We start from the raw sequence: 72,089 nt of genomic DNA, 5'->3' as shown, positions 1-72,089 counted from the left end.
GTCACAATACTGAAAACTATTTCAAGCTCAAAGATGTGATTCAAGACATTATTGAGGAAGGAAAAGTTGTCATAGATGGTCTTGCCAAGAATGTTGATCACAAAGATTTTAAGCAACCCTTACTAGAATATGAGAAGGGTGAAACTTCTAAAGCTACTAAAAAGAATCATGATGCTAAGATCAGTTATGCTTATGCTGACACAAATAATGCCATAGGTATGCTTGAGCCTATTGAGTATATATGCATGGAAAATTCTAATGATGACAATCAATATGTAGAAGACTGACCTAGAGTTGTCTTAAGAATGCGTGATGTTCCTCAAAACTATAATGACCCTCGATCTAAGGTGGTGCTCTGGGTGACCGATTCTTTTTCATCACAAAGTGAACCACTTAATGCTATCACTAGGGGGAAATCTAAGGTTGTCCTAAAAGTTGCCCAAGAGTCCAAGAATGCCTCATTTTCTAAGTAACCAACTACTTCCAAGATCTCAAACTATGACCTTGTTAATTAGTTATAGTGTACTTAGGCTCAAATTTCTATTTTTAAGTTGTTAGAGTTATCCACTTTGCATAAGGATATTCTTAAAAAAGCTTTACGGTCTACCAATGTTCCCATAGATATCGATGTGGAACGATTCCAAGCTATGGTGAGACATATCTCTTCATCTTACCACCTTACCTTTTCTAAAGAAAATGACCGAGATTCTAGTCATCCCCACAACCTTGCTCTCCATAGCGGAGTCCAAATCTTTCGTACTCATGTTCACTGAGTCTTCATAAAAAATGGTGTAGGGTTAGACATTATCTCCTTTAATGACATTCAACAGTTGGGCATGTCATAATTTTCTATTGATCCTAGGTGCAAGATCACCATAAAAGCCTACAACGAAGTTGAAAGACCTTCCAAGGGTCTAATTGTGCTACTAATTCAAGTTGGTCTAGTGGAAAGGGATGTTGTCTTTCAAGTTCTAGATATACCACTTGCATATAATTTGCTATTGGGATGACCATGGATTCATGATATGCAAGTAGTGCCTTCCACCTATCATCAGTACATCAAGTTTCCTTTTAATGGCACTAAAGTAGTTGTCTCTAATGATAACTCAATGTCCATCAACACATTATCTACTGTTGAATCACTAGTTCCCAATAATCACTCTTCTCATGAGCCAACACCATGTCTTGTAGAATGTGAATAGAAAATGAAAATGATGAGTCTTGGTATGGGAAAATAGAGTCTAGACTCTATTGTTGTTTTATCGCTTTCCCCTCAGTCTTATGGTAAACTATCCACCAAAAAGAAACCTTCTACATTTGCCATGACACTTTTTGGCACCTTTGTCTAGTCCTTAGTTCCTTTGGAAGTGGAAAAAAAAGAACAAGCTATTAAAGACTATATAGAGGAGAGGACAATGAAGAGGATGTCACAGTTACTACTCCCATTTCCCCCAAACGATATGGAAAAGGGTATAAAATGCTTGTGAATATGGGATATCAGGGTCATGGGTCTTTAACTGGTAACAAAAATGCTCTAGCTGAACCTTTAAGTCATACCTAAGGTCGTGATGCTCAAGACATTGCTAGCTTAGGATTTGGGCTAGAGGATGATATGCCAATTTCTACTCAAAACATGCCCATATCTAGTGATTCAGAAGACAATGATCCTCCCCTTATTGCTATTGCTTTGCAAGATGAAGACTTTGTGCCTACAACTTCTCTTCTTTGGGGGGAGGATACTCCAAATACCATTGATGATGTAGAAGCTTCCACCTCTCAACAACTAGAACAAGATGAATCCGATCATGAGGACATGAATAGAGGCTAGATTTGGCAAAATATTGCTCATTTAATTGCTAGGGATCAAAGTACAAAATCTCAAGAATATGAATGGGAAAGTTTATCGGATGCTTCTTGTGAACTAGGAGTAGATTTTATTCATGTCTCTGTGACTCAACCAAATGTAGTCGATGAGTCTAGTGTAGGGTTAGGCGAGTTTGGCCCACAATCTACTTTAGTGGATCATGCTAGTCCCTCTAGGACTATTCCTAATTTGGATACCTTTGCAACATAAAATATAGGCTCACCTTCACATGTCACTAGAGATGACTCTTTTTACATCAATCACCTTGAAGCTTCTCCCTCACTTTCATTAATCCATCCTGATCTCATAGATTGGTCCAGTCAATACCAAGCACCAAAAATACTGTCTTTCTGCAATGACTATGAGATTACTTGCTACCTAAACACCATTGAACCTGTCACTTCTTCCACCAGTGAACCCGCGATTCACATGATAGAATCAAATATCAAGTACCTTAGACATAAAATTAAAAGAAAAAATAAATGGTCAGATGGCGAAAACCAAGTTGTGGCGGTGTCTAAACCTAAAAAAAAGTAAAAATAAAGACGTATCTAATAGTGAAAACCTCTTTGAGGCACCCGTAGATGAAGTACTTGGTAGTCTACCAAGCTATTTTAAAGACAAATCATTAGTTCTTATTGAGCCTACACAACCAATTAACTTGGGCATAGAGGAATCTCTTAAAATTATTCATGTAGCTCAATCATTGTCAACTAAAGAAAAGGAGCAGTTTACCCAATTTTTTGAGGATAAAAAGATCAATTTTGCATGGACATACTTAGACATGCCTAGGCTTGGCATAGATCTCATCATGCATCATTTATCTATTTCTCCTCATATCAAACCCGTTAAAAAAAAATTGAGGAAAATGCATCCCCATGTAGCTTTGTTGGTAAAAGCAAAGTTGGAGAAACTTTTGAGTGCAAAATTTATTAGAGCAATTGACTATACAGAATGGATTTCCAACATTGTACCTATATCCAAGCATGACAAAACCATTTGAGTTTGTACCGACTTTAGGGATCTTAACAAGGCATGCCCTAAAGATGACTTCCCGCTACCAAATATTGATATGATTGTAGACATGACTATGGGATATGAAATGTACTCCCTTCTGGATGGGTTTTTTGGGTATAACCAAATTAAGATAGCTCCAGTTGATCAAGAGAAAACAACCTTCGCATGTGCATGGGGTACTTTTTGTTGGAATGTTATGCATTTTGGGCTTAAGAATGTTGGTGCTACCTATCAAAGAGCAATGACCACCATCTTCCATGACATGATGCATAAAAATATGGAAGACTATGTTGATGACACATTGGAAAAATATAGAACAAGAGATATGCACCTTCAAGATCTTAGTTTGATATTGGACCGTATGGAACAATTTCAACTTAGGCTAAATCCAAAAAAGTGTGCCTTTGGTGTCACTTTAGGAAAGTTGCTAGGTTACATTATCTCAGCAAAAGGCATTGAGGTTGATCCTTAAAAAGTCCAATCTATCATGGATATGCCTCCTCCAAAGAATATCAGTCAACTTAGAAGTCTACAAGGACGTCTATAATCCATAAGAAGGTTCATTTCTCAATTGGCTGATAAAGCCCAACCTTTCAACAAAAATTTGTGCAAAGGTTCTACTCAAATCTAGAATGATGAATGTCAACAAAGTCTAGATCAAATCAAAGGGTAATTGGAAAAACCTCCCATCTTGATGCCACCTATTACAAGCAAACCTCTCATCTTGTACATCTCAGCTATAACTTCTTTTTTAGGAGCGCTATTAGCCCAAAGTGATGAGACTTGTAAAGAATGTGCCATATATTATATTAGTCAAACTTTGGTTTCCTATGAGATGAATTATACCAACATTGAGAAAGCTTTTCTTGTGGTGGTCTTTGCCTCTCAAAAGCTTTGACATTACATGTTGGTGCATACAGTTCACCTAGTTGCTAAAATTGATCCTTTGAAATATTTGTTGAGCAAAGCTACACTTACTAGTCATCTAGCTAAATGGATGATGATTCTTTTAGAATTTGACATTCAGTATGTCAAATGTAATGCTATAAAAGGACAAGCTATAGTTGATCAACTAGCTAATTTTCCTTTAGAGGACACAACACCCATACAAGTTGAATTTCTAGATGCCCCAATAATGTACATTATTGAAAGAGCTTGGAAAATGTTTTTCGATGGTTCTCACACACAAAATGGAGCTAGAGCTGGTATATTGTTTGTTTCTTGTCATGGGTATATGATTCCAACATCTTATAAACTCTTGTTCCCTTGTACAAAAAACATTACTAAATATGAGGCTTTAACAAATGGGATCAAGATGGCTCTTAAATGGAGACTAATTGAACTGCATATGTACGGGGATTCTCAACTTGTTATTAATCAAGTAAATAATTACTATCAAACAAAGGATGACAAGTTGATACCTTATAAAAGGTTGATAGATGCTCTAAGGAACTACTTCACTTTTGTGACATTTCAGCAAATTCCTAGGGTAGAAAACAAAGCTGCAGATGCTATGGCTACTCTAGCCTCTATTCTCCAACTATAAGAATATGAATCTCGATTTGAGTTCCTGGTGGAAGAACCACATCATCTTACCTATGATTCCCTCAATAACCAAGTGATCTACACTATTGTAGGTCATGATTCTTCTCACTATGCTGACATCTTTTTCTACCTGCATGATCAAATCATTCCTGAGAACCTCACACACAACCAAAAATGCCAATTCCTTTGTAGTACCTCACATTACATTTTGGTCTCTGGTGACTTCTATACAAGGGGTCTAGATGGTACCTTGCTTAGGGGTTTAGAACTAGAAAAGTCTGAAAAGGTGCTTACTAAAGTCCATGACGACATTTGTGGTGCACATTCTAATGGCCTTACACTTTCTTGGAAGCTTCTTAGAGTAGGTTATTATTGGCCAACCATGTAAGCTGATGTTGTCTGTTATGCCAAGTCTTGTCAAAAATGTCAACTCCATGGTAACTTAATTCATGCTCCTAGATGTGAGTTTATCCCTTCTATGACATATTGGCCATTTCAACAATGGGCCTTTGACTTGGTGGGTAAAATTCACCCAAGTTCCTCTAGTGGCCACAAATTTTTTATTACTGCAATTGAATATTTCAAGAAATGGGTTGAAGTTGTGCCATTATCTACTGCTACAAGAAAACATGTTGCCTTGTTCATACTAAATCACATCATTTATTGATATGGTATTCCTTCTTCTATTGTCACTGATAATGGAGGGTAGTTTAAAAATGAGGACCTAAGACAACTATGTAAGAAGTTTAGGATCAAACAACACTATTACTCTATTTATTACCCTCAAGAAAATGGTCAAGTAGAGGCTTCCAATAAAACATTGCTGAAAATCCTACATTGCACAGTTCATAAGTTTGGGAGAGATTGGAACCTACATATAAATCTAGCACTTTGGGCCTACAAAACTACTATTCATACTCCTACAAGGGCCACCCCTTTTTCTTTAGTCTATGGTTTTGAGGTTGTCCTCCCATTAGAAGTAGAGATCCCTTCCTTATGAGTCTATTTGCATGGGTTGATAACTGATGAATATCATAGAGCTATGTGAATACAAGAATTAGAGACCCTTGATGAGTGTCGTAAAGTAGCTTTTGATCACATGAGAGCTTATCAAAAATGCATGTCTACTCAGTATAACAAAAAGGTTCATCCATGTGAATTTCAAGTTGGTGACCTCGTGCTTAGAGAAAATCCAAAGAATCAACAACATAGAGAGTAGAAGGGAGAATTTGAACCTAATTGGTTAGGCCCATACATTATCACAACAACATTTGGGTTTGGTGCTTATTAGTTTTCTACTCCTGAAGGGGAAGAGCTTGTAGAGCCTATCAACATCCTACACTTAAAGAAGTTCTATACTTAAAAGGCTTACTACTTCACTATCTTGTACATATTTATGATCCTAAAAAAAATCCTAAAAATTAGAAAATGTCCTGAAAAAATGATCATCTTAGTGAAAACCTAGCAATAGGAACTTTGATGCATCACCGAAAAATAAAAATAAAAAATTTGCCAAGTGGTGAAAACCTAGAAATAGGAACTACTTGAGATCCTTGCACCTATTTGTATCAGTCTCATTCACTTTGCTTACCTAGTTCCTAGCTTGGAGTGGTTTCTTGTCCTCGTCTTGGGGACACAACTGCTTAGCCTATTTGAGGTCTCCTTATGCACTAGGGTTTCTTTGGCAAGTTAAAAAAAATTGTGTTTCTCAACACTACCCCCCAACTGAACATCAAGTGTTTCTTAACACTTTTTAGATAGTTTACCTATAGTCTCTGATGTTGCGATATTTCTCACTACCAGGATCAAGCTTTGAAGAAATGGCCAAGTGACTTACACACACACACACACACACACACACACTTAAACACTTAGATGATTGAGCAATGTTGATCTTTATTTACTTTGTGTGCTTTTAATGACAATTTTTTTACTATGTGTTTCCTCCCTAATAGTCTCTCGAGGATGTAATTGACTAGAAAACTAGGGGCATGGGGCATGTTTTCTTGATTTCTGCTTGTGGGTATACTTTATTTGTCTAGAGTTTTTTCAAGTGTTTTATGCTGATCTTATTTGACACTTGGACTTATAAAAGTATCATCCTTGACTATTTTTCACAAGATTGCACTCGGGGGTTATCTTGGCATTTATGCCTTGATATAGGTGTAATCTTGCTATATCAAACTTAGGGAATTTGATCATGTAGTTATCTTGACTTCTATGTCTTTGATGCTTAGATTAGATTCTCACATACCTATCTGATATTGATCATATTCATATCCTTATAGTTATACTAGTGATGGATATATGATCTCATGATGTCTCTACTAAATGCTCAATGATGAAATAAGAGTCTAAATGTTATGTGTCCCTTGTCGGTAAACCACTTTGCATATTAGCTTGCATTTTAGGTTCATTTTTCTAGTTCAGTCTTGCATTTCTACATATGGGGAGAATTCTCTCTTCATCCTATTTGTGCGGACCTGTCAGCTAACTACTTTTGCAATCTTCTTTGCTTTCTTTATCATGTCTTTCACCTTCTTGATCTTTCATTTCATATCTATCTTGTTATCCTATCATAAAAAGGGGTTAATCTAAACATTACATTCAGCCTATCCAAGTGTCACATGTTTTTAGAGACATAAAATCTATATCATACACATGAGAACTAACATCATACGTAAGAGAGACACATGAGCATAAATATCCAACCAGATGTATACATGAGTGAGAAATATAAACATCTCATGGAAACTAAAATGCTAAAACATCCATTTGAGACAAGTACATAAGATTTCCAATTGAATCCAGTATCTCATCTATATATATATCTCAATATGTCATAGTACATATACAACAAAATGAGATCCAAAATTTGGACATCTATCTCAAAAAAATACATGATGTACAATAAAAAATGTCCAAGCTATCAACCTATGATTTACTCCCACCCTCTATAGTAGGTGGAGGTGGTGGCCTTGGTGGTGGAGCCTATCTCCTGTCTGGTGGTTGTACTACACCCTCTAATCTTCCTGCCTACTCTGAGTAATTAGGTAACTCCTACCCTAGTGGTACCACCCCTCTATAAGCTCCATAGTGGTATGCAGCCCAAGCACCATGATGAGCCTCCTCATGCCATGCAACATCCCTCTCCCTATGAAGCTCATCTCCTCACACTCACTCATCCATGAGCTACTGATCATGCACTGCAATAGTAACCCATGTTGCCTATAACTCTACCTCCAATGCGTGGATCCTAGCATCCCACTCGTCATCTCCCCCCTCACTAGCTTCTCTGGCTCTTTCTCTGCCTTTGCTCTCCTAGCCCATCGCCGCCTCAGTGGCACCTCCTCCTCCTCCTCCTCCTCCATCTCCCTTGCCACTTGTGCTTACATCCTCCTCCTCCCTAATTGGGATCCCTCTCAAAACCTCCATCTATCTCACACCCCTGCCTCTGCCTCTGCCTCCGTCTCCACTGCCTTCATGTCCCCCTCCTATAGGTAGCACATTAGGTTTAGTAAACTAAGGGAACGATTGTCTCTGCATCTCATATAAATATCTAGGATCTACCCTTGCATTTGCCATATCTGGGCAGTAATCCTATGTAGTCGCTACTAGAGCCACTGTATCCCATACTACCATCTAATACTCTAGTATTGGCAACCATCCTAGTGCCTTGTCTAAATGCATCCGAGCATAGGTGGTAGTCTCCACCAATATCTCCTATCACTTAGAAAACTACTGCCATACTTGGTTGATCATGAACCACTTTACTATATATGTGTTGCGACCCACCAGTGGCCTGTTATATCTCATATAATAATAACTACAATAAATTAGACCATCTATGGCACTCTCAATATGGCTGCCATGTGAATGTTGTCAGCTCATCAAAAACATGCCAATAGTAGGTCACATCCCCACTATGTCTCTGTGGGATAAAACCTCTATACTAAAAATGTAGGGCTGGCTCTGCTCTCATGGATGCACCTGTGGTCAGATCACAACAATGTGCTCCCAAGCCTAGATCTGCGCCAGCATTGTGCCAGATGTCCATGAGCCACCTCCATGATATAGTATCTCATGGAGCTTGTGATACATCTCTACTAGTATAGTTGGCCCCCATGCCATCTTGCATAGCCATGACACCAAATCAAACACCAAGCGACCCCATCCTAGTGGGAAGCCCTTCTGGGGTCGATTTGTCACTAGGGCCTAGGCTATCAACAAACATAACAATCTCAAAAAAGGGAAATCATCTTTGTACTCAACAATTAATCTCTCCTAGCCCAACTGACGATCTAGGATGGTCACATCATGAAACAACTACTACATTCACTCTCACCTCTCTATCGGGGTCTGATCATAATACACCTGTGACATCACCAAAGCTTGACATTAGTGTACCTAACATAAGAACATCAAAATTGCTAACACACAACCAAGAACTATTAAACAAAAAACTTACTGAATTGCCATGGCATGGCACTTTAAGAATGCGATACACATCCTCTAAGGTAATTGAGGCCTCTCTAGTCGGTAAATGAAAATTATTATGCTCATTGTGCCACTGCTTAGCTAGTGTAGTCAACAATCCATGGTTTGACCATATATGGGGCATCTGTATGACCCATCAAAAACCCATAGCAGATATGGCAGCCTGCTCATCATCACTCAAAATACCTACAACACATAGCCCCACCACTTCGGGGCCTTTGATATGTAAAGCTGAAAATACCTCCTATCAACACAAAATGCACAAACATCAGTAACATCTCAAAAACATGATCATAATGTAAATATGCCAAAAGAAAGTTGTGCGATATTTTTTTTTAACTACAGGAAATATAATTTGCTAGAAGTTTATCATGCGACACTTTTCTAAGGGCATGCGATACAATTTTGTCATGCGACATTTTGCACTAGCCCAAGTGACATATGGGTATCTCCCAAACGATAGTTTATATAACATGAGTGCGATACTATTTCAAAAAAATTATGTCACACAAAATTTCCCAAAGTATCCATGCAATATTTTTTATGTATCACACAATATTTTGTGGAAAAACCTTCATACATGAGAAAAAGTACATAAAAAGCTTGAAAACATGACAAAAAGAGGTTACTTACCAGTGCCTTGTATTGCTCTGGCTAGTTGTGCAACCGGCTATGCTTGAAATGATGTTGGTGAAGAGGAATGTTTACCAATGCCATGATTCTCTCTGGACCACTCAAAAGTTCTCAAGAAATCACAAAAAAAAAAAAAAATTGAAAATGACACTTGGGCCCCTTTTATAGCTTTCGACCCTATTTTGACCTAATTTTTAAACCTCTCAAAATTGTATGAAAACTACACCCCTAGCTAATTTTGACATCCTAGATCCATTTTTAGGATTGAAATTAAAATCCAAGTTCATCTTGATGGTCAAAATCACATTTTAAAATTCTACCTTCTTTTGAGCAGTTAGCTGACCTTTTGAGACCTAATCTCTGAATCATTGCTGGGGCATCTTCATTTCTTCATGTCTTCACCATTTCTATGCTTCATATCTCCTTCTGTTCACCTTTTCATATCTAAAATCACTTTTCTACTTGATTTGACCTATTTTTTATGCTTTATCTTTTACAGCGAACTCTGGTCAAACTGGGGCATTCTCTCACTTCTTAATAGTCACTCTTTGGGTCTAATCATTCATCTGTCATCTTGGACATTTTTATATCTTGATTTATTCATATTTAGCTCATTTCTATGTTCCCCTTACCTCATTTTGATTTTGATCCCAAGGGGGTAGAAATACTCTATCATCGCTTGCTACAGTTGTTTATTTCTTAGGAGCATGTGATTGATCTTTTCACTTGCTTCTGATCTATCTACTTTGCTAGGTGTTAGTATTCTTCTTGGATCCTAACATCATCTTTTCCTAGTGTTCAGTACTATCGCTATCAGGCTATACATTCAGGATTCACTATCTCTTTCGGCATTTTGTTCTTTGAAATTAGATATCTATATCTATTGCTACCATCTTGGCTTCTTCATTCTTTGACGTAATGTGTTCCCAGACCAATAACACATTAGTCAAAGAGATGCAAATGTAATCACCATAAAATGGTCATCTAGACTATTAGCCCCCTTCTCAGCATTTTGACTAATTTAATTAGTTATTTACCTAGACTAAATTTCTAATAATCAATTGATTTGATTATAACCTATAGTTTGACTATACTATCCTAAGTTCATTATTTGATTAAAAGAACATGTCCCCTTTTACTTAAATAAAAAACCTCATTCTGTTAACCCACTTAAAGTGCACACATAAAGTCCTTTTCTATTTTTTGAAATTAAAAGAAAAGCTTATGAGACTTTTGTCTTATATGACAAGTCAACTCATTTTCTATTGGCTGACTTGTGTGTGCACATGGATCCCTCCCATTTTCAAACTCAATTGTTGATCATCCACTCTTTCAATCTTGATCTCTACCATCTGTATGGCTTTAAAAGTAAGAGATCTTCTCCCCTCAAAGGATCCACACTCTTGAGTATTGTTATGCTATAGGATTTCTATTGGAGTGCTTGAGAGCTTCTTGTGGAGAGCATCATCTTCTTGTTTCCATCATTGGCATTCATGGTACTTTGTTGCATTGCATCTTAGCTTAGCTTGCACATAGTGTATTTCCTTTTTTTCAAGTGGCTTAGAACACATAGTTTAACTAGGATGGCTGTAATACTTTCATGTGTGTAGCTTAGTTGCATTGTGCATTCCATTTTAGCATAGTTGCATTTTGCATTGCATGCATCAAAGGTTCTTTGACATTTTCATTCTTTCTCTTACTTAAAGAGTCTCCCTTTTCATGGTTTACTAGCAAGGGCTACATCTCTAAGGCTCAACTAAGACCCATTTTGTGTTCATTGTATGCTTTTGCACTCCATGATTAGGGAGCTCTAAGACGACATTCAAGCTTTCCAACCCATGGAAAACCTTGGATGGAAGGTTTTAGAGAAGTGCACTCTTTTTGGTGTACACCATGCATCCTAGTGGGCCACTTCATTTCTTATGGCTGATGGTTATGTCAAAGCAAGATGATAGCTATCCAAGTTTTATTTGTGCCATACAAAAGTGGGTTAGCTCCTTAAGGTGTCTTTGTCCACCATTGATCTTAAAGAAAATATATGTCTATTATTTTTTTGCTATAGAAAGATGCAAGTTTTTTTTATCATAGTGACATAATGATAGCTCACCACATGGAGGTGGTGGGACCAGCCTATGCAGGGAGTTGCCAAAGGTTTTCTACCATAAATGAAGCTCCAATTGTCAGGTTCCTATTCACTATAGATATAAATATAGAGAGAAGGGTATTTTGTGTTGGTTGTCTGGTCTTCCAAGATCAATGATTGTTGCTTTGTTGCTATGGAAAGTTGTACGATAAAAATACATAGTGAGGTAGTGATGATGCATAATGTGTCCCAATGGGCCCATCATAGTTCATAAGGTGTTGTAATTCTTCCATCATTAGATTGAAAATAGGTCTAGAGACATCGCTATGTCACTATGAAAAAATATACAATCAAAATTCAAAGCAACATAACAAAAGGTTAACATGTGTCCTCACAGGCCCAAGTGGTAAAGGTAGAATAGAGGAAAGAAAATCAAATGTCATCATGTAGCATGCTCTAGGAAGGTTGAAAAATCAGCAAGAAATGGTAGTGAACTCAAAGAAAAAAGGTGGCAAAGTCATGTCAGTAGGCAATCAACGGTCAACATAAAGTTAGAAGGTTAAACAAGGTAGCAAAATGTTTTGTTATCATTGGCCCACGTGGTAAAGGCATGGGTGCAAGTTGTTTTACTTGCTAATATATCTGATTTGGCACATCAAAAACATATAGAAATGCAACTCTTTAATGGTGAATCGACCTTTTGATCATCTGCAACCACTTTCATTATCCTTCATGCCTATTTAACATAGAGAACATCTAATTGTTGCTCTATGGTTATCCATTTATCTGGTCATGCATTAATGGCTACCATTTCTACCTTCTCAAGGCTCCATTTGATGAATGATATGATTTTCTTGCACCGAGATGTGTACCAAGATTAAATTTCCCCTCATATTTGCAATGATTGTCCTTTGTAACCTTAAATACAGTTGTTGTGCTTTGCCTTAGGGGAGAAGCTATCTGAGTTATGCTTGAACTATAAAAGCAAGTTTTGTGACTCTTCCCAAGGTTAGCCTTTTCTTTTTGATTCATTCATGTTGCATTTTATGCTCTACTATGATAATCATCCTTTTGCCTATACATGAATGTATTTTTTCTTACCTCATTCTCCAATTAATATAAGTATAGAACTTCCTTGATTTTGTTGATGTTTTGTCTTTAATCATTCAATTTTCATAATAGTATCTATTTTTCCTTGGATTTTATAGAGTGAAGTTCCTTCCTTATAGCATTTCATTTGGTTTTTGATCTATTTGTGGCCATTGGATTGAAACAAAGGTTGAATTAGTGTATCTTGGGAATATGTTGATGAATAGTGCATTGTTAGGTAGAAATAAGGTTGAACATACTATTTTGGTGTATCACCCTCTTTAGACTAGATTAGGTAGTTTTCTTTCATGCATTCCTCTTCCCTTTCCCTCTCAAAGAGTAATAAGGTACAACCTGATAGTAAGGAAGTCAGCCTTCTCTAGAGACTCAATCTCATAGTTCAAATCCCAGAGCTTGAAGATTCTTTTCATGCTTTACAAGGTTTCTTTTAGGTAAAACTTTAGGTAAGGGTGCAAGATTTTGTGACAACATTTTTTGGCATGGCCAGTGGGACATTCATATTGAAGAATTCTAAGTTCACTGGTGTCAAGAAAAGAATTTCAAATACATGCTAAGAAGATAGTGTTGCTCTCGATATTTTTAGGCCTTCAAGAGGCTCATTTTCAAGTACTTGGTGACTCCAACTCCACATTCTAATTTCTAGACCAAAGTTGTTGTTAATCATGCCCAAAGCTCATACAAGAGCATCTTCTAGAGGTAATTTTCAATACATTGAGCACTCATTTTCAAACCCTAAAAGAAAGAGAAATAGATTTTCTCTATCACCAGGTAGGAGTGCAACAATAAAAAATACACCTTCAAGATCCCTTTCCACTCCTCCCATTGATAGATCATAGCCTAGGTTCCCATCTTTTCATTTAAATAGGTCATTATTCCATATGGTACATCCCAAAGCACATGTGTTTTCCATGTTTAATGGTGGTTGTCCTCTCCTTCTAGCTCAAAGACATGATATCCCAGTATTAGCTCTCAAAAGTATAGCCGATTTTCCTGGTGAAGCTTCCATCTCCCCTATAAAACATATTCAAGAGATTTAAAATTTTTCTAATATACATGGTATTATGGAGGATGATGTTGCTATTAGGATTCTAGCTTTATCCTTAAAGGGAAAAGTATTACAATGGTATAGAGCTTTACCACACAACTCTATTATTGATTGGGATGGGTTAGGAGTAGGGCTTTGTAAGAATTTTGAGGACAAAAGTGATCAACTATCACTTTTAGAGAAGCTAACAAATATCAAGAGAGAACCCCATGAATATATGATAGGTTTCAATTACAGATTTTAGAAGACATGGGATGGAATACCCACTGTAGTAAAGCCTTCCCCTAGTAATGCTTTCTTGTATTACCTTATAATCCATGGGAAGAGAAACCTTACTAGATGCTTATGATATTTCCATAAAGGAAGAAAATATCTTGATACAAGGAAGGAAGCTAGCTCCAAGGCCTCCAATGCCTTTCTTTCTTGACATGCCTAATCATCAATCTACTATAGCCCCTATCCCTGCTACATTCACAAATAAGCCCCTTGCTATTGTCCCTTTAGCCTCCACATCTTCAAATGGAATAGATGAAATTAAAGATATGATACAATCTATGATGGAAAATATAGACAAGAAGTTACAAGGTCAGGAGTAGAAGTTAGAGGATAGCTTCTTAGTAATATAGAAGATGATTAACAAGGTGGTGACCTTAGAAAGGCAACAAGATCAAAAAAATAAGCCTCCCCCACTTCAATATCAAGGTCCCATACATAATAGGCTTCCAAATCAAAATTAGGGTCATGTTCTACTAAATTCGAATAAACCTATTGGCAATATCCCTACTGCAAATACAAACCTAAATAGGACTTTAGCCCCTCAAAATAATCTTTCTCAAGATCAAGATTTATGCCCTTCTTATAACTATTCCTATGGATATTGTATGTATCAGAAGACAGAATCATTCCTAATACTAGCTACACAAGAGCAAGTAATAAGGCAACAATATAATGTCAGTCAACCTTCTAATGCTTCTCATCTACAATAGTAGGGTGATTGTTTTTTCATGAACCATCATCTAGAGGAGCCTTGTCATGCTAATCATGATGCCATAGCTCACAATAATAGAAGTAAGAGAAGATTTTTTGAGGATGCCATCCCCCTACCAATTCAAGCTTCAACTCTAGATGTTGCTCCTCATGTGCCAATGATGAATGCACAATCCAATGTTGCTCCTCAATGGAGGAAAGATATGAGCATCAAGAAGTCTACTAAACCTTAGACTTCTCAATTTCAGCCACCTATCAATGTAGCTCCCAAGGTTTTATTCAAAGAGGTAGGTGCCCCTCCTAACATTATGGATTAGATGAAGAGGACCAATGTCAGTGTCCCTATGTGGGATGTTGTTATTTCTATGTCATCACAAAGGGTATTACTGCAACAAGAGCTAGAGAGCATAGAAGTAAAAGATCAACTACCTAGATAATGCTAACAACCTAATGCAACCAATAAAAGGGGGAAAAACAAGTAATAAAATTAGGCCTCCTCCCTTTTATATTTCCTTGATCTTAGGAGATAAAATAGTCCATAATTATATGATAGATTCGGGGGCTAGTAGTTTAGTAATGCCTAAATGTACAGATAACCTTCTTGGTATTAAGTATGAACCAATGGTGAGGGATATCCTTTAGTTAGATGGTAGCTCCATCAAGACTATAAGGATCCTTAAAAATGTCAAAATGGAATTGCATGCTTGCCCTAATTGTACTATAACCCAAGACATATCAGTAGCTGAGGTTGAACTTTATTTTTCTATTTTCCTTTCTAGAGACTTCACACAAATAAGAGGTCACATTGCAGTAGATTAGTCCTATATATTCTTTAGGACAAGATATGGGGTAACAGATTCCTTAAGAGTAGAGCCTCTATCCCTTAATCACATAGAGACTTATACTCCAAGCCATATTAAAATGAATTGTACAACTAGGGAGGAGGATAAAGGATATACGTCTCATAAAGCTACCACTTCTTTGGCAAAGGTGTTTGACTATATTTTGGATGAGTGGGCCACTACCTATCAATTTAATCCAAAACATGAGACTTTAGAGATAGGCCTTGGCAAATATTGTATATTGGAAAAGGTAACCCCTATTTGTAGTCTCATGAAGACACAAGAGGAGATTGATGGATTATAGAGTATGTTCTTTGATGGCTCAAGAAATGAGAATGGTCTAGGGCCTAGTGTCATGCTCATCTCTCTTGAATTGGGGTAGTATTATTTTTTCTTATAGGATTCAATTGAGCTACACCAATAATGTAGCAGAGTATGAAGCTCTGATCCAAGGTCTCCAAATTGCACAAAAGAGAGGAATCAAGGCTCTAATGGTATATGGGGATAGTGAGTTGGTTGATAATCAAGTAAGAAGCTAGAATATTTCCAAGAACAACCTCTTCAAATCATTCAAGCACAAAGTGTGGGATCTACTTAAAGGTTTTCAAGCATTCAACATCTAGAGTGTTCCTAGGAGAGAAAATAAACATGCTTACAGACTTACAACCATTGGTTCTCATCATAATGTATTAGAGCATGTTGAGGATGACAAAGAGAAATAGATCAGAATGGTTGTAAGGCTCATTGTCCCTAATAACTGCACAATTTGGAAAGTCTTTGATTACAATGTACAAATTGTTAATTTTATGCAAAGTGGAGTAGAATTCTCTAAGAAGAACCAATCTAGGCTACAAGGCCAGTATGGTGATCAAATTATGAATATTAGTTCAAACAAGTTACCTAAAGGCCTAATCAGTTTGGAGAGTATCTTCAATCCTAATGATCAAGCAAGGAGTAGAGGATCAAACTTGGCTGCAAATAAAGATGATCACATACAAGTTGTTGTTGCTAATGGGAGAACACTCAATGTGGGAAAGGTATGTTTTGAAATTGAACAAGAAAATTTTGTTCATCTATCTCAAGAGTTTAATGATATATATACTTGGGAATATGATTATTTAAAGGGTTTTGACCCAAGTTTGTTTAAGAATACCATAGATTTGAGTGATAATTCCAAACCTATTAGACAAAAGAAAAGACCAGTCAACCCTAAGATTGAGCCTACGATGAGAAAGGAGTTATCCAAGCTTATAGAAGCCAACATAATTTCTCCTATTAAGCATTCCTCTTGGGTAGCTAACCTTATTACTATTACAAGGAAGAGTGGGGAGATTAGTCTATGTGTAGATTTTAGAGATCTAAATAGGGCCTCTCTTAAAGATCACCACCCTCTCCCTTCCATGGAGTAGATATTTTCCAAAGTCAGTGGTTGAAAAATATTTTCTTTCTTAGATGGGTTTTTAGGGTATAACCAAGTGTTGGTCCAAGAATATGATAGATAAAAGACAACATTCACTACTACTTGGGGCACCTATACTTATTGTAAGATGCCATTTGGACTAACCAATATAGGTACCACATTTCAAAAGGAAATGGAGATGGATTTTAAGAGTATGACTAAGAAGTTTGTTCTAGTTTACCTTGATGACATAATAGTTTACTCCAAGAATGAAGAAAATCACTTTGGTTAGCTGAGGTAAGTGTTCATCAAATGTCGGCAATGTGGTGTGTGACTAAATCCAAGTAAGTGTATGTTTGCCACCAACGAAGGGAAATTTCTTGGACATCTTATGTCTAAAGAGGGTTTGACTATTGATCTAGAGAGAACAAAGTCAATTCTTTCTCTCCCACTTCTTACTTATAAGAAAGGGTTGCAAAGTTTCCTTGGTAGAATCAACTTTGTAAGGAGATTTATTCCTAATCTTTCTACCATGGTCAAGCCTCTTATAGCCATACTAAAGAAGAATATGATCTTCACTTGGACTAAATAAAGGATGGCTAGTTTTGAAGAGATCAAGAAATCAATAGCATTAATCCCCACTCTTATCAATCCTAATTTTGATAAGGATTTCATTCTATATACCCTTGGAGGTGAGTCAAGTATATCAGCTATCTTGACACGACTAAATGATGTTAATGAAGAACAAACTATATCCTTTTTTAGTTAGAAGAAAAGAGACAACAAGCTATGTAGGCACTTGAGGCACATCAATAGGAGGTCAAAATAAGTTTTGAAAAAAGGGCCATAGCTAGGTTTTTCAAGGAGGGAGACCTTGTTCTCAAATGGGATGCAGAAAAAGCTATACCTGATAGACACTCCAAATTTGATACTATCTAGAGTGGACCTTATATTATCACTAGTTGTAAGTAGGCCAATGCTTTCTATCTATATAAGACCAATGGTGATTTCCTACCAATTCTAGTCAATAGAATTTACCTCAAACCCTTCTTCTTGAGAGGGTTAGGGTTCTTTATATATATTAGGATAGTCTCTTATTTTCTAATAAGTGCACGACCACATGATGTTTCTTCTGGAGATAGCAAGTTTTGAGCTTGCAGTCGTAGAGGAGAAAAAGTTATGGTTTTACAATGTATAGCTTTCATTTTTTTTATAACTCCATAACCCAATGGATGCTTAAGGTCACTGGTCATGTACTTAGTAGGCAAGCATCCCATCTGAGTCAGGAAAATTGTTATGCATTTTTGTCCCTCTCACCAAAATCCAAAATTATGGGTGCTAGTCATGTCCAATAGTCAAATATTTAAAATTTCAAAATTATGGATGCGTGAAAAAGATATATTTAAACTTTGTTCATGTGCATTATATCATGTCTTCAAGTTGTTTCACATTACAAACACCTCAATGGGCCCACATCTTCTCAGCCATCCGATTTAAAGAAATCAATGAGCGTCACTTTGTCACTATGAAAAAATGTACGATCAACATTTGTAGTGACATAACAACAATTTGACATGCGTTCAAGTGGGGCCTCTTGCTTCGAGTCATGCATAGTAGTCAGTGAAAAATTAGGAACCATAGATTGAAAATATATCTATGGCTATCATTTTGTCACTATAGAAAAATGTATGATCAATATTCATAGTTACATAATGAGAGTGTATTATGCATCCTAGTGGACCACTTTATTTTTTGCGACTGATGGTTATGTCAGATCGAGATGATAGTTTTCTAAGTTTTATTTGTGCTTTACAAAAGTGGGTTAGTTCCTTAATGTGCCTTTATCCACCATTGATCTCAAAGAAAATCTACAACTATCATTTTTTCTCTATAGAAAGATGCAAGTTTTTTTGTCATAGTGACATAACAATAACTTGCCACATGGAGGTTGTGGGACTAGCCCATGTAGGGAGTTACCAAAGGTTTTCTAACATAAATGAAGCTCCATTTGTTAGGTTTCTATTTGCTGCAGATATAAACACAAAGAGAAGGGTATTTTGTAATGGTTAATCTGATCTTCAAAAATCAACAATTGTTGTTTTGTTGCTATGGAAATTTGTACTACAAAAATACATAGTGAGATACCAACGATGCAACACATGTCCCAGTGGGCCCATCATAGTTCATAAGGTGTCGTATTTCCTCTACCATCAGATTGAAAACATATCAAGAGATGTCATTGTGTTGCTATGAAAAAATGTATGATCAAAATTCATATTGACATAATGATAGGTTGACATGTGTCCTCACAGGCCTGTATGGTAAAGCTAGAACAAAGGAAAGAAAATTAAATGTCACCACATGGAATGCTCAAGGAAGGTTGAAAGTCAATAGGAAATGGTAAGTGAACTTGAAGAAAAAATGTGGTGAAGTTGTGCCAGTAGGCAGTTAGTAGTCAACATAAAGTTAGAAGGTTAAACAAGATGGCAAAATGCTTTGTTATCATTGGGCCACGTGGTAAAGGCAAGGGTGAAATTTGTTTGATTTAATGATATATCTAACTTGGCATGTCAAAAACATAGAGAAAAATGTCTCTTTAATGGTGAATCAACCTTTTGATCATTTGCAACCACTTTCATCATTCTCCATGCCTATTTAACATAAAGGACATTCAATCATTGCTATTTGGTTATCTATTTATCTAGTCATGCATTAATGGTCATCATTTCTATCTTCTCAAGGCTTTGTTTGATGAATGATATGATTTTCCTTCATCTAGATATGTACCAAGATTAATTTTTTTCTCAGATTTGTAGTGATTGTCCTCTACAACCTTAAATATAGTTGTTGTGCTTTTCCTTAGAGGAAAAGCTATCTGAGTTATGCTTGAACTATAAAAGCAAGTTTTGTGACTCTTCCAAGGGTTAGCCTTTTTTTTGTAATTCATTAGTATTAAATTTTATGCTCTATTACTATAATTCTCCTTTTTTCTATGCATGAATGTATTCTCTATCTTACCTTGTTCTAAGTGCAAAACTTCCTTGCCTTTGTTGATGTTTTGTCTTCTATCCTTCAATTTGCATAACAATATCTATTTTGCCTTGGATGTTATAGAGTGAAGTTCCTTCCTTGTAGCATTTCATTTGGTTTCTGATCTGTTTGTGGCTATTGGATTGAAAGAAAGGTCGAATTAGTGTATCTTGGGAATATGTTGATGAATAGTGCATTGTTAGTTAGAAATAAGGTTGAACAGACTAATTTGGTGTATCGCCCCCTTAAGACTAAATTAGATAGTTTTCTTTCATGCATTCCTCCTCCCTTTTCCTCTCAAAGATTAATTAGGTGCACGCTAATAGTAAGGATGGCAGCCTTCTCTAGAGACTCAATCTCACAGTTCAAGTCCCAAAGCTTGGAGATTGTTTCCATGTTTCACAAGCTTGCCTTTAGGTAATAACTTTAGGAAAGGGTGCAAAATTTTGAGACAATAGTAATTAACTAAAGATTGAGGACGAAGAGAGTAAATTTTGGACCTTAGAGAGAAATTAGGATGGCATGTTTTCATTTTTACAAGATAGGATACATTACAAGGTTATATAAGTCAAGGAACAATCAAGTGAGCCAACTAGTTAAAAAGCTAAATGATAAAAATGGCAAGAATATTCCAACTATTAAAGAGAGTAGAAATCAAATGAGACAATTTTGGGTTAAGAAGGATAAGAAAAAATCATTATGAGGGTTTGCATCTCCACCAGTTGCAAATAATTAATCAACTAACTAAGCCTGCATTGGCTTAGGCAGAGAAATTAGTGTCAAAGAAATTTTGGGATTCCTTAGAAGGGTGTGTGATTAGATATATGTGCATATTAAGATGCATTTATATTGATGTATTTTGTGAATATTGGTTGGAATACATTAAGTTTTACTTTACTAGAAGTAAGATCTTGGGTCTTAAGAGGTGCATGGTTTTACTCAATCGGTGATGTATTGTATGCTAGTTTGTGAAAGTAGATAAAAGATGTTTTGAGACTCATTTTTTATTCCCACATTCAAACATCAATCCAAAAGTGACAAAAATGATCATTTGAGTGATTTATAGTTATCTAAGTGATTGAAAGAAGTATTTGTGTTGATTCAGTGAAGAATAGAAAGAAGTGTTCAAGATTACTCAATGGGAACCCTAGCTTCCTATTTTTAAAGGTATTCATCTATTCTTGAGGCTTATATATATTATTTTAGGTATGAATATACTTTTTATTGTTGATGTGACTCTGAGACCTTGACCAGAGTTTAAGAAATGCTCAGATATGTTGACTAAGGGTTGATCTGGTGGGTGCCCTATATCTTATGCCTTACAAAGTGATGCATGTTGAGGAGTAAGATCCTAAATCCATTTCAAACTAGATAATTTGGAGCCACAATGATATTTTTATTAATATAAGGATTTATGTGATAAAAGTTTGGTTCTAAAGGATGAACATAAGGTTATTGCACATAAGGGTTTGTGAACACACCGTATTTTCCAAAAGATTTTGAGGATGAGAAAGTTTGATATGTTTTGAGTTGGGTACATGATTTTTTATGTCGTTTCATTGATCCTACAAGATCACTAAGGAGGCTATACATGTAGTAACTAGATTTTGTGGTATCGATGAGTTACCAACACTTAGAACTAGACATATGAGTTCATCTGGTTAACCAAAGATGGGATAGAAGGAAAATGATAGTAAATGATATTGCTGATCATGTAGTAAACTTTTCTTAAATGATAATCATTTATAAGATATATCGTTCAAGTAGGATGAACAACACTTTGACCATAGAAAGTCTCACTACTTAGCAAATGAGAAAAGAAAGTATTGTATGTGATCTTTGTGAAGTTATGCATGAATAATTTTGTCTCAATATGGAGAAGATCAAGAAGTATGACATATAACGCTTCAATTTTAGTCAGGTACTCATGAGCATGTTCTTTTATTTTTAAAATTTATTTTCCAATATTGATAATATTGCATGGTTAATGGATACATTGATAATTGTGAAAATGATCTAAATTGAATAATTATTCATGGAAAAAAGTTTAATAGTGAAGTGTGGAGCTATTTTAAGGATTCAAAACAAAATTCATATGAGCAAGACAATTCCTCTTATAATTGTTGAAAAATTCTAGGATGCAATATATTTTATGGATGACGTAGAAATATGTTTGATAGAAGAGGTAGAACCAAGAACTTCATGGTTTAGGCTTATGGTCTATGAGGTAGAGGTTGTTTTATTGACAACCTACATGGAAGACTTATTATCTAAACCAAGAGAAGTGTTCCTAGATTTGGGATATTTTATGAGAAGTGTTCTACAATAATGCAATCTAAGGGGAAACTTGTAGATGATAAAGTCACAGAAGAGGATTCTTATATCATCTAATTAGCTATGGATTTATATCATATTTAATGAAAGAGGTTTATTTTGATACATGTGAAACACTTATTACACAATTAGACAATTGGGTGACTGTAGATAGTGAGAAAATGCAAATTTTGGAAGAAGCAAAAATGTATAAAGTCCATTGCATTAGATAGAGTTGCTTTGACAATAAGTATAAATGAAGTTAAGGGGGGACTATAGGAAGGTGGTAAATTACTTTCCATTGTATGTGAATTTTCTAATTTTGTTCAAGATCTTCAGAAAAAGAGAGAGGAGACACAAGAAGAATTGAAGAAGTTGCTAGCCAATTTTGACCTAATAAGCCTTAGCTACAAATTATGGAATGTTAGTAGGAATTATTAATCATCAGATGAAGACATATAATAGTGAGAAAGAAAAAAGGATTGCAAGATTAATGGAACTAAAGAGAAACCTAACCACTAAGATGGATTTATTATAAAAAGGTATAAAGGAAGAAGAGATAGTAGTCTCTTAACTAGACATTTATTGAGTTGATGCATTAAAAGAGCTAGAATATTTGCTAAGAGGTCAGGCAATTATAATGAGAAACCTATTGAAGAACTAGGAGAATGATCTATAGGTATTTTAAAGATTTTTTCATGAGGATATAAGTATATACTTGTAATCAATTTTGGCTTTTTGTTTTCTTGTTTCAAACCTCTATAACTGTTGTCAAAGGGGGAACACTAAGAAATGAAAAATTGTAAGAAGGATTAGTAGTGAGAAGTGATTTTTTTAATGAGTAGCTCATGGTTATATTATTGGATTCATGCTTAGCATTTTTGCATCAATTTAGGGGGGGTCGCCTTTGGTTAGTGCTCAGTGATTCATTTTTACCAATGTAGACACTTGGTCAAATTTTTCATTAAGTATTTCCATCACTATTAAAGTAGGATATTTTTGGCATAATAGTGATTTTTGGGAATTTTTAAACATTAGATAGCATACAAAACCATTTTAGTGTTGTTATTTTCAGCAACAATGTATTATGAAGTTGATGGATCATCCATACAAAAAGAAGAATGGATCAAATAGTTAAAATTATGAAGTGCTCAATGTATTGGTGATTGGATCTATCTAGATACACTATTTTCAAGTGTGATGAAGAGTTTGTTGTTTTAGAGTGTGAGGTTGATATGTAAAATTTATCAAAGTCATATTAGTCTATGTTTTAAATTGTATAATCTAAAGTGAAGTAAAGACATATATTTGATGTGTTGAATTAGTGACAACAATTAGCATACAAAAAATATTAGAGTATTAATATTGCCTTAGTTTGTTAATTCAGTAAAATAAAATTCAAAAGGTGAATCATTTGATTAATTAATTATTTTTGGCTAACATCATTGTACAAAATTTGATGCATTGGAATTCACTCATAAAATTTGAATTTGTTGTGAAGTCAACACATGATAATATATGTTAGGGTTTTCCACCACCTTAAAATGAGTATAAAAAGAGATGTAAGATCAAATTATAATAACTCTTTTTGTATTGTGGTGAACTTTTGTGTTAGAGAAGAGGTTTAGTAGTGGGTTTGAAGGAATTCATAGCATAGATACGTTGTATATGTCATGTAGTGAGTGCAAATATCATATTACTTTCTCTTGTTAATTATAACATATTGTCAAGGTAAATCCCTTAACTGGGTCACTCCTAATAGGGTGAGTGGGATCGTAACAAATCTAAAGAACAAATCCTTTAACAAGGTTACTCTTAGAAGGAGTTTGAAACCCTTTAACTAGGTAGATATTAACAAGTCTTTGTAATAGCTCTTAACTAGGATAAGATACTTTTATCTGAGTATGCCCTTAACTATGTGGTTATAATTTCTCCTAATAGGGAAAACTTGTTTCTATAGTAGTTGTTGGAAGTCTGTTTGGAAAGTAATATACTAAGAGGGGGGTTGAATCAAGATCTATAAAACTTTTTTCATTAGAAATAAATACCAAACTATTCACCATTAACCCTTAACTCAACAATATGACAAATCACTTAAACAAGTACTGCAATGATTTGTCTGATCTAAACTACTAATCACAATGATAAGTTTGAAAGTAAATGAAAAATATATAACACAAAATATTTGGTTACCAAGAAACTCTCCAAGGTGAAGGTAAAATTGGGGTGGGGATGACACCCATAAATCTTCTCTATTGTAGCAATAAAGTGTGCATGTTAAGGCTACAACGTTTGATCATTTCTAGAGAGCTAACCTGTGAGAGGTTTTTGCTTCTGAGAGCTTACAAAACTTATTCAGTCTACCTTGATGAAAGGATTTAAAACTTACAAAAAATTAAGCATGAGCGATTAAGATATTTACATAGGCCTGTTAAGACCACTTTTTTAAGAGTACATGATCCTTTGGTTATCACTCTAATGTTAGACTATAGATCTCCTCTTTTAAATTCTTTATACTCTCTCTAATCTGGTAAACTCTATTTTGCACTTCACTACTTGGTTGTGTTGCTTGGTTCTTGATTTTAATATCCAAACATAGCCTCTTTTATATACACACTTTTCTCCTTCACTCACTTGCTGATTTAGGGTTTGGATCCTCCTTAAATAAGTAATTGGTGAAGCTTCTAGATCAAGATCAATGATCTGTATTCAACACTTTTGTCATTTATGCATTCCTTTTTTTTGATTGGTTGCATGTCTTGCATAGGGATCAATGATCAAAACAAGACATTAGTACTCTCCTTGAATTACTCCTTGATAGTTAAAACATTCATAGAAGTCAGCAAAAATGGTTTACATAAGTTTTTGTGCCATTTCAAACACATATACTAAAATTGGCTTACTCAACATAAACATTCCTAGTGCTTGGCCATAACTATTATCCATATGTTCTCACTTGGAATTCACACTACTCTATATAAATTATCACTTGGTATACTTACTGTGTTGCATAAAAATGTAACTAAGGAAATAACACTAAGCAACTAATGCACATTCCTACATTATTATGCAAACCTCAAAATATGAAAGATAAACATGTAAAAAGCATAACATGAACATCAAAGTAGCACTATGAAAACCTCATGAAGTCATCAAGTGTAGATGATTTCATTGCTCATGGGATGTGGTTGCTCACAAATCCAGCAACATAAAAATGAGGTAGAAGGTCCTTGTGAAAATGAGGAGAGGGCTCTCGTTTTATAGGAAAATGGATGCAATGGATGGCTAAGATTGAATGCAAGATGGATGGCTAGGATCTCTCAGGATCAATGAGGTGTCCATGAGGTGGAGGCCAAGTAGACTCCATGTGGATTAGGGTTTAGACCATGCAAAGGGGGCAAGATGCTCACACATGTGTGAGCAACCTTTGATGTGACATGTCAATGATAGGTGTAAGAGGTGTGTAAGATCATGTTTCCTCACACATGTGTGAGACACCTTTGAAAGTGATGGGTCAATGACATGTGTAAGAGGGTTGGAGGCTCAAGGTTTCTCACACATGTGTGAGACACCTTGGTTCACATGTGAAGGGGGACAAGGTTGTAAGAGATGTAAAAGTCACATGTCACATGTGACTAGGGTTTGCTAATCCTTTGATTAGGATTGTGTAAATGATTAATGATGTGATTAGATGAGGAACTAGGATTTAATTAGTGAAAAAGTGGATTGACCTAGGTTAGAAGGATGGGTTAGGTTAGGGAAGTGAGGTTAGGTGAGGGTTAAAGGTAGGATCCATGTGCTTAAATAGGATTAAATTTAATATTTAATTCCAAGAGGGATTAGGCAAGGATTAATTAAGTAAACAAAGTACTTAATTAAAGGGGATGGGTTAGGATTTAAATAAACCTTAGTTTATTTAAATCAAGAAAATGTGAACATAATTAAATAAATGTAAAATTTATTTAATTAAAGGTAAGGGAATTAAATAAATAATAAATATTTATTTAATTGGTCAAGATACGTGATTTGGACAATTTTAGGTGTCTACACTTACTTAGATCAATACATACTCGAGTACTCGACAACCAATGATTTTCTTAACAGTAACTACTGCTTAGTCCATATATGATATTTATACAAATAAAATATATTACTTGGCCATAGTAGAAATGCTTGATCACAGTAATGATTGACCAACTCTACCTCAAAAATAATTCAAGTGTTTAACAGTAATTAGCAACATGACTTGGAGAGAAACAATCTCCCCCTTTAACATTAGTGGCAAAATCACCTTGTTATAATTTATAATTACATCCAAAATTACAAAATAGTACTCCCCTTTAGACTATGACTTAATCTACATAAATAATTCACAATAGATATCATATATACATTCAATATTGGTCAAACATTGTGGCATATCTTCCTAGTTATTTTCATCTTGTGACTCTTATTCCCCCTTATGAAAGTCATCTATTCCCCCTTATTTTTGTCACTCGTGGCTACTAGGATGTTGGGGTCAATTTTTATTTGTCCAAAAATGATTTGTGAATCTATAAAATCATGGATAATGCACTATTCCAACTAGATTTGATAGATTCCAAAAATTGAATTTTGATTTCTAACTAAGCAACTAGATCAACCAAATTGGATGCAATAGAGAGATGAGGATCTCTGTGTACTAAATCCTTCATAGTTGTCAATTCCATTTACATGACCTCCAAATGAGATATTAACATTGTCTGGATGGAGATCAATTTATCCCTTACATTACCATCTGTATCCATCAATTCGACTAATCTCCCTTAAGCAAAAGTCAACCTATTAAAGTTAATGGAGCTTGAACTTGCATCCATGCTCAAACAATATCCTATTAACTTTAAATCTGACGGAAGCTTCTCAATAGGTTACTAGTTGTCCCTAGTAAAGAATTATACATCACAATTCATTTTATAAAAAGAATGGACATTTTGCATAACTCCTAAATTATTTGCAAGAATAGAAAGTTCAACCTATTTTATTGCAATCTCTATTGAAACTTTTTCCAACACTTTGGTCTCAAACTTCTTTTCAGACTACCACATTAGTTTCTCATTAGCCTCAATATCATCATTGTTGACCTTTTCAACAATGTGAGCTAACTAGTCTATTAGAGGTGTTTTCTTAGTAATACCTTGAATATCAACTGCATGAACAAAATATATTTGATTTTGTGTAATACTTGTCTCTATTAATGTTCTCTCTTCATTTCTTCTCATTCGGTCTTCCTTGCTAACACATCTTGGAAAATCTACATCTGATCAAGTGTCGTATTGTCAGGATCAAAGTTTGGAATCACTATGACCTGTCAAGTTTCATTAACTTTCCAAGTGACTTGTAAGAATTTTCCTTAGGGAAAAATTCACCCAAGACTAAGGAACTCAAGCACAAGCACAACAGTAAACCAAAAAAGAGTATGATTAGAATGACAATATATTGATTCAATATTGGATGTGAAAGTACACTAGGAGTGCCTATATATAAAAGGCCTCTAGAATGTTTGTAGAATGCCTAGGAATTAGAAACATGATAAGTCATACAACTAGGCACATGTCCACCAGATATGGGTTATCCTCCATTAAGCATAGGAGTAAGTGCGATGATGAGAGGATAAGCCTACAAAGGTGTAGCACACAAAATAATGTTGTAGACACCATGTGCTGAATTAGAGTAAAGTGTAAATAGTAAATACTTATTTACACCAACACCCCATCCCCTTAAGTGCAACTTAGGGGAATACACTTAATCTTACAAAAGGTAGGATGAAATGCAATATGGGTCTCGGCTACTAGGCCATGTTAGGTACCCATGTACATAATGAAATGCAATCTCTCATAAAGAGGAGAAAGAGGAAAACCTCATAGGAAAAACCCTCCCCCAAAAAGAGAGATGAAAAAACTAGATGGATGGATGGATGGAGTAATCAATTCTCCCCCATTATGACATACATCAAGTAAATACAATAGAGAAATGTGAGAACACTATTCCAAAAGAGGAAAGGGTCCCCCCACAAGAGAGAAGAAGAAGAGAGACAAGGTGATAGCTACTCTAATGTAGAAGCCGATCCAAGACTATAGAATAGTGTTCCTCCCCTTTGGAAGAAAAAATACCATAGGTACAAATAAGATGCTTCTGTTGTGTGTGGAAAGAATCTTGATAATTGATGATGTCCCTGAAACCTACTCAATTGTCCCTGTGAAGGATGAATGTAGAACTTGTCTCAAAGAATGTACTATCTCCTCAAATGATAAAGAGACCTCCTGCAACTGTTGTACATAAGTATCCACAATCACATCAACCTATGAAGATCGATCATGTGGAGAATGGACATGAGGGTTAGAGTGAGCCCTCACAACAACTAAAAAAGGATCTTCTCCATCAAAGAGAAGATGCATATCATCAATGATGTCCCCTAAATCTACTATGTATGATTCCACAAACAAACCTAAAATATCTACTATGTAGTCATCCTCTTTTGCTAGAGCTAGAAGACAAGGTGTACCCTACTATGTTGGACCTATCATTGTGGCAATATATGCATGTGGACTATACCGATGCCGTGACCTCTTGCTACAATTGTCAATAGAACCCCACATATCTAAATTTGTTGAAGCACTATTTCTGGTGTCACAATTAGTTTCCACAATGCATGAAGTAGTCTCCTCAATAAAGAGAAGATGAATGTGATCAATGATGTCTCCCACATCTTTGATGTGAGACTCCATGAACAGACTTGCAATATCTAGAAGGAAGTCATCCCATGAAGTTGAAGTAGGAAGACATGGTGTTTCCTGCTACACTGAATTGGGAGCATCTACAACTGTAATTGGATCAATAGTATCAACAGGAGCATCAGGAGGTGTAATCTCATCTGGAGGTGAAGGAACCATTAATGAAGTAACAAAAGATAGAATGTCATTTGGAAAAGGAGGAATTGTGTGATCTCCATATTTTTTTCAAAGAGCCATCCATATATCATACGAGCAAATGAGCTTATTAATGACATGCTTAGTATTAGAACTCACATTCAATATAATAATATCCTAGAGTTTATGAATAGGTGGATGTTCTTTAGTGTCAGAGATCAATTCGTTGGAATATAAATAAGGAAATACTTCCTTATGCTCACTTCTTAGATGATCAATGACTAAAGCACTCCATTTTTTATAGTTCCTTTTTATCAATGGTGGTCTAATTCCAAATCAACATGTGAAAAAAAAATCCTACATGAGATCAATAAATGTACCCTCCAAAATAATTAATCAACCCCCCCAATGTATGATTTGGACACCCTATAGCCACTTGCCAATTTAGGACCTATTTCTGAAAGTAGTATTTTTGTCCATAGAACCTATAATTTGATTACAAATCTGGAAAGTAGACAAAATAATATGCACTTTCAAAAAAAATGAAACCTAATTATGTGTCCAAGTGAGCCCGTACTAAGCATTTGAAGTGGCAAAAATTAGGATTTGTGAGTTTCAAAAAAATTTAGGAACAAAGATCTCAAACCAGTACACCAATGTGTGGATCACAAAATTCTACCCCAAAAAATTGCTCGCAAAAAAGGAGTCTTTATGAGGGAGATATCACTATTTGAAAATCATTGTTGTAATTATTTTTCTTGAATCGCCGCTGTCACGCCTTCAAAAAACAAATGTCTCTAGATTTTGCCTCAAATGTCCAATTTGGATGAAACAAAATCCGATCTAGGGGTTTTTTGACCTTCTCAATATGATACCAACATCTAATTAGCACCTAAAAGCTCTAATAATTGCCTACTATAAATCTCTCCTATTGGCCCAATGGCCAAAAAATTTCTTGGAAAATAATGCAAATCTGAAAAAATGTAGACATGTAGATGAAAAAAATGTAGGTCTAAAAATTAAATGTATAGATCTATAATGATCATACCTATTTCAAAAATTGGGCCTTCAGGTGCTGGTTTACAAAAAAAATTTCCACAAATTTGACTATGGCCCAATATAGGAAAATTTATAGCCAATTTTCACCAAATCGACGCACCAGACGCAGTGGTGAGGTCTACTTTCGCTCTAGACCCTCCCAATTTCTACAATTCTCCAGATCTTTGGATCAAAGGTGTCCTCCAAGAGGTGAAACAAGATTGGTCTTGAATGTCTATGTGAAGAGAATCTCCCTCAGCTCTAATACCATGTAAGAATTTTTCTTAGGGAAAAATTCACCCAAGACCAAGGAACTCAAGCACAAGCACAACAATAGACCAAAAAAGAGTATGATCAGAATGACAATATATTCATTCAATATTGGATGTGAAAATACACTAGGAGTGCCTATATATAAAGGCCTTTGGAATTCTTCTAGAGTGCCAAGGAATCAGTAACACGATAAGTCATACAACTAAGCACATGTCCACCAGATATGGATTATCCTTCATTAAGCATAGGAGTAAGTGTGATGATGAGAGGATAAGCCTACAAAGGTGTAGCATGTAAAATAATGTTTTAGACACCATGTATTAAATTAGGAGTGTGAATAACTCTGTTGTCTACATGAAAACTTATTTAATGATGCAAACTCCAATGTTGTAGACACCATGTGTTGAATTAGAGTTGCTTACTCTAGTGTTGTCAACATGGCAACTCATAAGAGTGCACAAATTCCTAAGTGTCTCACCTAAATAAATAATAAAATAATGTAGAATAATAAAATAATGCATTAACCTAAGAAAAATTAAGTAAAATGTAAATAGTAAATACTTATTTACACCAACATGATTTGTTCTTCTTCACCTTTTTCACCTTAGGTGTGCTAATACTCGAAAAAGTTATTTATAATGATGGTACTTCAACACTCAACTTTGGCATCTCTTGACCTTTGGTGTCAATACTAACTATAATTGTCTCTTTCTAAGTAGATGCCACCTATTGATCAGATGTAGTAGTTGTTTTTATTTCATTTAGTGTAGAGGTTTCTACACTTGACATCTAAACTAATTATTAAACAACCTCTTTTTCTTTTTGCTCTTATGTTTGGTCAAGCTTTAGTGGTACAACATCCTTTGTCTCCTTAACATGAGGTCCTAAGGCATCATTTTAAAATTGATCTACTTGAGCTTGGATGCTCTCATCTCCTTTTCCTTTGTCAATCACAATATTGGCCTTAGGAGGTGGATGCAATGTTGGAATTACAATAGAAAAGGTAAACTTCTAGGGGTGGGGGTGAATCAGTGCTTCAAAATTTCACCCATAAAATATACATCACACATCCATCTCACATAAACAGAAATACCATGTAAAGCATATATATCTAAAGCATTTAAACAAGTAAGCATGCACACATATGACACAAGATATGATTACCTAGAAACCCTCCAATGAGAAGGTAAAACTGGGGTGGGGATGACACCTATAAATCTTGACTACTGGAGTAATAAAGTGTATTCAATGAAGGTTACAATGTTTGATGATGAACCATGATCTACCCTATAAAAGGTCTACCTTGTTAAAGGCTTACAAAGACTATTAGGTCTTACCCTGTTAAAGGTTTTCAACACCCTATTAAAAGTGTGCCTTGTTAAAGGACTTCAACTCACAATTAAGTAAGGACCTTGTTAGAGGATTTCAATATAGCCTGTTAAGACTACTGTATTAAGAAATTTAACAAATTCACTTGTTAGAATGTCTCAACATTGATCCTATGATTAGCACTCTTATGCTTGATGATAGATCACCTCTATCTTGTTGTGTACTTGATCCTTCTTGATCAGATGTCTATGTGTTGTTCACTGTTTTCTTCCTTTGTTCTCCTTTAATTGATTTACAATACAATTCATATCATAATACATTGGTCACCATGAATGTCCTAGTTTGCACATGCAAAACTCTCCTTGATCATTCACTCATACCCTTTCATGCTCATAGTAAGTTTAGGGTTTGTCTTTCTTAAAAAGACCTAGGTGACTTAGGGTTAGGTATGAATCAACAGCTATGATTCATCCATATTGCCACTTAAACCTTCCCTTTACCTGATTGGGTGCATGTAATGCATAGGGATTCCAATTTAAGATTCGTCCTTATCACCAAAATATCATAATTCAATCTTTAAGTCAGCTCAAAAATGGTTTACATAGTATTTTGTGCCAACACAAATAACTATGAAAAAACTATGTTACTCGACAACTGATGTCCCTAATGCTCAGCACATACTGACTTCAATACTATCACTTAATGAATGAGTTAGCATGCATTGCTTGGTCAGCTTCTGAATCACTCAACATATACTGTCTACTCAATATTTGAGTGACTGAGCACATGAGTGACTTGAAACTCAAAGTTTAATCAACATGCTCTAACTTATACATGTTGTACTCAACATATGTTACTTCATCAACATGAACTAAGTAAATGACTTAAGTGTATAGACACTCACTTGTCAAAAGCAATCTGATATCAACATGCAAAAGTATGATTAACATATTTCCCTATCTGTCAACATTGTCACCTTGTATACTTTTCTCTTCAACTATAATTGTAGTTATTGGTAAACTCTCAGGTACAGAATCAGCATTTGACATGCTCCCTATCCTTGGATAATCATGAACTTGGATCAAAACTAGATTTATGCATTGTAGAGGTGTGTCTAAGGTTTCCTTTGTGATTGCCTCACTTTTAACTCTTCATCAGTCAAGGAATTGACATTCAATTGTGTATCCTTAGATTCATCCTCAATAGTAACATCATACTGATGCTCACTACCCTCTACCTCTTACTTTTTTTCTCTTCCAAGTTATCAAGCTCATTAGGATATTCTTTATTATCAAGTTAAACCTAACCTAATGTCCCTTCATACTTTTTCTCCTTACCAGGGATCATGCTGAAAATCATTTTCTAAATAAATTTGCTTATTTGAACTACATCTTCAATTTTATTCTTTAATATAAAAAAATTCTTTTTATTTGGCAACAAATTTGTTCCTAAATTTATCCATGGACTTGGAAATTTGTTTCTTACTCAAATTGGGAATTATTTTGTGTCAATGTAGCCTCTCTGATTTGCTTCTTGGTTGATATGAAAAATTACCATCTCTCATCAATTTTATGATACAATTCTTCAAGTATGAGATTTATAATCTCTAGTGGTTGTTATTCGATGGTGATTGATTAGGGAAGTACTATATAGTTCATAATTCTTTGGGGGTTAAGATTTTGGGCCCTATTTTATTAGGATTTTGAGACAATATCTAATTATTAATTATAACCCTGAAGAGGTAAAAATACTTGTATAAAGGGCTTAGGGTTAGGGGTTTTTCATAGGGTATGATGCAAAAATGGCTTCTTATAGTGGTATTGAGTTGTAAGGGATTACAGATTGTAATAAGGTTGTAATCATTCAATTGTAATAATATTGGACTTTCTATTTGGTGTACGTGGCCCAAGGTTTGGATGAACCACATTAAATCTTGGTGTCTTTTTTCTCTTTTGTGTGATCTATTATTTTTTGATATTGTTTATATTTCCATGTGATTTTTATTATGTCCATGGTTTAAAATCCTAATAAGTGGTATCAAAGTGAGATTATTTTTTAGTTATCCTCTGTAGGAAAGTATCATGCTTGAGTGGGAGTCTCATGGTTGAGTGAGAGTGATGGCAGATGAGGGTAAGTTGAGGGTTGACAAGTTTAATGGGCAAAAATTTCAATTATGGAAGATGCAAATGGAAGACTATCCTTATCAAAATGATTTATGGAAGCCATTGGAAGGAAAAATCAAGAATTAGGGATCTATGACAAATGATGACTGGGATCTTTTAGATAGAAAGGCACTTGAAAATATTTGATTATGCCTGACACCATTAGTGGCATTTAATATTATAAAAGTGAAGGTGATAGAAGAGTTGATGGAAACCCTAGCGAAATTGTATGAAAAGCCCTCCGCTTCAAACAAAGTATTTCTCATGTTACATTTATTGATGATGTAACTAAAAAAGTATGGGTTTATTTCTTCAGACAGAAATCTAATGTATTTCAAACTTTTAAGAAATGGAAATGCTTGGTTGAAAATGAGACTGGTAAGAAATTAAAATGTCTCAGATCTAATAATGGTGGTAAGCATTATAGTCATGAATTTGAATATTATTTCTCCACTAATGGTATTCATAGTTAGAAAACTATTCCAAGGAATCCATAGGAAAATGGAGTGGTTAAACACATGACTAGGACTATAATGGAATGTGCAAGGAGCATGAGGTTGCATGTTGGGTTGCCCTTAAACATGTGGGTAGAGGCTATTAATACTATTTTATATTTGATTAATAGAGGTCCCTTTACTCCTTTGGGTTGTGGTATTCTAGAGGAAGCATGGACTGGTAAGAAGGTGAGTTATTCTTTTCTCAAAACTTTCAATTGTGAAGCATTTGCTCATATAGATTCTGAAAATAGAACCAAGTTGGAAGCTAAGTAAAAGATATGTGTATTTTTTGGATATGGCATTGATGAATTTGGTTATAGGCTTTGGGATTTTGAAAATCATAAAATTGTAAGAAGCAAGGATGTCATATTCAATGAGAAAGTGTTGTACAAAGATCTGTTGCAACAACATGAGAAGAAAGAAGATGATTATGTAGTGTTGGATGATACTCAAAAAGATGATGTTCGAAAAATTCCTCATGTTGTGCAACAACTATAAGAACAAATAACACACACACTAGTGAAGGTTAGATAGGCAACAAGGCTAAATAGACCTCCAAAAAGATTGCCTCCCTCTTTGTATTCTATTTTACTAATCAATGCTAGTGAACAAGAATGTCATGATGAAGCTGTCCAAGTGGATACTAGGATTCAGTGGAAGTCTACAATGAAAGACAAAATGGACTCTTTGCTGAAAAATGAGACATGGGATTTATGCAAGTTGCTGTAGGTAAAAGGACTTTACAAAATAAGTGGGTTTACAGGTTGAAAGAAGATGATAGAGGTAAGAAAAGATTTAAAGCTCGATTAGTGGTAAAAGGATTTGCACATAAAAAAGGAATTGATTTTGATGAGATATTCTCTCCTATTGTTAAAATGACTTCTATCCACACTATTCTAAATATTGTGGCTATTGAAGATTTACATTTGGAGCAGCTTCATGTTAAAATAGCATTTCTTCATGGTGATTTGGATGAAGAGATATATATGGCTCAGTTGTAGGGATTTGAGGTCAATGGTAAGGAGAACCTAGAGTGTGGATTGAAGAAAATTTTATATAACTTGAACTAAGCACCTCAGAAATTGTATCTAAAATTTGACAGTTTTATGCATGAGCATAGATATAGTAGGTGTCATTCATATCATTGTGTTTACTTTAAGAGGTTGGATGATGATAGCTACATTATTTTATGTTTATATATTAGTGATATGCTTGTAGTTGGGTCTAACACAAATCACATTAAGGGGCTTAAATGTTAGTTAGCACATGCATTTGCTATGAAGAATTTTAGGGTACAAAAAAAAATCCTTGGTATGAAGATTTGCAGAGATAGGAAGAACAAGAAATTGACATGATCTCAAGTTGATTATATTGTGAAGGTGTTGTAACATTTCTCTATGGAGAATGTTAAAGCTATTAGAACACCTTTACTTGATTATTTGAAGTTGACTAAGGAGATGTGCCCCAAGACACAATAAGAGGAGGAAAAGATGTCCAAGGTACCCTATTCTTTAGCTATAGGAAGCTTGATGTATACTATTGTATGTACAAGGCTAGATATTGCACATGCAATGGGAGTCACTAGTAGGTATACAAGTAATCTAGGAATTGAGCATTGGAATGCAATCAAATAGATTCTCAAAAATTTGAGAGGAAAATCCAATAAATTTTTACACTTTTGGGGCTCTACTACTAACTTATAGGGATAGCTTGACTCAGATTTAGCAAGGGATATTGTTACTAGGTAGGGTACTATAGGTTATGCATTTACTATTGGTGGGGTAGAAGTGAGTTGGGTTTCTAGGTTAGAAAAGGTTAATGCTTTATCCACTATAGAGGAGGACTATGTTGCTACTATAGAGGCAACCAAGGAGATGATATGGCTTTAGTTCTTCTTGGAAGAATTGAGACACCCTCAACGGGATAATTATTTGTTTACAAATAGTTAGAGTGTCATTCATCTTGCAAAGAATTCAGCTCTACATTGAAAGACAAAACACATATAGTTGTGGTACTATTTCATTTTGTCAATTTTGGATGATGGACAGTTAAAGCTACACAAGATACATACAAATGACAATCTAGCAGATATGTTTAGAAAGGTAGTGACAAGGGAGAAACTAAATTCCTCTTCAGCTTTAGTTGGTCTTCTAGAATGAACAAGAATAAAAGAACAATAGATTCTAAGATGGTTTGATCTAGTGGGAGCGCCATGTGGTAGCGGTATTGCTATAGGATCAATCTCTAAGTGTAATATTGTTGTCTAGTGTGGAGTCTAATCAATCCCCAAGTTAGAGATTGTTAGTTTTTGGTGAATAATTAGGGAAGTACTATACATACTTCATAATTATTTAGGATTTTGCGCTGACATGTAATTATTAATTATAACCCTAAAGTGGTAAAAATACTTGTATAAAAGGGCTTAGGATTAGGGGTTTTTCATAGGGTGTGATGTAAAAATTGATTCTTGTGGTGCTATTGAGCTATAAAGGATTACAAATTTTAATTAGGTTGTAATCACTAGATCATAATAATATTGGACTTGATGTTTGGTGGATGTAGCTCAGGGTTTGGGTGAACCACATTAAAGCTTGATGTCTTGTATTCTCTTTTGTGCGATCTATTATTTTTTGATATTGTTTATATTTGCATGTATTTTTTATTTTGGTCCATGGTCTTATCCTAATAGTGGTGTCATCTTAAAAGTTCCCATCATCTCTGTTATGGTGTTCTCTATCTTTGCCTTATTATTTTTACTTAATTTTTCAAATTTAATGAACTTAAATCTTGAAAAACCTATGGTACTTTTGATGTTTTGGTATATTTCATCTATATTGGTTGGATTCTTATGTAAAACTACCTTGAAATGGTTGACATCATATAATTCAATCTTCTCTTCATCTTGTAAATCTTCTTTCTACAAAACTACTCTCCTCCTCAACTTCTTGCTTGCATGGCCTAGTTCTGTCTTGGCTAGCATTTTTTTCTCTTACCAGAGCTCACCCCTTTTCCTTGTTCAAATTCCTTCTCCATGGCCTTATTTTGTGACCTATTCAATGATGTTTTGGTAGTGGCCCTTTCTCTTTGTCTATTTGTGCTAGGAGGTGTAGGCTTCTTCAAACTCTTCTTCACAAAGGGATTGGAAATGATGACTTGCTTTCCTTTCCTGTCCTTTTTCTTTACTACTACTAACTCTTTACCTTTCTTTTTTGCATCCTCTTATTCCTCTTTTTTTCCTTCCTCATCACTAGATAAATCCTCCTCTTGACCTTCTATGATTTGTAGTGGTGCATTTTACTCTCCAACTTGGTCCAATGTCTTCTCAAAAAATTTCATCATTTTATTTTTCTTTCATTCCAAGGTTGTAATTTTCAAGCCAATTTTTATCATTGTTTTGGCTTCCTCATACTTCCCAAATATTTCTGCATTATTGTCAACCTTCTCTACCAATAGTGTAGTTATAGGAATAGATGTTTCATCAATATTAACCTCATAGGGAAATAGACACTGTGGTTTTTTGAAACATCAAGGTATCAAATTACCCTAATGAGAACAAAATACATCTAGGGGTAGCTACATCCCATCCTCAATATATCATTTTAGACACTGAGCCAACTATAAGTCTAGACCCTTCTTCTACTTTAGGCTCTACAAAACCTAGGCGAGTAGATCTCAAATTCACTTATATGGTACCAATGCTAAAACATACACTTGAATCTAACAAAGTAGATAAAATCCTTAAATCTTCTAACACTTATGCAAACATCCTAGACATGAAATAGCTAATAACATGGCCTAACAAATTGATAAGCTAAGTGAGGGCATCCTTTCAGCTCTTAAATAGAAAGGGAAATGGATGATTATAATTTTGAGTTTAGCAAATCCCCAAAATATGCAGCAGTAAGAACAAGTTGATCCTATAGCTGATTAATGCCTTATCTATTGGGAAATTCCATGAATAACACACATGCATCTATGATATCACTGACATATTCCTATTAGAAATGATTGAATTGATAATAAGAGTCGTTGGAATGATAAAGAATGTTCTCAATCATTGTTTTGTCATTGATGTCAAACTTGCTACTTGCAGGAATGACAATTGCTTTAGTGATCCAAATACTATCAATTAGTTGGTTGACAAGGTGGTGGCAATCAATAAGATGTAACTAGAACACCTAGAGAAAGGTTGAAGTTATGATGTTGTAATGAAGTACTAGGATCAGCTAAGCCATTGATGAAAAAGTGTATTTGATATCATACTATAAGATACAGAAAAAAGGGCACACTGAAACATATTAAAGAGCTTAGGTGTTAGCTAAGTCTTTTATAAAGCTCAACTAAGAGAAGGTACCGAGTATATCATATAAGCTGAGTGATCTTCAGGTGCCGAGTATATCATATAAGCCGAGTGATCTTTAGGTGCTGAGTAAAGAGTAGGTGCCGAGTAACACAGTTTTTTGTAGGTGTCGAGTAACACAGTTTTCTGTAGGTGCCGAGTAACACAGTTTTTTGTAAGTGCTGAGTAACATAGTTTTGTGTAGATGCCGAGTAACACTGAGATGCCGAGCATTAGTAAAATAAATAATCTGAGTTTTTGCATTATTTTGAAGATCGAAGATTCGCCAGAACTAAGCCGACAAGGTTATTACTTAGAAGTTTGTAAATTAAATAGAAGATAAGAATGATGAGCTGGTGGCACAAAACACCATGTAAAACATTTTTGAGGATACAGCTGGCGAAGTTTCTAGAAGAGAACAAGATATGGGGTAGATACATTGTATTTTACCTAATCCATATTGAAACCCTAAAAGTGAAGAGGGAGAATTGAGCGGCAAAGGCATATCAGATCTCTATATAAGGAGTCATTAGTTAATGAAAAAAATGAGAGAGGGGTGGTCAAGCATGAAAGTGTAAAGTGCTGAAGAAGGTGGAAAAGAGGAAAGAGAGCATAGTTACTCTGTTTCAGTAAGAAGACCCTTGATATGGATGCATTAGTACAGTGAGTTAGAAGACTCAAGGAGACGAAGCTTGAATAGATGACAAGCAGTCAGAGCTGAAGAGATAAAAGCCAAGCATAAGGACTAAACTGAAAGTGTGATATGAAATCTGCAAAGTATGTTGTAAGTTATATCAGATCAAAAGTTCATTGTTGTTACTTTCTAGCAATTGTAACAATTAGTTTAAATCCTATGGACTTAGGTTGGTTTGATAGCCATGAGATAAATCCTTTAACAGGGTGACATTCCCAGTGAATTTTCTAAAGTCCTTTAACCAGGCCCATTCCTAACAGTTTGGTGAAACCCTCTAACAAGGTCACATTTAACAGTGTGTTGTCAGCCTTTAACAGGGCATCACTTCAGAAGAGTGAGAATCAAGTAGCATGTTACTGGTGGGTTTTCCCAAATTGAGTTTCCACGTAAATCATTGTGTCATGTGTTGATCTTGCATGTTTTACCTTTGCATGTTGATTTACTGTAACTTGCTAATATGATTGATTTAAGCTTGGATGGTTAAAAGGTTTATGAGTTCACTACATTTGGTGAAAAAAAAAAAAAAAGTTTTATTAGGGCATTTGGGACCTTGAATAACTGATTCACCCCCCCTCTCAGTTATTCTAAAAGATTCTAACAATTGGTATCAGAGCAGACTGCTGATCCAGTTTAAAAGGACTAGAAGCAGAAAATATCAAAATGCCTAAGAGAGAAGTTCCCAAGCTCAACAAAGAAAACTTTGTTGCATGGCAAAGTTTGATGAAACTACATCTTTGATCCATAGGAGATTATGCTCAAAAATCAATTATTATTGAACATGTCGATCCAACAAGTGCTCCTACTGCAGAAGATATGAAAAACAAGCAAGAACATAACCAGACAATGCTGGAGATTGCCTCTGCACTTAGATATGCTGAATTTGATGATATCAAAGGATGTGACACCGTATTCAAAATGTGGAAAGCCCTATCAGACATCTATGGAGGAGAACATAATGTACAAAGAGCAAAAAGAGAAAGTCTCAGAGGAAAATTTGATGATATGAGAATGGAAGAAAATGAGAATGTTGTTCAGTACTGTGCAAGAATAAAAGAAGTGGTAAGTGCGATAAGATGTTTGGGTGGTCAATTGGATGAAGATACTGTTAATAGTAAGTATTTGAGAACCTTGCTCCCTATCTATGCTATTAGAGTATCAGCAATATAGGAACTAAGATATGTGCCAGGAAACAATCTAAGTTTTGAAGGTATCATAGGAAGACTCACTGCATTTGAGTTATCTAACTTTGACAACTACAGACCTAATAATGTTGAATCTGCTTTCAAGGCCAAGTTATCACTGAAAGATGCTGAACAGGTGAAATCTAAGAAGGGAAGAAAGATGAAATATCTATCCAATGACAGCAGCACAGATGAGGAAGATGTAGATCAATTAGAAGCTTTCCTAGCTAGAAGATTTCACAAAGGTAAAGGAAAATTCAAAGGTAAGATGCCTATCATTTGTTTCAATTGCAATGAAGTAGGTCATATTGTTGCAAGATGTCCACAGAAAAAGGATTACAAGGAAAGCAACAAATACAAGAATAGAAGAGATGATGACAAGAAAGATTACAAAGAAAAAGGTAAGAAGTGTTATATTGTTGAAGAAAATTCTGATGACAATGATGATGAAGTTGTTTATGTAGCCATGAAAGACCAATCCGATGAAGAAGAAGCCACAACACTGATGACTTGTATAAAAAAAAATGACAGATGGATCATAGATAGTGGATGCTCACATCACATGACAGGAGACAAAAGTAAGTTTGTTAACTTTACTCAGTATGATGGAAATAGTGTTAGATTTGGTAATGATGCCCCTTGTCAAATCAAAGGAAAAGGTTCCATCAAGCTCATAGAACAAATCTCATGTGACAATGCATACTATGTTGAAGGATTAAACTACAATTTACTGAGTGTCTCACAGTTAGGCAATATAGGATGCAAAGTGGAATTTGGAAACAAAACTGCAAAAATCTATGATACTGATGGTAAACTAATAGGAAAAGGAGATCAAACGAAGAGTAATCTGTTTTACCTTGATATGGATGATGTTTCTTGTTTTATTGCAAAATTTGATGATGAATGGTTATGGCATAGAAGATTATGTCATGTCAATTTTGATAATCTGGTCAACATTAGTAAAATGAAGAAAGTCAGAGGTTACCAAAATTGAAGAAGCCTGATAATATTATGTGCAAACAATGTCAACTAGGAAAGATGACAAAGTCAAGTTTCAAAAGCAAAAACTATACATCTAAGGAGATACTTGAGTTAATTCACACTGACTTATGTGGTCCAATGGAAGTACAAAGCTATAGAGGAGATAAATACATCATGTTATTTGTTAATGATTATTCCAAGATGATGACAGTCATGTTCTTAAAACAAAAATCTGATGCTTTCCAAATGTTTAAATGGTATGTGGCTAGAGTTGAAAAGGAAATAGGAAAAAGCTTGAAATGTCTAAGATCAGATAGAGGTGGTGAATTCACATCAAATGAATTCGAGATATTCTGTAATGACAAAGGAATCAAAAGACAAACGTCAGCTCCTAGAACTCCCCCACAGAATGGAATTGCTGAAAGAAGAAATAGATCTGTAATTGATTGTGCCAGAACATTAATGATGGAAAAGACTATTGCTCTAAATACTGGAGAGAAGCTGTAAGTGTAGCTGTTCATACACTAAACCGAGTACAAATCAAGAAAGGTACAAATGCAACACCTTTTGAATTATGGTATGGTCACTCACCCAATGTAAAACATTTCAAAGTGTTTGGTTGTAAATGTTTTATTCTTAAAGATGTTAGAAATGGAAAATTTGATGCAAAAAGTGATGAAAGTATATTTCTTGGTTACTCCACAAGAAGTAAGGCATATAAGTGTTTGAATGTTAACACTAACAAAATTGTGGAAAGTACAAATGTAAATTTTGATGAGCACACAGAAGTTCAAGCTGAAGAACCAAAGAAAATGGAAGAATACAGAACCTTTGTGTACTCTTATGAAGGAATGACTGCTGAGGAGGATGATGTCAATCCAATTGAAACTCAACAACAAGTATCAGTCTCAGCCAAGTCTCAACCAGTGAATGCCGAGCTGCATTCAAAAGCCGAGTTGCAGAATGAAGGAAATGAACAATCTGATTCTGAAGACAGAATACATGATGAAGAAAAACCAGACAACGAAGTGCAAAGTGATCCAAAATCTGAAAGATCAAACATGGAAAAAAGGACAGAGCCAAGATTATCCAAATATGTAAAAAGACATCACCCTGCTGAACAAATAATTGGTGACAAAGATGCAAGACCAATGACAAGGAACAGACTAAGACATGAATCATGTCTAATCAGCACATCTAAACCCAAGACAGTGTATAGTGCATTACAAGATGATGACTGGTATAAAGCTATGGAAGAAGAAATTGATCAAATAAAGAAAAACAAAACCTGGAGTTTGGTTCCCAGACCAACTGACAAAAATGTGATTGGCACCAAGTGGGTATTCAGGAACAAGCTAGATGAGAATGGTGAGATTACCAGAAACAAAGCTAGATTAGTATGCAAGGGTTATGCTCAAGAAGAAGGAATAGACTATGGAGAAACATTTGCTCCTATTGCTAGGATGGAAGGAGTAAGAACCTTGCTTGCATATGCTACCTACAAAAATTTTAAAGTCTATCAGATGGATGCAAAATCTGCTTTCTTGAGTGGTATACTAGAAGAAGAAGTCTACATTGAACAACCAGAAGGATTTGTTGATAAAAACAACAGGGATATGGTGTGTAAACTACACAAAGCACTTTATGGTTTGAAACAAGCACCAAGAGCATGGTATGAGAGACTTCACAAGTATCTAGTGCAAATTGGATTTGAAAGAACTGATGATAATATCAACATGTACATCAAAGCAGAAGAAGGTAAAGACATTATTGTATCTGAAATTTTTGTGGATGACATAGTATTTGGTGGAAAGGAAGTACTTTGCAAAGGCTTTGCTGACAAAATGAGACATGAATTTGAGATGTCTATGTTTGGAGAAATCAAATTTTTTGTCGGCTTACAAGTACATCAACTCAAAAATGGAATATTTATTACACAATCAAAGTACATCAAAGAGATTCTTAAAATGTTTGGACTGGAGACATCCAAACCAGTCAGCACACCAATGGCGACAAGAAATAAGCTATCCAAAAATGATGAGTCAGCTGAAGTCAATCAAACAATGTACAGATCCATGATTGGAAAATTATAGTATGTAGTACACAGCAGACCAGATATAGCATTAGCAGTTGGAATAGTGGCTAGGTTCTCTGCTAATCCTAAAGAAAACCATCTTATAGCAGTAAAAAGAATAATGAGATATCTCAAAGGAACTGATAACTTTGGTCTATACTACAAAAAGAGTGAGAAATTTGAACTCAATACATACACTGATGCAGATTGGGGAGGAAACATTGATGACAGAAAAAACACAAGTGGAGGTGCATTATTTTTAGGCAAAAGGCTAGTTACCTAGACTAGTAAGAAACAAACATGCACATCCCAGTCCACTACAGAGTCAGAATATGTGGCAGCTGCAGTCAATTGCACAAACATTGTATGGCTCACACATCTATTGAATGGAATGAAAGAAGAGGTAACCAAACTTGTGATATTGTATTGTGACAATACAATTGCTATAAACATATCCAAAAATCCAGTAATGCATGCAAAAACCAAGCACATTGCAATCAAGTATCATTATGTCAGAGAATTGGTAGAAGACAAACAAGTGAAGCTGGAGTACATTCACACAAAGGAACAAATTGCAGATATTTTCACCAAACCATTGCCCAAGGATGCTTATGAATATTTTAGAGGCAAGTTGGGGGTAATACCCCTAACTCAATCAGTTTAAGGCAACAAGGAAGCTGCCTTGCATCAATAGAAATCAAACATTGGAACAGTAACAGGTTGATGCAAAGGATGACAATAGGAATAGAAACTCCAAATCAGTCACAAGCATGGTGACAGAGGGAGAAAGACAAAGAAAAAGCCAAAGCTTATATTTTGCATGATAAAGATGCTTCATCTTTGGCATTTATGTCAAAGAGGGAGAAATATGATGAAACTGATCTATGCAAAGAAAGAGGGAGATATATGCGATCAGTAGTAAAGATGCAGCAGCACAAAAAAGAAGCAGATAATATATACAATCAGTTTTTGTGGTAACTAAGTTGATCCATTGATCAGTTTGGTTTGCCATCAATGCCAAAGAGGGAGATTGTTAGAAATGATTGAATTGATAATAAGAGTTGTTGGAATGATAAAGAATGTTCTCAATCAATTTTTTGTCATTGATGTCAAACTTGCTACTTGCAGGAATGACAATTGCTTTAGTGATCCAAATACTATCAATTAGTTGGTTGACAAGGTGGTGGCAATCAATAAGATGTAACTAGAACACCTAGAGAAAGGTTGAAGTTATGATGTTGTAATGAAGTACTAGGATCAGCTAAGCCATTGATGAAAAAGTGTATTTGATAACATACTATAAGATACAGAAAAAAGGGCACACTGAAACATATTAAAGAGGTTAGGTGTTAACTAAGTCTTTTACAAAGCTCAACTAAGAGAAGGTGTCGAGTATATCATATAAGCCGAGTGATCTTCAGGTGCCGAGTATATCATATAAGCCGAGTGATCTTTAGGTGCCGAGTAAAGAGTAGGTGCCGAGTAACACAGTTTTCTATAGGTGCCGAGTAACACAGTTTTCTGTAGGTGCCGAGTAACACAATTTTCTGTAAGTGCCGAGTAACACGGTTTTGTGTAGATGCCGAGTAACACTGAGATGTAGAGCATCAGTAAAACAAATAATGTCGAGTTGCTGCATTATTTCAAAGATGAAAGATTCGCCAGAACTAAGCCGACAAGGTTATTACTTAGAAGTTTGTAAATTAAATAGAAGATAAGAATGATGAGTTGGTGGCACAGAACACCATGTAAAAATTTTTTGAGGATATAGTTGGTGAAGTTTCTAGAAGAGAACAAGAAATGGGGTAGATACATTGTATTTTACCTAATCCATATTGAAACCCTAAAAGTGAAGAGGGAGAATTGAGCGGCAAAGGCATATCAGATCTCTATTTAAGGAGTCATTAGTTAATGAAAAAAATGAGAGAGGGGTGGTCAAGCATGAAAGTGTAAAGTGCTGAAGAAGGTGGAAAAGAGGAAAGAGAGCATAGTTACTCTGTTTCAGTAAGAAGACCCTTGATATGGATGCATTAGTACAGTGAGTTAGAAGACTCAAGGAGACGAAGCTTGAATAGATGACAAGCAGTCAGAGCTGAAGAGATAAAAGCCAAGCATAAGGACTAAACTGAAAGTGTGATATGAAATCTGCAAAGTATGTTGTAAGTTATATCAGATCAAAAGTTCATTGTTGTTACTTTCTAGCAATTGTAACAATTAGTTTAAATCCTATGGACTTAGGTTGGTTTGATAGCCATGAGATAAATCCTTTAACAGGGTGACATTCCCAGTGAATGTTCTAAAGTCCTTTAACTAGGCCCATTCCTAACAGTTTGGTGAAATCCTCTAACAAGGTCACGTTTAACAATGTGTTGTCAGCCTTTAACAGGGCATCACTTCAGAAGAGTGAGAATCAAGTAGCATGTTACTGGTGGTTTTTCCAAAATTGGGTTTCCACGTAAATAATTGTGTCATGTGTTGATCTTGCATGTTTTACCTTTGCATGTTGATTTACTGTAACTTGCTAATATGATTGATTTAAGCTTGGATGGTTAAAAGGTTTATGAGTTCACTACATTTGGTGAAAAAAAAAAAAGAAGTTTTATTAGGGCATTTGGGACCTTGAATAACTGATTCACCCCCCCTCTCAGTTATTCTAAAAGATTCTAACAATTCCATACATCAAGATGTAAGCTCTATCTTATCACTTTGTGAATCATACATCAATGTTCATAAAGACCTCATTATCATGAAGTGTCCTTCTCAAATAACCAGCAACCCTTTCAAATACATTAAACATTTACTTAGCTCTTTGTTCCAATAGAAAAACATATCAAGCATACAAAAACATATCAAGCATACAACCTTAAGAGGATGCAAATGGGTCCAAGTTATTTGTCCCTGAACCACACAACATTATAGATTACAGAGATAGGAGATGAGAATTAGAATGAAACTAAGCAGACGCTTGCTCATTGTATTCATTTCTTTGAAACTATAAATTGAAGATGCATGTAAACAACTCATAAAACCACTAAATAGATCAAAACTATTTATATTATCTTAACTACTATTGTTCATACAATATAAATATGTTGAATAATGGTATCACAGTCATGAAAAATATCAAAAATTGGAACCTAGGTCTCACAATACTAAGAAAACTCAAGATTGAAACCCCTACAATGAATCAAAAAGAGAGATATATAGGAAAAGATTGAAATCCTAGATTTTATCTAGAAGTGACATGTATCCACTTGAATCTTCATTCCCTACTATTTTAAAACATCTCTCATCTTTTTATAGCTGAAATATGATATGAATCTCATCATTGTTTGGAACCAACTTGGAAATATCTCTTACTTAATGATGAAAACCTTTACTTTTCCAAGATATCTAAAATGCATCTAAAGTGCTAATAATGCCTTCATCAAACTAATTTGGAGGTGAAAAAAATAATTCCTAACTACATTTTTACTGCCTCTAGCATTCACCCAATTTATCATTTATTGGAAATCAAATTTGAACTGCCCCAACTGAATGAAACTGAAAAATGGATACCTAAAACAAAACCTCAGATAACTTGAACCAATGGCTTCTTGTGCAAAAAAAAACTCCAAAAATAGAAATTTTTTTCTCTCCTAGTCCCGATTATATATAATATTGCTATATTGGCACATCGAAAATGCCCAGAATTTCATTTTGAAAATCAAGCTTCTATCATGGCTTTCTAGTCTACATTGGCATTTTAAATCTTATGCAAAATTTGATTAATCCTAAAGTTAAAAATTTAGATTAAATCAAAATTTAATTTTAAAAAATGCCTTTACGTTTGGAAGAAGAAAATAATAAAAATTATTATTTTATAAAAAAAAAATTCCCTTTATAATTTCCAATTGGGTCAACTAGATTTGACCATCTTGTAACATGTGTCACCACTGGATTGGCCCATCTTTGCATAGCCATTTGGCACCTGCCACCTAGGTGCCACATGTCACACTACTATTGGTCTCATTCTACCATGTCCTTTTGGTTTCTTTTCCACATGATAGCCTTTGATTGGGTCATCATGTCACTATCCTAGTCAACAAGGTCACCACATCATCATGACATAGCAACATCGTAACATGTGGCATCTCCATCCATGTCATTCACCATTTCACCACTTCTACTATTGTGATATGGAACCTAATCAGACTCAAATTTTTATTTGGTGTGGTTTTCTCCCCATATTATTTTTATGGGGGCCCCTAAGACGGGGTCAAGGGGCAGTGTCCCTACGGGGTCCTGGGTCAAGGGGCTGCTATTTTTATTATTAGATGACTTATTATAGCCCTAATTTTTTAAGCAATAAAAGCTTGTATAATAAGGCTTAGGGTTAGGGATTTTATAATGTAATGGTGATATTGTAGCTTCTTGTGGTGGTATGAGCTATAAGGGATTGCAGATTGTAATCACTGGATAATAATAATATTGGACTTGTTGTTGGTGGACATAGCCCAGGGATTAGGTGAACCATGTTAAATCTTGGTGTCTTGTGTTCTATTTTATGCAATCTACTATTTTCTAATATTGGTTATATTTGCATGTAACTATTATTTCTATCTGAGGTTAATCCTAACAAGTGGTTTAGAGCCAAGTTGGTTGTCATTTAAAAAAAAAAAAAAAGCTAGACCATCGTCATTTTATTTTTTAGCAATCTTCTGCAGGAAGATCTTGTAGTTGAGTGGGAGAAATGGAAAATGAGGATTAGCTAAGGGTTAACAAGTTCAATGGGTAGAACTTTCAGTTATGGAAGATGCAAATGGAGGACTATATTTATCAGAAGGATTTATGGAAGTCATTGGAAGGAAAAAATTAGAACTAGGGAACTATGACAAATGAGGATTGGGAGATTTTAGACAAAAATGTACTTCAAAGCATTTGATTATGCTTGGTACCATCAATGACATTTAACATTACAAAAGTGAAGATGACCGAAGAGTTGATGAAAACCCTAGCAAAACTATATGAAAAGCCCTCCACTTCAAACAAGGTATTCTCATGAAGCATTTATTTGATATGAAGATGATAGAAGGTGGATCTATTGCAGATAATTTAAATAATTTTAATACTATTTCTAATTAGTTATCTTTTGTGGGTATTAATTTTTATGTAGAAATTAGGGCTCTCTTGATTTTGTGTTATTTGCCTAAAAGCTAGAATGACTTGGTAATGGCTGTGAGTATTTCTATTTCTTGATCTAATACCCTAAAATATGATGATGTGATTGGTATTATTTTGAGTGAGGAAACTCGTAGGAAAATCTTGGGTGGATCTACCTTAGGAAGTGCTTTGAACGCACAAAGAAGAGGCAGACAACTGAGAGAGGACATAATTCTAAAAATTGTCAAAAATCAAAAGGAAAGTCAAAGGGGAAGAGGCCTTAATCTAAATGATTGAGAGATTGTTGGTACTATGGGAAACAAAGGCATAAGAAGAAAGATTGTTGGACTCAAAAGAACAATGAGAGAGATAAACCAAAGGGGAAGAAGGAGGCAAATGTGGTAAAAAATCTGAAGAGGATGTTTTGCTTCTATCTTTAGAAAGTATTGATGATTCATGAGATTTTTATTATGGTGCTTCATTCATGTTAAACCTCATAGAGGTTATTTCATTGATTATCTCCAAGGGGATTTTGGGCTCATTTATTTGGGGGATAATAAACCCTATCAGATTGTTGGAAAGGGAAAAGTTAAGATTAAGTTGCAGAATGGGAATCATTAGCTACTACATGAGGTAAGACATGTTCCAAGGCTGAGTAGGAATTTAATTTCAGTAGGGAAACTTGGTGATGAGGACTTTGTAGTTACTTTTAATGATCAAATTGGAAGGTTTCAAAAGGTTCCCTTGTAGTAACAAAAGGATTGAAAGTAGGCACCTTATATCTTTGTACATGTCATATTGTTCCTTCTACATTGATTGTTTCAAAAAGAGATGAATGTTTAGAAATAGTTGTTATAGTTGAGCAGGGAGAACAAATGATTGTTGTGGATTCTAATACAACACTATTGTGCGATAGACTTGGGCACATGAATGAGAAAGGTATGAAAGTACTTAATTCAAAGAAAGTTTTATCAGGTCTGGAATGTGTTAATATGGATTTCTATAAAAGTTGTGTGTATGGAAAACAAAAGAGAGTGCATTTTGTGAAGACTCACTAGTAAATTTGATCTCAATATTTGATGAATTTTGGTCAAAATTTTGACCTAGGTTGGTCAAATTTTTGACCAAGTAGTTTGTGGGAATTTTTCTCATCAAAATTTCAACCCACCTGCAAGTTTGTCGAAATTTTGACGAATACATTCATCGAAAAAATTTAATTTTTTGTAGCTCTAATTTGTCATTGTTGTTCAAAATTTCCACCAATTTTTTTAGAATTGGTAGAAATTTTGACCAATTCTTGGTAGAAAACTATCAAGAATTGGTCAAAATTTCCACCAATGTTTGGTCAATTTTTTTTATAATTGGTGGAAATTTTCACCAAGTCTTGGTAGAAAACTATCAAGAATTGGTCAAAATATCCACCACTGTTTGGTCAAAATTTATTTTTTTATGTTGTATCAAGAAATTGTTTCTTATCCAAGCCATTTAGTTTCCAACCTTTTAAATCTCTAAAAAGATAAAGTTGGAGCAGGAAAATTTTTCTTCTCAAAGGTGTCCTCTGATTGTGAAGTGTCCATTCCATTATCTGTTCAACAAACAAGACATATCTATTTCAACAAATAATGGAATGGATGCTTACACCTTTGATTAGAAAAATTCTCTTGTTCCAACTTTATCTTTGCAAAGATTTAAAAGGTTGAAAATTAAATGGCTTGGATAAGAAACAATTGCTTGATATAGCATGGAACAAATGGACATTTATGCATAAGGCACCATCAATTATGTGAGTGATGCAGATGCATCCAAATTTTTTGGTGTCAAAGCCACCAATTAATATAAGGTTTCTAATCTCCAAGAGGTCAACATTGTGGTTGTAATGGTTGTGGAGAGGGCACTAATTGTCTGCTTCATCACTGATTAACTTGCACCACAAACTGATGGTCTTCATCTTTGTTGTGGGCTCCTTTCCCCTATGTGAGTGCTAATGTAGAAGCCAAAGAAAAAAAAAATAAGTGAAAGTGTGTTGAATAAGGTTTCTAATCTTGACATGGTCAACATTGTTGATTTAAGGGCTATGGACTGGGCATGTTAGATACCCAACAAAAGCCTTACATTGAGATCTTTCTCAAATCGTTATCACTATGTCAAAATTGGACTAACTATCTTTGGGATGTGCTCATTTTGGATAATAATAGGATGATTTTTATAAAATTATTATGTTGTTCCATATGGGATAGTAGGAAATGGTAATTGAGTTGAAATAGATCTATATAACTGTGCTTTAACATAATGTACTAGTGAAGTTTTCTATAAGAAAAACACACCTACCAATAAAAAAATAACCATGCACTAGAAATGTCATGCTATAATAGATGGTGTAACTAACGTGCACATTTCTTAACTTTCTCCTTGCACATCATATATACATTTATATTTTATATATCATTTTTGACACCATAATTTCATATAGGTAATAGAATGCAAAGCAAGAGCATTGACCAGAGTATTTCAATTATCTTAGTGTAGAAATGGCCAAAGTCAAGTGATTAGAACTTGAGAAACATTCAATGAGTCAAGATGTAACCAACTTATCCCTTGAAAACTTTTCTTATGAAAAAAAAATCTTCAAATTATCAGAAAAGAAAAGGGATTCCCATGAAAATTCCACAACATGAATAACTAATACCAAACAATCCAATGTCTAAGGAAAAGTAAAATACAAAAAATAGGGAAAAGTTTGTAGTCCAAAGCTTTAATCTATTTACACTTTACAAGGCATTATAAGTGACTTCAATAGAACTAAAGGGCCTAGTCCAAGAAGATTAATGACATGAAAACTACCAAAGCTTAAACATATAGAGACCAAATTTAAAAATTCATAGGTTTCCATTGGTCACCTTATTTTATGACCCTAACTACAAAGTTGTTATATTGTTGCAAACTCTATGAAAAATGCTTCTAATCTGTAAAAGATGTTTGAACTTGTAGAAAGAATATCTGAATTCTGAAAGCTCACAATCTTATTTTGAATTTTGGGAATAAACATAAATTTTTGGGATAGCATCACAATTCCAACTACTGGGAATGATAACAAAAAGTGTCCATTACTCCAATATTTTGCAATAGCTCTCAAAGAAGGCACAATTTTTATTGACGATATTGATGATGGATTTGAAGAATTCACAATGCACAACATGGATAAACACATTTTCTATGATGACATATGGTAATTTTTGTTTGTGCTAAAAAGAAATGAACAGTTCAGCTTTGGCATTTTGGAGCTGAAGATTTTTTGACATAGCACAGGGACCACCAACATTGTTGTTTGAGTTCTTAAATTATTTGTCATTCAGTGTAAAAACCTAGAAGTAGCCCGACACCTCTTCTCAACTTCAAATGATGCAAATGAAGAAACACCCTTTCAAAATAATTGTTGAGACTCTGAGAGAGCTAATAGTGCTACTTGTACCTTTACCTTTATCTGAAACTTGTTGAAACATGATTATGTATTTTATCTTTGACAAAAGAAAGTATTCATTATAGAAACTATATCCTCAAAGATAATGCTTAATCAAACAGTTATCTCTAGACCCAAGTCACTAGATTGAATTTTATTACAAGGTTTTCTTTGAAAACAAGTCACACATATTAGAATATAAATAATTTTTGGCATATAGTTTCAAACATCCAAAGCAATAATACAAACTTTTAATAAATACAAATATAGAATATAGATAGCTAAATATATGATAATTACATTTACTATCACTAAACCCCAATTAACAGGTTCAAAGAAAAATAGCTTAGCATAAAAATGTGTATTGGAAGCCTTTACTTCCAGGATATCAAACTAGGATGGTGTTCCTATGGCCAATCCAAGCAAGCCTTGTAGTTTCAAATTTCATGACAAGAGTGGAAGTTTCATCATAAGGTATCTTTTATTCCTTGGAATGAATTCTAATAATGAGGTGGAATGGCTTGTGGTGATTGAAGGCTTTCAAATGGGAAAGGTGAATGGAATTCATAATTTAAAAATGGAAGGGGACTTGAAGACCATAGTTATGGATCTAAAATATAGGAGATGTAACAATAGGCAAGCTAAGGTATTATACTCTAATGCTTATTAACACGGTGAATACATTTGCAATATTTCTTCAACAATGTGCTAAGAGAAGAGAATAAGGTGATAGATCTCTTTGTCAATCATGAAATAAATACTGAAACCATGCCTAGCATTTAAAAATATGATTAGAAAAAGTTAGAATGTCATATAGAAGAATAAAAAAATCATGTATGCAATGAGGATTGTATTGTGTTTACATGCTTTTGATTTTCCATTTTTGGAAATATTCCCAAGGCGACAACGGTTTTGCTTCCTATTGAACATGTATTTAAATAGTAGCCCATCCTATGTGACACACAAGATTGCACTATCATCATGCTTTAATTTATTCAAGTAGTGTGGCCACATTTGTGAAGGATTGTTATTTTGAGCTTGCATTATCATGGTGGATGAGAGTGTATTAGCTATTGTTTAGTGCATGTGTTTAGTTAAATGTTTCTCTTTCTAGTGTTGATATTCCATTGGTTGTTGAAAATGGTTGGAATGGTCTTGGGACCCATTTCTCTCCACTCAATCTTATTCATTGCCTTAAAGAAACTTTTGATGGCTAGTACCTAGCAACTCTAGAAAAAGTAGTGTTGAGAGTGAAGGGAGTGTTGGATATTTGGTGAAAGGAGTAAGCATACAACTAGAGTAGATTTCTTGGCTTAGTTGAGTTTCAAGATATCAAACAAAGCCTTATAGAAAGTGGATTTATTAATGCCAAAAGAGTTGTGCTGATGTCTCATGTGGTCACCATAAATATGGATAACAAGGTTAGTATGCATAAAGCATGATTATATTTCTAGGAGGAAATGAAAGCAGTCCTAAAAAAGAAATATGTGCAACATAGCTTCTTTGAAAAAGAATCCTTTTAACCATTGACCAAAAAGAAAGCATAAACAATCCACAAAGAAATACTAGAAATAATTGTCCTAAACATAAGCAATTGATTTTTCTACAAACCTATTGCCATTGGTAGGATTTTGTTAAATTGATTGTATGCAGTTACAATAAATTAAAAAAGAAATCTAAAGAGATTGTCATTCAAAATAAAACTGTTTACTTACCAACTTTCCATCAACTATCTGAACTTTAACCTACTAACCTTTAATATCCAAGAATTTTGCATCAATCCAAGCCACTTCAAAATCTTGCACCCATACTTGAGAACCCACAAGAATATTTACAAGAGCCAAATGTATTCAACCAAAAAGAGCAAGATTGTTATGACCACATCATAAATCCCATGTGAAAATTATTTAAAAATGCTCTTCAATGGCATGAGTAAGCATTGATTGCTAGCATTTATGCCATATAATGATGTTAATCAATAGAATTGATAATTCTCATAATGCAAGATGGCATTGCTAGTGAGACAAAATAAGGGTTTCCTAGTCTACATTTATGCCTTAAAATGATTTTATTTGATAGAACTTGACAAGCCCACAATTCAAGATGGCATTGCTAGCAAGACACTATAGTATCTATAAAATTTTATGTTATCTAAATAACCTTACATGAATTCAGTTACACAATTTTCTACATTGAGCTAATATGAGATATTACTACAAAGCCTTAAAGATATTTGATGCCAAAAATATAAACTCAGTCAAATGAAAATTATTCTCAAGGTATAATTATCACTTCTTAGAGTTTAAAAATATTCCTTTCCCAAGTACACAAACATCATACATATTTTTCAAAAATTCATAGGAAAGCAACTCTTGATATCCTATTTATTGAACTTGAAGACAATCAAAACATGATAACACTACACTAGTAAATATGGAATCAATTTTCAATGAATTTTGGTCAAAATTTCTATTGCTATAATTTTTTTTCAATTTTAGATCCTTAGAAAACATGAATAATATTCAAACTTTTCATCTATACTAAAAAGGTAAACATAAGTCATGGATCTAGGTTTTTCAAATAACACATAATGAAAGAACATATGCTAAAAGATACCACATTTGTGGCACTATAATCTTTAAAACCTCAACCTTGCAAATAAAAACACCAACTAGACAGCAAAATATTGTGGCAATGACCCTACAATATATGAAGTGGGACCTCTTCAAGTATAAGATTTTTTTAGTGGCCTTGTGTTATAACAAAAAAAAAAGTTTACTGAGCAACAATATATCACATATATATCATAATTTCCATAAAACAAGAATCAAATTATTAACATTTAACTTAAATAATTTCAATACCTTAATTGGATCATAATTGGTAATAATAGCCTCATAAAAGCTATTGTCTTCTGGCCACCTTGTCCTCACTTTCTTTCCCACCAAGGGGCAAGAGTTGTAGCTTCACTCAAACCTAGAGGCTCTAATGGTCCTCGATTCCCAAATTGCCCTCTCCCTATTGCTGGAAGAGCAAGAGGTAACTGGTGATCTTGTTAAGAATTCCCTATCTCCATTCTTTCATCAAACATTTAAATAGCTAATAAGAAACCTTTCATCATGTATAGCTTTTGGCAATTCTCTAGTGTTAAAAAAGAAAAACTTTAAACTGCAGAGATCTAACAAGGAGTCTCACAAATAACAATGTGCATAATAGTTAATAACATTTCATCATAATAATTTTTCCATCTCCTTAATCAGATGAATGAAACTACCTAAAATGTCAAAATGAACATAGATTTAACTTTCCCCGTTAAAATATTGCCTCCTGTAATTGTATGTATTACAACGACCATGAATTGAACCTTATTCATCTCAATAAATCATCTACATTGACTCTCCCCAAGAGTTCCCTATGCTCCTCATCAAAAACACTAAGTTCTTTCCTCAACTCAAACATGAAACCCTCTTTTCCTGAAATAGATTATTTTTTGTTTCATGTGCATGTTGTTAGGCTACTATGATATGCATTGACAATTTGGAGTGGATGAGAAATGGAGATTATAGTCCCTCTAGATTTTAGACATAGGCAGACATAGTCAATCTCATTTATGGGGCAAAAACCCAGGTTTTATTATCCCATCTACTCATTTTTTTGGTCCATTATCCATGCTCTATTACAAATTGATTTAGGAAAAAAAAAGGTTGATCCATCATGTGTTGGTTAATTTTTGTAGTCAAATCCTAAGAACATTGTGGGTGTAATAACTGTAGCTAGGAAAAATGCTCGTGTATTGGTCACACCCACAACTAATCTTGGAAAGATTCTTGCATGTATGCACAGTGTGGGTTTTCTTCATTCTCTTTCTATGTTGTATTTAAAAGATCTATTTTAGTTTCCTTTTAACTTTTCATTTGGTTTTCCATTATTGAATAATAAATATATCTCAAGATGGTGCATGTTTTTATGTAGGGTAGGTTGTGAGATCAATACCATGACTAATTTCCAACTTATCAAAGGCTATTTTTTGAACCTTATCATAATCTTACTAGGCAACCGTGCTCAAGCCTAGGTTCTGGAGAAATTTAATAGTAGGGAGCACACAAAAAAAATTGATATAAAAATCACTCTATTTCTTCCAATAATAGAATCAATGTCTTACTCTTGCGTACTTGCGTCTATATAGAGGCTTTTCATTAGGTCTCAAAAAGGTGTATTAGTTTTATCGGAATCAACTACTTATATAGTTGTCAAATAATAGGGCTTTTGATTGATTGGGGAATATTTTAACTATTAATTGGGTTGTAAGTCTATATTAATGCTTATTGAAGATGAAAAGAAAACAATGCTTTCTGCATACTTTGCTATCAGGGTATAATAGCAGGAGTGCCAAAGGCATCTTTGATGAGAGTGTTGCACTTTTTCAAACATATACAAGGTATAGTGCAAGGAATATAATGTAAAGGTGATTTTTCAAAGAGAGGGAAAATTTGTTAAGGGATAAATACATAGCTATTTGGAAACAATTTTTGTGAACAGTAAATGTTTACCCTACCATGTTTTGTTCGCTTCTTTATGTTGATTGTTAGAGAAGTCTTTCAAAAGGTGCAAGTAAATGTTAGAGGTATTGTATTTGAGACAAATTCTATTTGAACAATTTGATGCACCTTAGGCGTATGGCTTGTATCAGCCCTTGCAAAGAAATAGTTATTTAAAATTTTTGAGCCAATGATACTATTGTAGGCATAGAAAGTATATGTTGGTTTTCTTAGATCATATATGTATAGAATATTCCTTTGCTTCAACTATTTTTAGTTGCAGAATGTAGCTAGGAGTAGAGAAAAATGACATCACTAACAAACAAAATAATCTCAATATATTTTTCTCTACATGGATGGTTCCTCAAATGTAATGATCCCTCTCTCTCTCTCACACACACACACACCCACCCACTCACACCAAATCATCCAAAAATTAAAGGGATAGTTGCACATTGTTTCTATTGAAACCCATTTGTTAAGGACTGGTTTAAAGGTCCCTCCTTCCATTCTATCTATAATTGGAAATATTTTTTAGTTCAAACATGGAGACTTTTTTGTTGTGTAAGCATTGGAGTTTTACATGGTTGCAAGTATCCAAGTATTGGTCAAAATATTGTGACTTCCCTTATGGAAGTTTCTTTCACACTGGCACCTAGAAAACATGTTCAACATTTTGAATCCAGACACCTTCAGGATGATTAGAAGCGTGTTTGGATTTGAACAACTAGCAAATAGGAAATTCAGACGAACATGGTTATCTATTATAACAAATATTTAAGAGAAACTATGTTTGGTAGTAAGAAACAAGGAAGTTTTTCTGATGGGGTGTAACGCCCCGCCAAGGGATCCAAAAGAATTAACCTAAAGTTTTACTAACTTTTCCAAACATTTTTTTTTAAAACATCAAAGATAAACTATTCATGTCAAACACATAATAGCATAAGCAATAACATACATTCAACTGAAAGCATACATAACAGGTTACATTTCTTAAGGATCCCAAGATGTTGAGTCACATTTCAATTTAATTAATACTAAGTTTAACAACTACCACATCCATATGAAAGAATAATTAAAAGTCCAAAGTCCATAATATACATTTGTTTTGAATGCCTCTTGGAAAATTAAATTTGGAATGCTCAATCATCCACTATACATGTCACAAGGTATGAAAGGCTTAAAAGAATACACATGTAAAAATAAAGATACATCATCGTCATCAACCATGATGCAAGTGCAATAAAGTAAATGAAACCAATAACATACATGATACATCCATCCATCATAAAACACAACTATCCATCATAAAACACATCTAACTAAGTGCACAGTTCCTCCCAACTATCAATAGCATCATTAGACCATTGTGGGCCCTAGCCATCCCCCACGCGTAATATCCCAAGCCACCGAATAGATCATTAGTACTATAGTAATAGGGATGTCACTCCTAAAATATGCTACAACATATGCATAAAGAAATCTAACATGCAAGAATAAAGCATAAGATGATCCTACAAAGTAGATAACATCATCTATCACATGTTAATCATCAATATAAAGAAATATTTCAGTAAATAACATCCATCATAAGATCCATGAATAGAATCAAGATAAATACCTACCAAGAATACTCCAGCCATAGTGACTACGGACGAATCTCAAATGGTAAGAGTGAAAACGCACTACCACCTGACTGCGTGGAACCTAAATGGTCCACTCCCACCACACTGAGGAGATAGTCTCGAGTCCCAAATAGGATATCAAATCACATAGTACAAGTACTCTTTAAGTCCAAGAATCCTAGAAGTATACTAACTCAAAGGTTCCAACACACAGGTTGACATCTAGACCCAGAGGCACACAAAGACATGTAGGAATCTACTATGTAAGTGAGAAATTTTCATCGCATGAATCATGCTAGAGTTACCTTAGTAGTCTCTCAATAGACCCTGGCCCCCTAGTGATCCCTATGTGGCCACTATTATGCTCTTGTATTAACAAGGAACATTACGAAATGCAAGGTCACAACCAAGCATTCTCTCTATTCCCATCCTAGTTTGTACTAGCACTTGAGGCATGGGTGAGAACATATAATTATCTTATTAGGTTCATTTTAATCCGCATTTAGTGTAATGTTTTAACTTATTAAACAACTTACAATGAGTTACCCTAGAAGCCTTTTAAGGCCCTGGCCCCCATTGCAAGCCACTTCCTGACACTACATATAGATAACCTACCCTAAGTTCATGAAATCACAAATAAAAAAATCACCTCAGCCCTATACAAGCGACTGGAAAGCATCATAAAGATAATTGCATTAGTTCTCTATGAGGAACCAAAAAGCATCAAATGATAGATCACAATATCCATCGGTTCTCAATGAGCAACTAGAATAAATGACAATACCCATCAGTTCTCAATGAGCAACCAAAAAGTATCTCAAAGTAATACTGATCAAAGATTCCAAAATGGTCAAGTCAAACATGTCACAACATGACATAATCAAGAATGAAATCAAACACTTTAGTCCCATCAAGGTGACTAGAACGTAATCCAAGTATAACTGATCGATGACTCAAAAATGGTTAAGTCAAGTATCTCATATACATACATCTCAGCTTCACACAGGAAGACTGAAAAGCAATAACAATTAATAAATACAAACATCTCATAGAGCACACCATCACATTACCATGGTTGGGTTTTAAAAAGATTGAGAATAATTAACATCAGCATGACATCACATCTCATAACCCCCCAAGCCTCTGGTAGATGCCCTATACTGGTCAACAATCTAGTCAACCCCAAAACCCAAAAACACAAACAATATACATAAAATAGTGTAAGTTTCATGTTTGGGTTTAGCCTTGAATACATAATGTCAATTTACAAAAAAGTTCCAATTTTCACTTCAATGTGAGTTTTCAAATTTAAAGAGGTACATCTTACTCCATATAGTTTAACCCATTCATTTCTTCAAATAGAATACAAAATCACCCCATTCAATTTCCCAAAATAATCAAGATGCAAATACGTGTTTCAGTTTGCTTTTGCAATCACATGGTTAAGTCAAATATGAGGTTTCAATTTTTGTTTCAAGTATATAAGATTCTTCATTAAGTCTCCAAGTCAACCCATTATCTTCTTCGAATAAAACATAGAATTACTCCTCTATTATTTTTTAAAAAATTTATAAAATAATTAGAAGATAATTATTTACTTATTAAATCATTAAACTAATTCCCATTGACTTTTAATAAAATCATTAACATTATTTTATTAAAATCAATAAAGATGATTATCCTTAGAGTGTTTTAAGGAAATTGATTTTAGAAAAATTATTATAGGGGAAATTCCATAAATGAATGAGTTTGTGAAAAGTTTCTAGATTAATAATTTTAATTATTATTATTAAAATTATTAATGAGATTATTATTTATTAATAATGGTTAAGTTTAACAAGTTATTAATGAATGATAGTATAAATAGTTTTATATAATTATTAATTAATTCAATTAAATTTAATATAATTGAGATTAATTAATAATTGAAGCATTGTAGTGAGTTATAAATCAATTTAAATAAATAAAATTTAATCTAGATCGAGTTAGAGGGAAGAATTTAATGGAAATGAAATTCATTCTATTACGATGTTATCTACTTTGTAGGATCATCTTATGCTTTATTCTTGAATGTTAGATTTCTTTATGCATATGTTGTAGCATGTTTTATGAGTGACATCCCTATTACTATAATACCAATGATCTCTTTGATGTCTTGGGATGTTACATGTGGAGGATGACTAGGGCCCACGATGGTCTAATGATGCTATTGACGGTTGGGATGAATCACGCACTTAGTTAGATGTGTTTTATGATGGATAGTTGTGTTTTATGATGGATGGATGTATCATGTATGTTATTGGTTTCATTTAATTTATTGCACTTGTATCATGGTCAATGAGGATGATGTATCTTTATTTTTACATGTGTATTCTTTTAAGCCTTCCATACCCTATGACATGTACAGTGGATGATTGAGCATTCTGAAATTAATTTGCCAAGAGGCATTCAGAACAAATGTATATTGTGGACTTTGGAATTTTAATTATTCTTCATATGGATGTGGTAGTTGTTAGACTTAGTATTAATTAAATTGAAATGTGACTCAACATCTTGGGATCCTTAAGGAATGTAACCTGTTATGTATGCTTTTAGTTGAATGTATGTTATTGCTTTCGCTATTATGTGTTTGATGGAATGGTTTATCTTTGATGTTTTAAAAAGAAATGTTTGGAAAACTTAGTAAAACTTTAGGTTAATTCTTTTGGATCCTTTGGTGGGGCGTTACATGGGGTGTTGGAAAGACTTCTAGTGACTTATTCAATATTTTCTTGGAAAAAAGTTTTGAATGAGCATTGAGAAGATGGAGGTGTTGTAGAGCTTGTATTGGAGGGAAATTTATAGAACCTAGAGTATGAAATTTTTAATCTTTACTTGGGATTCAAATTGTCTATAAGTGGGAGGATAAGTTAGTCAAGGTGTCTTGTCGGCTATATTACCCAGTTTTGGTTTGTAAAGGTGATATTGTAGCAAAAAATGTAACTAAAGTTATTATAATAGGTAGATAGCAATTTTTAGATTTTGGGCTTTCAATTTTGTAATGGAGGAGTTGTTCATTTTTTATCTTATGATTGGTAGACCAATTCTAGGATTTTCTTTTTATGGATTAGGGACACAGAAACCTTCATTTAATGCAGCATATACAATGTAAATGTACTTGAATTTGCAAAATATAAATATTTTTTAAATACCTAACCCTAGCTTGAAGAAATCAAAAGAAGTTGAAGTGTTCAAGTGTAAGGAAATTGGTTGAACTTGGATCCATCTGATAAACTGATAGTAATAATTATAGACATATGCAAGAAAAGAAATGTTACATTATGCATGATACATAGCTAGTGGGACATTGAGTCATTGGATTAGAAATTACAAGCATCATCCAATGGATATGTTGGTAGCTACTCATTGCGAGAACTTTGGGATTCAAAGCCTCACACTTTCTAGAATGGGACCTCGGCTAGCTACACATCTTGGTTATTATCAAGTTGTATTGGTTTCTTTGGCTCTACATTTTGTTATGTTGGTAGGTTATACCCATACTGGGATGTCTTGTGAGGCATGATATTCAAGGCATTGTGTATGAACACATGCTTCTTTGCTTTTCAAGAGATAGGTTATGTTCCTCTTAGCAAAGTGGCTGAAGTTATATGATAGTCTGCTCTTTTTTGCAAGAAAGGATCTAAATACTTGGGAGAGAAGGTGAATGCCATGTAGATGCAACAATCTTCAAGGTTTATGTAGTCACCATCACATATTTGGCCTTTTTTGTGCCTTACTGGCCCTCTCTGTATATGCTAATTTATTTGGAGGTCTTTACAAGGCTCTTCTTTGTTTCACTATTATCAATGGGAACACCTCTATTGGGATCTTTTTCACATCATTTTAGATTCACTACATATGTTGTCATTGGTCAATGTGTGTTCAACTTCTCTCACTTCTATTGAATATTTTTGTATTAGGCTTCTAAGGTGGGGTCACTCTCATGAATTTCAGCTTTATTCTAGGTAAACATGTTAACAAGGCACTTCTACATGCAGCTTTAAGAATCCCCAAATCTCATGCCAATGGAAAGTTGCACACAAATCTTAATTAACTCAAACTTGATCCAAACACATTGCTGACCAAAACCTTCTTATCCCATTTCCTTCCCTTGCCTTGAACTTTTCATTGCTAGTCCAGTCTTTTATCTTCATTATAACTTTCTAGGACTTCTATAACTTAATCATTTTCTTCAACAAATGAAGTAGGAAACATACTAGATCTCAACTAGATTGAGGAATTCTTTCACCAAAAAGGATTGAAGCAATGTCAAGGAGCTGTGATGGTTACATGCAAGAATGTACACCTGCTTTGTCTCTGAAACTACCTTCTTGAACCATTAAATTTCACCAATGTCCTTGATCTCATGACATACACCTAATAAAGGGTACACTAGATGTGCATGTAGTTGGACACAACCAATTTGCTTGGTTTCTCAATGAATATATGTTGCATTTGTAACTACTTGAACTTCATTAGAAGAACATTCTCCTCAATGTGATCTCTAAAAATTTGTTGTTGGAACCTTGCATGCTTACATTTTCTTGAGCTAGTGATCACCCTAAGGAAATAAGATCCATTCCACATGAAATCATAATATTTTTTTTATTGGCTTAATAGAAAATATTTCTTAGAAATATATTACAAAGGAAGCGACCTAGCATTAAAAAACTTGAATGTGTTAGAATTTTTTTAGAATAACTGAGAGGGGGGGTGAATCAATTATTCAAGGTCTAGATGTCCTACTAAAACTTTTCCATTAAGTATAATAAGCCCATTTAAACTAACCATGCATCCAAGCTACTTATTTATTTTAGCAAGTCATTGAAAAATCCACATGCAAGAATAAGACATGAAGGATCAACACATAACATAGTGACTTACGTGGAAACCCAATTTGGGAAAAACCACCAGTAACATGCTACTCCTTTCTCACTCTTTTGAAGTGATGTCCTATGAAAGGCTTGCATTGTTAAAGGCTACAAAACACATTGTTAAATGTGGCCTGGTTAAAGGATTTCAACCACCCTGTTAGAAGTGGGCCTAGTTAAAGGACTTTGGAACATTCACTTGGAATGTCACCCTGTTAAAGGATTTGCAAATGGTTGTTAAACTAACCTAAGTCCATAGGATTTTCCCTAACTAATACAATTTCTAGAGAGTAACAATAATGGCTTTTGATTTGATACAACTCACAACATAACTTGCTAATTTCATATCTCAATTTAGCTCATGAATTTTCCTAGCTTTTAGTCTCTATAGCTTTAACAACTTGTCCTCCTTTCAAGCTTTGTCTACTTGAGTCTCCATGCTTATTGTGTTAATGCAATCACCTCTGTAGTCACCTATCGAAGTAGAGTCTCTGTACTCTATTCCTCCCTCTTGATATATTCTCCTTGACACCATACACTCTCTCTTCTCACTCTTGATTCTTGACCTATAGCTCCTTAAATAGAAGTTTGGAATACTTTTCTCTCTCTAATCATCCCACTCTTATTCTAGGTTCGAATGGATTAGGTAAGATTCAATGAATCTACCCCTTATCTTGTTTCTTCTAGAAACATCATGTAGAATCAACCTATATTCACCCAACAATGGTTTACCTAAAATTCTGTGCCACCAGCTCAACATCTTTATCTTCCATTTGGTTCACAAAATTCAAGGTAACAAACTTGTCAGCTCAGATCTGGCAAATCTTTGACTTTTCAAATAATGTAGCAGCTTGGCACTATTGAATTTTTGATGCTCAATACATATTGTGTTACTCGGCATCAACTAAGTTTTATGATGCTTGGTACCTACTGTGGATTCACTCAGCATTAACTAAATTTTACTAATGCTCGACACCTATTACTTTTTTGTCTAGCTCAGCACTTGAACTTGCTTGACACCTTCTGTCTCACTCAACACACACTAGATTTTATATTTTTTAGGAACTTATTGTGTGCTAGAAAATGTGACCTGTTAGAAGCATGGTTTACCAAACAAACATTAGCTAAAAACTTTGAAAGTGCATCAAAGATTCATCAAAATGAAAGGAACAAACACTAACTAATGCTTGCTTGAATTTTGTAACCCTAAGAAGCTAACAAACCCAATCTTTTAGCCACCTCTACAGCTCAACAAAGGCACCCATAAGAGCCATTGTTGGTGTGTTAAGATGGGGGTATGTTTGGTGTACTCTTCCAAACACAACAATAAATGAATCCCTTGAATGTGTGAGTGCAAGTGTGAATGCAAATGCAGTAAGATCCTAAACTATGTGAGATGAAGAAGACTTCAATAAATGGCTATGGAGAAAGCCATTCTTAAAAGCATTCAATAATGAAGATAATATGCAATAAAGGAAACTAACTAAGAATGTAAATTATGGAATGGAAATGCAAATGCATGAAGAAAACTAAATGAACAATGCAAGATGCAAACTAAATTAGCTACCAAATGATTAGTATGAACCTACAAAATCACTATGAGAACTCTACTAATGCAAACTCAAACTATCATGAAAGCTCAAACTATGAATGCAAATTTAAATCTCAAACCAACATGATAACAATGCAATAAAAATGAGAGATGCAAATGCTTGAGACAAGGCCTCTATTTATAGGCTCAAGAGAGGGCTTAGTGAGGTGGCATCCAAGTAGGTGCCACATAAGGTGACATGCAAGCCATGTAAATGGTCAAGAATTCAAAGTTTTCTCACACATGTGTGAGAAAATTTGAGAAGAAGAGTGGGAGACAAGAGTGTGTAGGCATGCCGTCTCACACATGTGAGCACACTCTTAGGCTAATGAGGGGGATTAGGGAGATGATTAGGAATGATTAAGTAGGATTAGAGAAAAAGTAGGCTTAAGAGGATGAAAATGAAGGTTATAGACTAGGCTCTAGGTTAGGCTTAAGATTAAATTAAATGAGATTTAATTTAATCGTGAGTTTAGAGGAATTAATAGGGTGTGAGGATTTAAATAAATAAAATTTATTTAAAAAGGGGGAAACATGGAGGATCATTTGTTAAATTAATTTAACACATTAAGGCTATAAGTATTTAAATTAAATTTAAATACTTAACAGAATGAACTTATTTAATTAAAATAATTTAATTAAATAAGTAGAAGAATGTGAGTAATATAATTAATTAATCAATAATTAATTACAATGTCATAGGCAATATTAATAAATTAATATAGTCTTTTGGGACGATTTTAAGTGTCTACATTTTGCCCCTCTTTGATGTGATGTCAAAACGATATTATATCAAAGAAAAAAAAATATAGGTTGTCCTAGAGAAGATGAGAGTCCTATGGCGACGACAGAGGAGGAGGGTGCCCCCTGGCGAAAATTGTGCAAATTTTTTTTTTTTGACAATTTTTGCAAAAAGGTCTTAAGAAAAGAAGAAAGAGAAGAAAAATGGGAATAAATGACAACATTTGCATGACTTGTGGAAAAACAGGAAATGGACACAGCTCAGGGAAGACATGGGCTCAAACAGTGTCTACGGGGGGCCTATATAAGCCTCTGAGGGGCCCAAAGAAGGTTATTGTCACACTGCGAGTAGAGCATCTAGAGCAAACATGGACCCTATTGATCAATTGTAGCTTGGTGAGCATGTTTGAGAGTACTAGCGAGCAGTTGAGATGGACCCACTGGTAAGTCATCTGATCTTCTTCATGTTTTGGTAGGGTACGCTAGACTAGGAGCATTTATTATGTCATAAATGCACTTAAAAAAAGGTTCGGGTGGAGATGACAGTCTCTACCTTGTTGTTTGCGCAAATGATAAAATGGTGACCTCGGTGTCTATGGAGATGACAGGATACATCTTATCGTTTGCACAGACGCCAAAAAGGGGAAAAGGGAACACAAAGACGACAGGTTCATCCTGTCATCTTTGCGGATGACTAAGGGCAGCAGAGACGATGAAGAACATTTCATCGTTTATGAAGATGACAGAAGGTTATCGTCTAAGGGGAATTGGCATTTGTTCTGATTAGCGACTTCGCTGATAGACATCTGCACCGATCAGTTGCTGTGCTGATCAACGTCTGCGCATATCGATGTCTATGCTGATTAGCGGCTACGCCAATTAGGTTAGACTCAAAGGAGGCAAGGGAAGGTGCCCCACTCTAGGGACATCATAGACTAGCAAAACTGACGCTTTGCATGTTTATGTTGTAAGAGGACACAGTGGTATTTATGTCGAGAGAGCACTATCCTCTGACCATGGCGATACATGAGAGACTGATGGATGCAGACTGGGGACATGTGCGATTGTGCAGGCTAGAGCACATACACGAGTGGCCAGATCTCAGGGCACATTTAGCACAGCTATTAGCTCTCATAGAGTGATGGCACACACCTATAGGGAGCTTCCATTTGCCGACGAGGGAGGCTACAATCACACTCTTAGACATGTGGTGGATCCTACGAGTACCTATCAGAGGTGCATACCCAAAGTATGTACTGGAGGGGTCTGATCCATTCCTAAAAGAGTGCTTTGGTAGACAGCGAGAACAACTACCCATATAGAGGTTGTGGTTATCATGGTAGGGCGCACTAGAGTAGAGGCTACCGAGGTTGGCTATATACCTAGCCTCACTGATATGGTGGATGCTGCTAGATCATGCAAGACACGGGTGGCCGATCGGTTGGGCGCAAGTGTTGAGCACCCTGCTACAAGAGGAGGGAGCAGTATACAGCTGGGGACAGACGATCTTGGTTGAGCTATACCACGATTTGCACATGTGTGCATATCGGACCTAACACAATGTAGGACCAGGACTGATGTTACTGATGGTCTGGTCATGGGAGCACATCAGAGTCACATGGCCCATCACCTGATGAGAGACTAGGTAGCCTGGAGAGCCATTTACTTGCAGATACTGACCTCCCATCCAATATACATTGGCGAAGTCTGTGGGGTTATGGCGCTGGTGCATTGATGAGATCATAATGTTTGAGTGGGCTCCCTATGACAAGGTAGAGTAGTGGGGGCAAACACTAGCAGCAGGGGGCGAGGATGACACGGAAGATCAGATGTACCTCCCATACACATAGATGGATTGTTGGATCATTAGCTGATCTATACGTGTGATCATGTGCTATATGCCTTCTCAAGTGCGACGGTAGTTTGGCAGGGTACAAGATACAGTTTTAGATAGATTCTTATATCTTGTGGTGTCATGAGACTATGGCCAACTATGGGGACACAAGACCACCGTACGATTGGCCTGAGCTTCTTGGTTGGGGATGGTAGTAGTGCCATGGGTGCATGGTCAAGACAGGGGAGATGCAGGTATGACACAAGTGTACACACAGTGGTGGGCAGCCCACCAGCGGGTCAGGCCCAGTAGAGTAGGCATAGGGGGAGGGGGATGGAGCTGAGGATGGTGGGCAGGAAACTATGATGCCACCACCGGCATAGGGGGCACAAGAGGGACTGTATGAGTGTAGAGTTCGAGCGAGGAGAGGGCCAAGCCTAGCACCAGCATAGGGGCCACCACAGATAGCACCCTAGGCATAGGCATAGGTACCGGCACCACTGCAAGCACCTCCACAGGCACCACCACAGGCACTGCCACAAGGATAGGTATAGGGAGAGGACTCATACATGGTTAGGGTAGAGCAAGATAGCCTCCGTGCAGAGGTGGCCCGACTACAGGGGGTAGGACAGGTGCAGCAAGCACGAGCAGATAGCTTAGAGCAGGCCATGGGGACCATACAGGCAGAGCTGCAGGTGTAGAGGGTCAAAGGGGACAGTGCACGGGAGGCCTTAGTGGCCCTACAGGCATGGGTGGATGGCGAGAATTTTGCAAGGATGGGTACCCACACAAGGGCAGAGGAGCGGACAGAGCTGGAGAGGCTCCGAGGATAGGTAGCCATATTACAAGCTGAGTAGGCCACCCATTAGGCACAGTTGGACGGATATTGCAGGCAGACGGACATAGCCATACAGATGGTACGGCCTGAGGCAACCATCTCAATGATTCATGAGGCCCTCACAGCTAGCCGAGAAGAGGCACGGGCCATATGAGAGGCAGCCTATTATAGGTTGCTTTATATGGAGGTTGTGCTTGCCAAGCGGCGACAATTGGATTTTGAGAGGGGAGCCAGCTCATAGATCTCAAGTGGCAGAGCTAGATCAGAGCAGTCCATAGGATAGTAGAGACCTCCTCGAGGGGGGGATACAAGGGGAGTTGGGCCCTCACAGCTAGCGGCTTAATTGTATATAGTGAGCAATTTTTTGACAGATATGTCCAGATGCGACGAGTTTTTGATGATGCATTTGTACTACATGATTCAATATGATTTGTATATGGACTGTACAGACACTATTTTTTGATATATATACATGACATGATTTGATGACTCTATATTTATATGGATGTATGTGATGCATATGATGTGGATACTAACGCTTGTGATGCAGGATGTGATGCTATGTGATGTTTCCTATGATGTATGCATATGTACATGATGTCTAACATGTGTGTGATGCGAATTAGTGGGCGATGATGAGATGTATGCATTGTTTTATTTTACATAGATGCACTATATATATGTGAGATGTGATTATGATGTATTTTCCCCTAGATGTGATGACTAAAATGACTGTATGCAACTAATAGAATGAACTAATGCAATCTAATAAAATGAACTAAAAATGCCTAATGAACACTGAATGAGATGAATCAAATGAACACTAATGCAATTGAAAATGAATGAATGCAATAATGGGAAGTTAATGCAACCTAATGGAAATGAACTAATGAATGAATATCTATCATAACTATCACTCATAGAAACCCAGTAGCATAGAATAAGAGGGGGGAAATAAATAGAACCTTGTCTCAAGCACGACTCAAATGAATCCTATACTACATGCATCCTAAGTGCATGATATCAAGAGATTCCATTGTGTTCATATGGAGAGCACACCTTAAGTTGGTTTTGCAAATGAGTTTATGCATTATATGCTATGGAAGCATAAATGACATGACTCTTTTGTGTGGACTAGACATACAAAACCATAGAGACTTTAGGATGATAGGTGTAGTTTGCATAGTCATGATGGATCAAATGTCATATACGCAACAAAGAGGTCTGGGCACACCCAAAGTCTTTTAGGGATCTTTGGTGGGACATGTGCTAACCCGTTGCCCACATTACGCAACACATTAACATAACCTGAAACTAACATGTATGAAATAAAGCCTCAAAAATAGATCATACCACAAAACATGTGTGGTCAATGAGAGCCATTAGGAGTGACCAAAATATGCAAGATCAAAGTGCACCATAAAGGCTTTCACTAACACACAAAAATAAAATCAACCAAAAAGAGACCTCATGACCAAGGAGTCATTCAGTCCACAGTTCCTACCAAGAACCTTAGGTCTAGAATGTCACAATGTCACCTATAGGAAGGATTCATCGTATAAAAGTGTGTCAATTCAAAATGTCAATGATCATAAAATCGTGTATTTTTGGCAAGGGTTGTGAAGTGAACAAGCTTCTTGAATCATTAAGTCTCAAATGGTGATTTTGTGTAAGTCCAAGTGTGGTCACTATTGTGAAAAAGCTCAGTGTAATGGGAAGGACAATCACTCGATGGAAAAAATTCATCATGGTCTAGAGGTCTTTCAAAGATGGAAGTGAAACGAAGCCTTGCAGACAAGAGGTCTTTTACTGAATGCATGAAACGCAAAAGGCTAGATAAGACTTTGCACAAGGGAAGTGGAATGGTGGAATGGAGTGAAGCAAAATGAGTCTTATAGACAATGATCAAACCATACTTTTTTCAAGAACATTTTTCTGCTTTTAGGGCTTTTTTCAGGAACCATTTATGAATTTTTTTGGATTTTCTAATTTTCTAATTTTTTTAGATTTTGCAAGACTATAAACATTGTACAGGAACTACAAAGGCTCAAGCATAGAACTGCTTGAGATGCTGGATATTTATAGGCTCAGGAAGTGGATCTCCATTTGGAGTAGCAATCTGATATGCCCTAGAACCGTATTTGGCTGTAATGATAAACAGACCTAGCCAATTTGCTTCAAATTTTCCTTTCTTTTCATGGTTTTGAAGGTTCTTCATATTATGCTGCAAAACTAAGTCACCCACTTCAAATTCCCAACGCTTGACTTTCTTATGATACTGAAGCTAAAGGCAATTTTGATACATGTGAAGGTGGTTTAAGGCATGGAGTCGTCTCTCATCGAGGAGTGCTAGTTCTTGCAAGCGAGCAACTCGGTATTCTTCTTCGGATATCAGATTCTTGAGAGAGATTCTGAGGGAAGGGAGCTCAATTTTTATGGGCAAAATGACTTTGGAACCATAAACAAGGGGAAATGGGGTGGCTCCTATGGGGGTGTGGATGGAGGTACCATAGGCCCAAAGGGTGGGAGTAATTTGGATGTGCCAATCATGGCTAGCTGCATCAACGATTTTCTTTAGGATTTTCAAGATGGTTTTATTGGTAGCTTTAGCTTGGCCATTGCCTTGGGGGTAGTATTTGGTGGAAAAATACTGGATGATTTTGAATTTCCTACATAGTGTGGCAACTTCTTAATTTTTTAAAAGGGTTCCATTACCGGTCATGATATCTTGAGGTATGCTGAAATGACAAATAATGTAGTTCAAGATGAACTTTGAAATCTTTTTTTGGGTGATGTAGGTTAAGGGAGTAGCCTCGAGCCACTTTGTGAAGTACTTAGTGGCGGCAATAATTTACTTGTGGCCATTTGAGGAATTTGGGTATACTTGACCAACAAGATTGAATCCCCAATGCGAAAAGGGCCATGGAGTGATGGTGGGCTCAAGGTCTTGGCCAAGAGCGTGTATCAAATCACCATGTTGTTGACATGGAACACATCTTTTCACAAATTGATATGCATCTACTTCCATAGTGGGCCAATAGTAACCTGTCCTAAGAAGCTTTTTTGCTAACATAAGGCTGCTAGAGTGGGCAACACAAATCCCTTGGTGAACCTCTTCTAACATCATTCGGGCTTCATCTGAATTGAGACATCAGAGGAGGGTTCCATCAAAGTGTTTTCAAAAAAGTGTATCACTTAGGATGGTATAGCAGGCGGTTCGGCAGACGAAGTTTTTGCTTTGATTTGGGGTGAGGGCTATGGGAATGGTTTTGTGATGTAAATAGGCAAAAATGTCAGCATACCATGGAGACTCAGGACCAACAATCTCACACACCAACTCCGAATCAATTTTCTCATAAGTAGGAGTAAAAAGATTCTCAACAAGAAACTCACATTTAGGACTATATTCTAGCATGGCAATCATAGAGGCAATAGTAGCCATGGTATCTGCTACTTTATTATTAGTCCTTGTAATCTACTAAAAAAAAATCTCTGTAAAATGCTGCTTAAGATCCTCAACTATTCTGCAGTAGGGCAACAATTTCTCTTCCTTGGGGTGGTATTCATCTGTGACT

Source organism: Cupressus sempervirens, chromosome 10, assembly GCF_028749045.1.
Source record: "Cupressus sempervirens isolate cs-2001-9-10 chromosome 10, ASM2874904v1, whole genome shotgun sequence".
In the NCBI taxonomy this organism is placed as follows: domain Eukaryota; kingdom Viridiplantae; phylum Streptophyta; class Pinopsida; order Cupressales; family Cupressaceae; genus Cupressus; species Cupressus sempervirens.
This window is presented reverse-complemented; position numbering follows the sequence as displayed.